The sequence below is a fragment of the Ziziphus jujuba genome, chromosome 10, assembly GCF_031755915.1.
Source record: "Ziziphus jujuba cultivar Dongzao chromosome 10, ASM3175591v1".
Taxonomy (NCBI): domain Eukaryota; kingdom Viridiplantae; phylum Streptophyta; class Magnoliopsida; order Rosales; family Rhamnaceae; genus Ziziphus; species Ziziphus jujuba.
In genome coordinates this window covers 26,088,380-26,154,137 of record NC_083388.1, presented here as the reverse complement: position 1 = coordinate 26,154,137, position 65,758 = coordinate 26,088,380, and the positions used below count along the sequence as shown (strand labels likewise).

The following is a 65,758-nucleotide window of genomic DNA, read 5'->3' as shown; positions in this document are numbered from 1 at the left end:
TGGTGCTATATTTAGACAGTTCTATTCTCAATTTGAAAGTTGTTACTTTCTTGCCAATGTTGGGGAAGAATTTGAAAAATACGGACTCAATTATATGTGAGATAAACTTATTTCTAAACTGCTAAAGGAAGATGAAACAAATATGGGCTTCTCATGTGTTAAATTAAGTTCTGTTATATCTAGATTGCGTCGAACAAAGGTCTTTATTGTTCTTGATGATGTGAATCATTTTAAGCAGTTAGATACTTTAGTTGGGGATGTTGATTAGCTTGGTGATGGAGGTAGAATCATTGTAACAACTAGAGATAAGCAGGTACTAAGTAGAGTGATTGACAAAATTTACAACATTCAGGGGTTAAATTTTGATGAGGCTTATAAACTTTTCTGTTCAAAGGCTTTTAAAGAAAAATCTTCCATATCAGATGATTACTCTACACTGTCAAAAAGGGTGATATGTTATGCACAAGGCGTTCCATTAGCTCTTACAGTTTTGGGTTCCTTCCTTTATTCTAAGAGTAATGAAGAATGGGAAAGTACATTGGAAAAACTAAAAGAACTCCCAGTATGGACATTCAAATTGTGTTGAGAATAAGCTATAATGGATTGGATGACAACGAAAAGGATATATTTCTTGATATTGCATGTTTCTTTACTGTACATCAATCCCCAGCTTTTGTAGAAAGTATACTCGATGCTTGTGGTTTCCTTACAAGAATAGGACTACGGATTCTACATGATAAGTCTCTTATATGCATGAGCGGGTACAATCTATGGATGCATGATCTATTAAGAGAAATGGGTAGGCAAGTTATTCGAGAATAGTGAATTAAAAAGCCTGGAAAGCACAGTAGGTTGTGGAATATCAAGGATGTCTATCATGTGTTGAAAAGAAATTCAGTATGTAACTTTGTAACTTAAATAAAATTTGCATTTTTTTCCCTTAATGAAGGAGACATTGGCTATAAATATTTTTTTCCAATATTCTAATTTATGCCCATTCACATGCTCCTTAATTACCAGGGAACTGCAACAGTTGAAGGCATATTCTTACATAATTGTGAGACTATAGAAGTAAACTTGAGCCCTGAAGTCTTCTCAAATATGTGTAGTATGAGGTTGCTTAAAATTTATGGAATTGACAAGAAAAATAAATGCAATCTCAAGTTTCCTCAAGATGTTCAATATCTTCCTGATGCCCTTGCATCTATTGGAATGGATGCTCTTTAAAATCTTTGCCATTAAATTTTACTGCAGAGAATCTTGTTATACTTGAAATGAGTTACAGCCAACTAGAACAACTTTGGGATGGTGTCCAGGTATGCTTTAGTTTCATTTTGTTTGTTTATTTATTTTTGGTTTGTTTTTTTTTTTCTTTCTTTTTTTTTTTTTGAACGAAAACATAACACTTTATTAATGATTCGAAAAATTAAACAAAGTAACATCATTTTGGTAAATGCTGTACATTATCAAGTAAATTATGCCAAGTAATAAACCAACCATAACCATTTCTCTTAATTCTTTAATCATTCCAGCATCTTAGGAAGTTAAGGAAGATGGATCTTTGTAACATCCTGTCCCAAAGTACGTCGAAATTTTTGCATGTTGACCGAAGTTGACCATTGACCGAGAGGGTCAAAATTTTGACTTTTTGTTATGGATGGAATTTTGCATTGACTGAGGCACCATTTCAAAGTACATATTGTCCCAAGTTCGTAAACTAGTAGCACATAAAAAACGGAGCTACCGTTTGAAAGTTACGAGCAAGACAAGTTGAGGTCCAAACTTTTTGTCGTGCAAAGTTGAGCTTTGACTCATGCATGGTTGTAAAGTACTCATTGATACGAGTTCATAGACTTGCGGCATGCTCGATTTGGACATGTGGCTTGAAAGTTATGGACATACAAAGTTTTCCAAATACCATGATATTTTAATATATTTTAACTTGAGTGAACAGTGTGTGCCACATGTCATGTTTTCAACCAATCCCGTGAGTGAACAATGTCACCCGCGGGTGGCTTTTATTTTGGCCAAAACACATGTGGGCCGGGGGGGGGGGGAAGAGGGAGAGAGAGAGGGGACGAGAGAGAGAGAGAGGAGAGACCACCACCGGCCACAGCCAATTTGCCATTTTTCGGCCACCCTTTCCGTACATGTGCCACCCCACCTTGAAGTCCACTTGAAAACCGACAGGCCAGCCAAATCTCGCAGCCACCCAATCGCCGATGCGTCCGGATCGATACTTTTTCCCGCGACGGCGCCGATTAAAATATTAATTTATTTGACTGTCTGTGAATTTTGTTCTAGGAGCATCGATGAGTCGTAGAATTGATCCCGTGGTGGATCGTAGGTTAATTGCGTGCTCTAGGTGAGTGACCCACCTTTAAAAATATTTTTGGGGTAATTAATTGTATTTATGTGGTATTAATTTGATATCTGTAAATTGTGCTCATGTGGTGTATTTTAAATACAATCGGGAAAAATATTATTTTATATATATATTTACCCATTGGTGCTAAATGAAATTTTGGATCATTAAAAAATTTCCGATTATTATTTTATTGTGATTAAATGGTATTTATTACACATGAGCAAGTATTTTCAGTAATTGATTGTGTCTGGATTTTATATCATTTTTGGGCAATTAATTATGTTTAATTGGTATTTAAATTGGTATTTAAATTATGCTCATGTGGTGTGATTTAATTGTGGTTTGTTGTTATCGCTGTTTCGTACCGGGTTATTAAATAAAAATATGTGGGATGGTGTTTTGTGGAAATTTGGTATACTTCCCACGGTAATTTTGGAAAACGGTACGGTTGGTTGTTAATGTTTATTTTTAGATGCACTCATACAGTATTGGTGTTCTGGTGTATGGTGTATGGACACGTGGTAGTGCGTGGTTATTATCTGGTTTAGCGCACGGTTATTACTTCACCCGTGAGTTGCCATTGGACCGTGGGCAGGCAAGGTTATTGTTGTGCACAGCCGCCCCCCTCCTTGGCCGGGTTGATGGTTTTAGCAGCGGTTGTAACACCCCGTCCCAAATCGCACCGGAATCCGTGCACGTTGACCGAGGTTGACCGTTGACCGTTGACCGAAGGGGGTCAAAAGTTGACTTTTTGACTCGGTGAGAATTTTGAGTTGACTAGGGTACCGTGGCGAAGTGCATGACGCCCTGAGTTCGTAGACTAGTAGCACGTCGAAAACGGAGCTACGGTTTGAAAGTTATGGGCAAAACAAGTTGAAGTGTAAACTGTCTAAAAGGTGCCGGGAGTTGACTTTTTCTTGTGATGTAATTGTGAGTTGACTCTTGTATGGTTGTAAAGTACTCGTCGATACGAGTTCATAGACTAGCGGCACGCTTAAATCGGACATGTGGTTAAAAAGTTATGGACGTTTGAAGTTTACCGGATACCGTATTATTTTAATGTTTTTGGGTCGTGAACAGTGAAATGCCACGTGTCAGCTTCTGAGTGGTCCACGTGGCATGAACAGTGTCATGCAGGGTTTTAATTTTGAAAAACTCTCGGGGAAGAGAGAGAAAGAGAGAGAAGAGAGAGAAAGAGAGAGAGGAGAGAGAAAGAGAGAGAGAGAGGACCCGCCGGCCGCCGGTCATTTTCACGTTTTTCCGGCCTAGTTACTGTACACGCGCCGGCCAGCCAGATTGCCCACCTCATTTCCGGAAAAACCTCCAAATTTCACGGCGAACGGCCGCCGGACGCGCCCGGATCGGACGTCCGAAGTTTGGCGGCGATTTTTCCCCCTCCACCGCCGGCCACCGCGAATCGGGACTGTTCCGGCCATTTTCCGGCCACACGCGCCTGACAGCCTTGATCCTCTCCTCAAGTCCGGCCTACCCACCAAAAATCACGGCCATCGGACCACCGACGCGCCGGGATCGGAGCGTTTTCCGGCGAGGGGTCGAAAATCTTCAAACGGTGATTTCTCCGCCGTCCGACCTCCGTTTTGCTCACCGTCGGTCCCGTTGGATTGCTCTCCTCACGATCTACAAATCTGCAAAATTTCACAGCAAACGGCCACCGTCGGAAATTACTGTTCCGGCGAGTACCCCGAAAATTCCGGCCAGCTCCAGTCCGCAGTGTTCGACCTCCTGAACCCAAATCCGACTTCCGTTTCCACCAATTCGCGACGGTTTGGGAGAATTGCAAAGCCGAAACCCAAAAAGCTTCCTGATAAAATTCCGACCCCGTCGGGTACGATCATCGGAAATTAAGACCGGATCTGTGATTAGCATCACTCGAGCTTCGATTCGGTATATAATTCGTAAATTTTAGTTATCGTTTGGTGTTCGCTCCTCGGGTACCCATTTGGGGATTACCCGAATAAAATATTAATATTTGTGGTTTTGGTACTGTGGATGTTTTAGGTGCACGTGCAAGTAGCGGAGTCGATCCTGCGGAGGATCTTGATTGAGATACGTGCACAAGGTGAGTGACCCACCTTCAAATTAATTTTGGGGAATTTAATTGATGAATATATTATGTGTGAATTAAATATTTGGAATTTAATATCTATGTGCCAAATATTTATTGGATTTATTGTAGAATTATTTATGAATTTATTGGATTTAAGAAAATGCGAATTCTACAAATTTATGCCGTGTGGAATTATTTTATGGTTTTGAGGATTTTGAAATTGGTGTGGTTTTAATGGTAAATTGGGCACGATTTGAATTTCAAATATTTCAAGGAAAATATTTGGTTATGTTGGTGATTTCAATTTTTATAAAATATGCCCATGAAATATTATGAGATTTGATTATGAGATTTTGAGCATTATTTATGCTATTGAGAAAATGTGGATATTTGAATTGATGGATTTGAAAGTTGGTGGCTTTGAAAATCATGGAATTTATGGTATGGATTATAAGGAAATTGTGGAGAATTTCCCGGTTCAAGCGGATGGATTATGCCCGCTATGCTTATGAAAAAATGTGAAATTTGTTTTATGATTTAAATTTATGGAGTTTATAATTTTTAGATGCACCGTGCACGTACTGGTGTTCTGATTATGTGATATGGTATATGTGATATGGTTAGTGTGCACACGGTTGTGATTAGCGCGCAGGTGGGTGTGAGTAGCGCGCGGTTGATATTATGAGGGTGTCCTGTGGATGCCATCGGAGAGGGCGGCCACCCCCCATTGGCCGGGACACCAGGTTAGCAGCGGCGCAGTGGGACGCCACGCGACCGTATGCCGGTTTCTCTCTATAACCTCCTGTCTGGCGGTACCTTGGGACGCTGGGTACTGTTGGCGCCACTGGTATATAGTGGGTGCATCAAATGATTTTCAGAACTGTGTTTTAAAAATAAAATGTTTGGAAACTGTATTGGAATTAAAAATATAATATTACTGTTCGGATATTTATTTGATGTCTTGGTTTTCGGGGAATATGAATAAAGGGTTTTGTGAAAATATTTTAAAAGGGGAACTGTTCCAACTGAGAGAATTGTAAGGGTTTTGAGAGAAATTATTATTTCCAAATAATTATTATTTATACTTATTACTGTGATATGATATGGTATAGTAGTAGGGTCGCTCACTGAGATGATTAGCATCTCACACTCTTAAATTCCGTTCCTCTAGGTACCAGGTTGTCGGTGTTCACTCGGAGCGGACTTGATCTTCCTCGCTGTTTTAGTTCGTGCTGTACCCTGTTCTTCTTTTATTGCAGTTGTAATAATTCTTCACTCTTGTTGTATTTATCTTGCACTGGGTTGCTGCTGTTGTTTTCTTTTGAAGTGCTGCAATTTGTGGAACCAATTTGTAGTTTGTGGGAGGAATAAGGGGATGTGTTTAGAAGTGTGTTTTCAGTGCAGGTAAATTTGTGGTAAGTAAATCCCTTAGGGGAGGCTCTGCCGGATTTTCCGTTGGAGGGTTCGGTAGGGTTTCCCTGGGATCAGGGCTGTCTAGGGTTCCGGGGAAGGAATTCTGGACGGGTCCTGACAGTTGGTATCAGAGCATAGGTTCTTGTAATCCTAAGGGACTGTACATTGTTGTGCATCCCATCCGTGTCTAATCTCTCGTTTTACCCGTGTGAAAGCGTTCTTTCTGTTTGTCTCGAAGTAAATTCGTTGCCCGAGTTTGAATAACTCTAATCTTCGAGGGTGTCAATTAGGATCATCTAGCCTAACGGGAAATTCCTATGGCCTAGTCGATGGTCGAGGATGCCTTTTCTTTTTGAAGGTCAAGCTTATCATCGTGAATGGTATCCGTTTCGTTCATGGAGAAGAAGGATGATTGCCTAAGGATGTGTGTCGATCGATTTCAAGGCGTCAAAATATTTTCCCGATCGATTATCAAAATTTAAATGCTTTTCAAAGTGGTATTTGAAATTAAAGGTGTTTTATTCAAGTATTTTTGGTTTGTGTTCATACATGTATCTGTATGTTATATTGTTGATATTATACTGCACCATATGGAGGCGGCGAACCAATGTGGTCCATGTAGAGCTAGCCCCATGATCATGTTGCCTACGAGTCCAGGGGATTGGACGGCCAATATAGGCAACCACCCTGGTTTGTATTGGTAGCAGAGTGTCGGCGACAGTTGGAATCATGGATTACGTAACATGTAGAAGGTGTCGTACGTACCTCCATTACAAGCGTGCATATTTTATTTTATGCTATGGATTTTAAGATATGATTTTCAATGTGGAGTTTTAACAATTGCCTATGCAAGTTAGGTATATTTGAAAAATATATTTTATTATTTGTTTTATGTTATGGTTTTTCCAAAAGCGACTTAAGGTTAAGTATCGCCAATTGAGAATCCAAAGTAGGATATTGTTGAGTTCAAAAAGGAGATCCTAAAGGAAGCACGCGATTCAAAGTATGCGATACACCCCAAGGGTACCAAGACGTATGGAATGCTCACTGGATGACATGGTGGTTTGGCACGATAAAGGAAGTTGCAAGATCCGAATAAAGGTACTTAGGTCACCGATAAGTAAAAGTAGGGAGATGTAAATATGGATTTCGTGCTTAAACTATCATTCACAAAGAGAAGGTACGACAGCGTTTAGAGAATCAAGCAAGCTCCGGATAGCGACTAAAGTTCTACTTGGTGGTTGATGAGGTTAATGAGATGAGGATGATTCCTTAGGCATGGTTGGATGTTTAAGCATGGTTAGTTTCATTCTAGAAGCTAAGATCTTGATATCTTATTTCCTTGGAGATTTAAGGTTCGTATTGGTGGTGCTTCATCGATTCAAGGTGGTTGATATTGTTGGTGATAATTTACAATGATAAGGAGTATGATTTTTGGGACGGAGTTAGAATTTAAGAAGTGTGGAATACTTTATTGGGTTAAGGATCTAGTGATTTGTTCATAGTATTGGTGGTGATGCTAGAATTAAGATTTAAATTTCTTATTGCTTGAGGTGTGGATTCATGGAATTTATTTGAAATGAGGGAAACTTAGAGTTTTCAAGAATGGTATTTGGATGTTGAGAATTTATTCATGACCTTGATGAATTTAGTTAAAAGAAAGATTGATGTTTGTCGAGGTTAAGACTATTGGTTAATCAATGAGGAGCAAGGGTTTTATAATTGTAAGTACTAGGAGGGTAATCGAAGACAAGTGAATTAATCTCAACCTTAACTTGGTGATAAGTTCTAATCTTACCTTTTGGATTGCTGATCGAGTTACGAGAGTTGGTTGTTGGTTTAAGGATGCACCCTTCAGGAGTTCTTATGGCTAGCTTCCAGGTACGACCGGTGTTGGTGGATCGTATAGTAGAGACCCAAATGGAAGATCCTAAGTTGAGGACAATTAAGGGCAAGGTACAAGAAGGTCTTGATCCGGAATTTTCCATAAGGAGGGATGGAGCCCTCGTGTATAAAGGACGACTTTGCGTTCCGGATATCCCAGGACTCAAGAAGGAGATTTTGGAGGAGGCGCATAGCTCGATGTATGCGATGCATCCGGGAAGTACCAAGATGTACCGGACGCTTGTTAAGTATTATTGGTGGATTGGTATGAAGAGAGAAGTGGCAGACTTCGTATTAAAGTGTTTGATTTGTCAACAAGTGAAAGCAGAAAGACAGAAGCCTTCGGGACTACTCCAACCTTTACCGATTCCCGTGTGGAAGTGGGAAGAACTCAACATGGACTTCGTATTCAAGCTTCCTTCCACACCTAGAAGGTACGACGGCATTTGGGTAATCATTGATCGTCTCACCAAGTCGGCACACTTCCTACCGGTACGAGAACATTTTTCACCCGAGAAGTTAGCTTAGTTGTTCGTGCAACGCATTGTAAGTCTTCATGGAGTACCGTTAGCCATCGTCTCCGATCGAGATCCGCGCTTTACTTCACGACTATGGCGGAAATTGGCTGATGCACTAGGAGCAAGACTTAACTACAGCATCGCTTTTCACCCGCAATCTGATGGACAAGCAGAGTGCACAATTCAGACATTAGAAGACCTGCTAAGGTCTTGCATTATGCAGTTTTGTGGTAGCTGGGATGAACAACTGCCATTGATAGAGTTTTGTCCTCCTGCGTACCGTGAGGCGAGAAGGAGAGAGTTCGAGGAACTGCGACAGGGGAACATGACAGTGACCGAGTACGAGAGGAGATTCCGAGAACTATCAGGATTCTGCATGCACCCGATTCCCGACGATCACACGAAGAAGGTGAGGTTCATAGACGGATTGAAAGAGAGCATCGGCTACACCCTTTCTGGATCAGTACATCCCACCTATCAGTCCGCCAGGGATGCAGCGCTCGAGCTAGAGAGACAGGAGGAGATACACAGACCCTCGAGGCGCAGATCATTCGAAGGATCGTATAGCGGAGTACCTCGACAGGGGGCAGCTAAGAAGAGCCATAGCTCAGGCTCAGACAGTGATGGGTTAAGCCCACGAGGCAGATTCCAGAGGAGAGATAGTTATCGTATGCCCCAGCCAGCTCGCCATTCGATCAGTGTGGATACAAGCTCGTATCAGCAGTCACGCATTAGTTCTCCGCGGATTTGTCCACTTTGTAGGGGGAATCATTCTGGGCAGTGTCAGATGGATGGTTTATGCTTTCGGTGTGGGCAGCCAGGTCACATAAGGAGGGATTGCCCTTATGGTAGTGGCAGTGTGCTAGAAGCAGGTCGACGGACACAGCATACAAGGGTATTTCCAGGATAGAGTTCCCAGGGGAGTCAGCCAGTAGGAGTTTCTTCGGGATCAGTACAGCCGTCTGCAGGATCGAGTCGAGGTAGAGGAAGGAGAACCCAGCAGACAAGTCAAGCCCGGGTGTTTGCTATGACGCAGCAGGGAGCCAGGACTACGCCCGACGATTTCACAGATCAAGGGATGGAAGCAGACCTGATCCTGTTGGATCTATCCGGACTTGAAGTAGTGTTGGGCATGGATAGGTTGGCAAGGAACTACTTAGTCGAGGAAGCGACATGGGAGCCCGAAGCGCAGGTGCGTGATCAGAACCCTTGTTTGTTCCAGTGACGCGCGGAAATTTCGAGGACGAAATTTTTGTAAGGGGGGAAGGCTGTAACACCCCGTCCCAAATCGCACCGGAATCCGTGCACGTTGACCGAGGTTGACCGTTGACCGTTGACCGAAGGGGGTCAAAAGTTGACTTTTTGACTCGGTGAGAATTTTGAGTTGACTAGGGTACCGTGGCGAAGTGCATGACGCCCTGAGTTCGTAGACTAGTAGCACGTCGAAAACGGAGCTACGGTTTGAAAGTTATGGGCAAAACAAGTTGAAGTGTAAACTGTCTAAAAGGTGCCGGGAGTTGACTTTTTCTTGTGATGTAATTGTGAGTTGACTCTTGTATGGTTGTAAAGTACTCGTCGATACGAGTTCATAGACTAGCGGCACGCTTAAATCGGACATGTGGTTAAAAAGTTATGGACGTTTGAAGTTTACCGGATACCGTATTATTTTAATGTTTTTGGGTCGTGAACAGTGAAATGCCACGTGTCAGCTTCTGAGTGGTCCACGTGGCATGAACAGTGTCATGCAGGGTTTTAATTTTGAAAAACTCTCGGGGAAGAGAGAGAAAGAGAGAGAAGAGAGAGAAAGAGAGAGAGGAGAGAGAAAGAGAGAGAGAGAGGACCCGCCGGCCGCCGGTCATTTTCACGTTTTTCCGGCCTAGTTACTGTACACGCACCGGCCAGCCAGATTGCCCACCTCATTTCCGGCAAAACCTCCAAATTTCACGGCGAACGGCCGCCAGACGCGCCCGGATCGGACGTCCGAAGTTTGGCGGCGATTTTTCCCCCTCCACCGCCGGCCACCGCGAATCGGGACTGTTCCGGCCATTTTCCGGCCACACGCGCCTGACAGCCTTGATCCTCTCCTCAAGTCCGGCCTACCCACCAAAAATCACGGCCATCGGACCACCGACGCGCCGGGATCGGAGCGTTTTCCGGCGAGGGGTCGAAAATCTTCAAACGGTGATTTCTCCGCCGTCCGACCTCCATTTTGCTCACCGTCGGTCCCGTTGGATTGCTCTCCTCACGATCTACAAATCTGCAAAATTTCACAGCAAACGGCCACCGTCGGAAATTACTGTTCCGGCGACGGTTGCCGGTGACGTGGCGGCCCGCCGGAAATTACTGTTCCGGCGAGTACCCCGAAAATTCCGGCCAGCTCCAGTCCGCAGTGTTCGACCTCCTGAACCCAAATCCGACTTCCGTTTCCACCAATTCGCGACGGTTTGGGAGAATTGCAAAGCCGAAACCCGAAAAGCTTCCCGATAAAATTCCGACCCCGTCGGGTACGATCATCGGAAATTAAGACCGGATCTGTGATTAGCATCACTCGAGCTTCGATTCGGTATATAATTCGTAAATTTTAGTTATCGTTTGGTGTTCGCTCCTCGGGTACCCATTTGGGGATTACCCGAATAAAATATTAATATTTGTGGTTTTGGTACTGTGGATGTTTTAGGTGCACGTGCAAGTAGCGGAGTCGATCCTGCGGAGGATCTTGATTGAGATACGTGCACAAGGTGAGTGACCCACCTTCAAATTAATTTTGGGGAATTTAATTGATGAATATATTATGTGTGAATTAAATATTTGGAATTTAATATCTATGTGCCAAATATTTATTGGATTTATTGTAGAATTATTTATGAATTTATTGGATTTAAGAAAATGCGAATTCTACAAATTTATGCCGTGTGGAATTATTTTATGGTTTTGAGGATTTTGAAATTGGTGTGGTTTTAATGGTAAATTGGGCACGATTTGAATTTCAAATATTTCAAGGAAAATATTTGGTTATGTTGGTGATTTCAATTTTTATAAAATATGCCCATGAAATATTATGAGATTTGATTATGAGATTTTGAGCATTATTTATGCTATTGAGAAAATGTGGATATTTGAATTGATGGATTTGAAAGTTGGTGGCTTTGAAAATCATGGAATTTATGGTATGGATTATAAGGAAATTGTGGAGAATTTCCCGGTTCAAGCGGATGGATTATGCCCGCTATGCTTATGAAAAAATGTGAAATTTGTTTTATGATTTAAATTTATGGAGTTTATAATTTTTAGATGCACCGTGCACGTACTGGTGTTCTGATTATGTGATATGGTATATGTGATATGGTTAGTGTGCACACGGTTGTGATTAGCGCGCAGGTGGGTGTGAGTAGCGCGCGGTTGATATTATGAGGGTGTCCTGTGGATGCCATCGGAGAGGGCGGCCACCCCCCATTGGCCGGGACACCAGGTTAGCAGCGGCGCAGTGGGACGCCACGCGACCGTATGCCGGTTTCTCTCTATAACCTCCTGTCTGGCGGTACCTTGGGACGCTGGGTACTGTTGGCGCCACTGGTATATAGTGGGTGCATCAAATGATTTTCAGAATTGTGTTTTAAAAATAAAATGTTTGGAAACTGTATTGGAATTAAAAATATAATATTACTGTTCGGATATTTATTTGATGTCTTGGTTTTCGGGGAATATGAATAAAGGGTTTTGTGAAAATATTTTAAAAGGGGAACTGTTCCAACTGAGAGAATTGTAAGGGTTTTGAGAGAAATTATTATTTCCAAATAATTATTATTTATACTTATTACTGTGATATGATATGGTATAGTAGTAGGGTCGCTCACTGAGATGATTAGCATCTCACACTCTTAAATTCCGTTCCTCTAGGTACCAGGTTGTCGGTGTTCACTCGGAGCGGACTTGATCTTCCTCGCTGTTTTAGTTCGTGCTGTACCCTGTTCTTCTTTTATTGCAGTTGTAATAATTCTTCACTCTTGTTGTATTTATCTTGCACTGGGTTGCTGCTGTTGTTTTCTTTTGAAGTGCTGCAATTTGTGGAACCAATTTGTAGTTTGTGGGAGGAATAAGGGGATGTGTTTAGAAGTGTGTTTTCAGTGCAGGTAAATTTGTGGTAAGTAAATCCCTTAGGGGAGGCTCTGCCGGATTTTCCGTTGGAGGGTTCGGTAGGGTTTCCCTGGGATCAGGGCTGTCTAGGGTTCCGGGGAAGGAATTCTGGACGGGTCCTGACAGCGGTACTGTCGGGACGCCGAAGTGACCGTTGCAGGTTTCTCTCTTTAACCCCCCGCCAGTCGGTGCTCAGGACGCTGGGTATCGGAGGGCATCACCGGTATATGGTGTGGTGCGTCGGTGTAAATTGCAATTAAAGTTTAAAACCCCAAAGGTGTTCAAAAAATTATTTATTATAATTTATTACATTTTATTTATATTTGGGGTATTTAATTATTTGTTTGTTGTTATTAAATTATTTGATGTCTTGGTTTTCGGGGAGTACGTACATCGGGTTTTGTGAAAATGTTTTAAAAGGGGAACTTTTCCAACTGAGAGAATTGTAAGGATTTTGAGAGAAATTATTATTTTCCAATTAATTATTATCTATCTACTGTATTACTGTGGTATTATATTGTATAGTAGATAGGGTCACTCACTGAGATGATTAGCATCTCACACTCTTAAATTCCGTTCCCCTAGGTCCAGGTTGGAGACGTTGATTGTCCGAGACCAGCCCAACGTCTCAGTTCGTTGCCGAAGGTTCAAGAAGTTTTTCTTCCCTTTTCTCCTCTCTGTCATGTATTATTTCCGTATCTGTCATTTTATAAATTCCACATTTGTTGTATAATGCTCTGTATACTGTATTGGACGTGTAGTTGTTTTTATGCACTGGGTTGCTGCTGTTGTTTTATTTTGAAGTGCTGCAATTTGTGGAATCAGTTTGTAGTCTGTGGGAGGAATAAGGGGATGTTGTTAGAAGTGTGTTTTCAGTGCAGGTAATTTGTGGTAAGTAAATCCCTTAGGGGAGGCTCTGCCAGATTTTCCGTTGGAGGGTTCGGTAGGGTTTCCCTGGGATCAGGGCTGTCTAGGGTTCCGGGGAAAGAATTCTGGACGGGTCCTGACAGTAGCGCGTAAGTGATTTATGGGTTGTCCAGTGGTTGCGATCGGACCGAGGGTCGGCAAGTTGATATCAGCCGTAGCCACCCCCTGCCATGGCCAGGACGCCTATTTGCAGCGTCAGGGTGGAACGCTACGCGACCATATGCCGATTTCTCTCTTTAACCTCCTATCTGGCGGTTCTCGAGACACTCGGTATCGTTGGCGCCACTAGTATATAGTGTGTGCATCAAATGGTTTTCACGACATGATTTTCAAATATGAAATATTTTAAAAATCTATTTTAATAAAAATGTATTTAACAGTGTTTTATTAATTATTTAAATTTAAAAGTTACGCAATTTTTATAAAAATGATTTTACGAATTTATTATTCAAATTGTTTTGGTATTTTGAAATCAATTCTAATATATTATATTTTCTTTCATTTTATTTTATTCCTACCATTTATTTTAAATGGGTGTTTTATTTTGATTAAATTATTCCTTTACTTAATTGTTCAATTAATTGAGTTATTCTAATTATTTGATCATTTCCTGAATTGTTTTAATATGAGTTTCATCGATATCTTTGTATTATTTATTGATAATATGTTATTAATCTTTTAGTAATTGTTATAAAAGTTTATTTTCGTTTCAATTATTATTCTCATTCTAATTTTGGATTCTTAATTTGTTGTGTTTTATTTGTAAATTGATTGATTAATTATTTTCTGAATCTTGGGGCATAAAACATCGGGTTTTGTGAAAACGTTTTAAAAAGGAAACATTTCCAACTAAGTGACCGTGAGGGTTTTGAGAGAAAAATTATTTTCAACCATTATTACTAAACCATTCATGTATTTATTTATTTATTACTAAATTACTTAATTATTAGTAGTTAGTAGACTGGGTCGCTCACTGAGATGATTAGCATATCATATTCTCAAATTTTGTTCCCTTAGGCTTAGGTGGTAGACATTGTTCGATCAGGGTGAGCTTGACAGTTTGATCGTTCTTGGAACTCCTAGAAGTCTGTTTTTTTCTCATTTCTTATTATATAATTTTCTTTATACTCTGTTGTATTAATTATTACACTTAGACCTTTATTAATACTCTGTATACTATGTTGGATGTATTATTTAATTGATTACGCACTGATTCCTTGTTGTTCATTTGAAGTGCTACAAATCTGTGGAATTAAATTGTAATAAGATGGGAGGAATAAGGTGGTATATATAGAAGTATATTTTTAGTGCAAGGAAATTGTGGTAAGTCCAACCCTTAGGGGAGGTTCTGTCGGATTTTCCATTGGAGGGTCCGATAGGGTTTCCCTGAGATTAGGGACGGGTCCTGACATCTTAGTCACTCTATGCACTTGATTCAAATCCCAGATCTCTCACACGCTTCAAACTTGGAGATTCTAACTAGAAGCCTACTTAAACTTCCTTCGTCTTTCCAATACAATGACAAGCTTAGTTCTCTAAATCTGAGATGCTTTTCAAAACTTGAAAAACTTCCAGAGCTATCTCGGAATATCAAAGACTTAGTTTTGAAGGGATGTGCAGCAATAAGAGAACTGCCCTCATCAATTGAATCTCTGGACAAACTTAAGTCCTTGGATCTTCAGAACTATAAAGACCTTATAAGTCTTCCAAGGAGCATATGTAATATGAAGTCCATCAAATTTCTCAGTCTATCTGGCTGCACATCCATTGGCACATTTCCAAATCTTCCAAGATTTCTAAGTGAGTTATATTTAAGTGGAACAAACATAAAAGCAGTGCCTTTATCCATTGATCAGCTCGCTGGTCTAGTTAAATGCAATCTTAAAAGATTGCAAATGGCTTGAGAGTCTCTCTGCTAGGATTTGTAATCTAAAATCTCTCAGCTTTCTTTCTCTATCTGGTTGCTCAAAACTGGAATACTTACCACAAATCTGGGAGCCAATGGAACGTTTACACTGTCTCCATCTAGATGGAACAAGAATAAAACAGCTACCTGTTTCGATTGAAAATCTAAGCCAGCTGGGAGAATTGAACTTGGTTATGTGCAAGAACCTTGAGGTTCTCCCTGACAGCATTACTAAAATATTAAGTGTTATTTCACATATTTCCTCTTACGACGACCAAATGCATGGAATACCTAGTGAATGTGAAGGCAGCGGTATTCCATCCAAATTAATCAACAAGAAAGACCTTTCATTTCTTAACTGTCTAAAATTGTATCAAGAAGCATGTAGGAGGATACTGGCTGATTCACAGATGAGGATTTTGCGTATGGCAAGTTGATCACTAAAAATTGAAACACTATTCCCACCAGAACGGGGATTTCGTTTTAATATAGAACCTTCAATAAGAATTTGTTGTCCAGGAAACGAAATTCCTGAGTGGTTCACCTACCAATGTAATGGACCTTCAATGATGAATATCCAGCTTCCTCTAAATTGGAATGATGCCAACTTTTTAGGTATTGCTCTATGTGCTGTTGTAGGATTTCAGAACTTTACCAGTGATGGTGGGGATCTAACTATCTTATTCTACTTCTCATTTAGGGGAAAAAATTATGGATATGGATCAAACATATTCTGTTGGTCTGTGAAGGGCTGGAAGATGGATGAGGACGCAAGAGGAGTTGTGAATTCAGATCATTTGTTCATGTGGTATGACCATGGCATGTTTGACAAGATTCGTAAGCAACCTGAAAGCTACTATTCCTCATTTTACTTCTTCACACATATTGATCGTTCAACCATCAAAAAGTGTGGGTTTAGCCTGCTATATGCCCAAGATGCGGAGAGATTTGGTATCATTGATCAAGATGGCAGGGAACTAATAGTGGAAGGTACTCAGAGACGTCGAAATGCGTTCAAACAGAATGGTTTTCTACAACAGAAAAGAAGAAGAAGATGAACCGAATGCTAAGAGGCAAGTCATATTCTCTTCCATTCTGGTATCCATTTGAGCTTAGTTTTTCCTTCTTTTTTTTTTTTTAATTTCCTTTGTTGCACACTAATAGTTTCCAAATCATATTTAGTATGCATTAAATGCAAATTATTCTACTTTTTATGCTTAGCCAGAAAGAGGACCAGACAATAACAGAGGAGAAGAATTATTGTTAACTTCTTAGGGCTTATTGTCTCACACTTGCTACTCACATAGTTGTTAGCACTTAGCAGACTCACTCAAATCCTATGCTGTTTCCCAATACGGTTAACATCTTTTGTTCACTTTGTGATTATATCTATTATATATCTTTAACTTATTGAATTCAGGTTTGGAGTTCAAAACCTTACTCCTTTGCAGGAAGTCCAGCTTTATGATGAATCAATCACACGTACAAGTGTATACATGTATATATGTCATACAAGTTTAATGAAAGTAACATTTTCATTGTAATGAAAAAGTCGATTGTTTACATCCAAGAGGCACTGTAGAGTTCTTGCTTGCCATGATTCCAGCTCCTTTTGAAGAAGGTAGGGTTGCTTTTATTTAAAAAGTTTTATTTTAAATTGCCTGGAATTGGAACAGGAAGCATGTAGGTGGATAATGGCTAATGTACAGAAAGAAAGTCTTGCATATAGCAACTTTTTTATTAAAAGTTGAAAGTGTATGTTTCTCTCTCTCTCTCTCTCTATATGTATATATATACATACACACATACACCACACAAACAAATCCATATATATGCTTTCTAATTTATTTTCATCCATAATGCAAGGATTTCATAGCCTTCAATTAGAGTTTCTTGTCTAGGAAATGAAATTCTTGATTGGTTTACGTTCCAAACTCAGTGGTCTTCAATGAATATCAAGCTTCCTCTTAATTGGCCACCAACTTCTTGGGTCTTGCTCTATGCGCTGTTGTTGCATTCTAGGATTGCCTTGTTTGTTGGAGTCTGTGGATTTCATACCATCTCTTATTGAAGATAAATGATGGTCAATACCTCCATTTTTGTTTGAGTGTAAATGGATGGGATAACGATAATGACACAAGAGGAATTGCGAATTCTGATCACATATTCCTGTATCTCTCAGGATTTTAATGAGAAAAAAGCTGATTATTGGTTCTCTGTTTGGAATGCCTCATTTAAATTCAATGCAACTAATAGGTCAGGAAAAAAGTTCAATTGTAAAAAAGAGTGGGATCGGCTTATTATATGCCCAATAGATGCAGAGTGATTTGCTATCATTTATCATGTTAGGAAACCAACGGTAGAAGCAGCTAAAGCTAAAAGACGCAACCGGAATGAGTTTGATGTTGTGGTTCTCTGACCACTTGAGAGAAAAAATATGAGAAGAAAAATAAAAATTAATTCTATTACTCATTTGGAAATAAAATTACAAAAATAAAAACTTCTCTCTTGGAGAATTCTCACGTGGAACCTCTCTTTACACTATCAAATTCTCTCTGGAATTGCTCACTCTTCTCTCAAGCTCTCTCTGGAACTTAAACACTACTCTCAACACTCCTCACTTGGGTGATATTGAGGTTGCATGGGTTGAATGAAAACTACGGGATGGAGCCTATTTATAGGCTCACAAATTTGGCTGCATGTTCACCATTTTCAATCGGTTCTGACATTTAGCACCGACCGTTGCGATTGCCCACAATTGTTGAGCAAGTTGGAGTTTGGTGTTAAATGCAGCAATGGCTATTGTAAAAAATGGTGAACTGTTGGTTTCACACTGTTGGTGCAGTGTGGTGCAGCTGGACTTCACATTTGAGGCCAATGGAAATGTGTTTATTGTCGACTTTGATGAAGAAGAAGATGATGTACCATATCCTAAGAGAATTTGAAAATAGAAAAAAATCATCTTGCGTTTTGTATACCAACATAGGTGATTCGTATTCATCATTCTAGTGTCGATTTAAGCTTTAATTAGATTCTTATGTTTCTTTTGGACTCTAAAACCAACTTAAATTGTGTTTGGCTTGCATTAAATGAAAAATGTTCTACTCTGTTGTGCTAACGGAGAATAAAAACACCAGAGTAAAGCAAAGGAAAGGAAAGTTTGTCAATTGCTTATGCCATCTAGTATGCATATTATTACGGTCCTTCTATTTTAACTATTTATTTTTTATTCTTATCATTATTAAAGCAATCTATGATCGAAATGAGACTCTACAATCCATCATGTTCATTTGAACTGTGTCCTGTAAGACACCTTTACTTTCTTTAGTGAGTCATGGTCAGTTGGTGGTTCAAGCCTAGTCATGTCTAGAATACCACTTGTAAATAATCCGATAAGCCTCATCCTAAAGTGTCAATCAAGTTAGTCCTATTTTTGGAACCTAACCTTGTTCACATATATATAATTTAGTTTGTGATAAATTTGAGATGCTCTAATTGGATATATTTGCTCAGACTAAGATTATTTGTCAAAGATTTTTTTTTATGAAATATCTTGGTTCATGAACACTCCCTTATACATGTATATTGATGTAATTCTGATCAAGTTAGGATTTCTTAATGGTGGAAGTTGAAGATACTTTTTGCTTGCGAGGTTTCCAAAATAAAGACTTAAGTTGCATTTATCGCTGAAGTTGTACTTTCATCTATTTTGCTTTGAGTATTGACCTCGGTTTTCCTCATGGCTTGCGTACGAACTATGACTTTAGAATATCATGTAAATACAAAACAGTGTTCAATCTGACAATATGATGTTATGCAGAGAATTAGAATTGAAAACATGTAAATGGTTCACTGCCATGATCAAGTTTTAGAAGAGAGAGAGAGAGAGAGAGAGAGAAAGAGAGAAATAGTGTGTATATATATATTTATACAGAGTTCTACAAAGAGAAATAGTGTGTATACATATGTATACAGAGTTCTACAATGCCCGTATATATGCACACACACATAGACACAGACACAGACACAGACATACATATATGTTTTGGGTAAATACCAATGTATTAAAGCCTTTTACCCAAAAAAAAAAAAATGCATTAAGGCCAAAAGAATCCAACAGGAAATTACAAAGAGGCCACAGCCTCTGCCTCCTCAGCATTCATAATGTCAAAAATAATCGAGGCACTTCAACAAAATAACATAGGTTATCTGTATAGGCTATATATGCCTAGGATTCGGAGAGTTTTGATGTCATTATAGCTAAGAGACTCCGGATGAGTTGAAGCCAGTGGCAGGGGAAGTGGCAGTGTAAGTAGGACTATGCGTTTTATAAGTTCCGATGAGGACAAAGAAATGGCAAACCAAACCCTAAGAGAATTTGATGACTATTACTTGGACGAGGAACAGGAAGAAAAAGAGAAAACACATCCTAAAATAATTAGGGAAGAAATAATAATTATGATGTTGATCTTATGCTGCTGTTTTTGATTTTCACGCAAAGCTGAAAAAGAATGAAAGAAAAGTCAATCGACAGCAGGTAATTGATTCTTTGGATGGTTCTAATATTTGCAATAGAATTGTAAATAGATTGAGGTGTGCTATTAATAAAAGACTAATTCAATTTCTAAAGAGAACACCATTCCTTCACTGGTTTTTCTACATCTCATATGCATTTTGTTCTTGATCATTTAGATTTCAGAGAACTGTACTAGTTGAAGGCTTATTCCATGTGTATTTGACGAGTCTTAGTAGTCTTCTCAATTTGTATAATCTGAGATTTCTCAAAGGTTATATCAAGTAGTGCATAGTACATCTTCTCAAGTCCCTTCCTGATACACTTAGTAATGACTTAGATATCTCCATTAGTAATGAGTAACGATACCCTTCGAAATATTTTCCTTCAAATTCCAGTCCAACTATTCTTGATGAACTTAAAACAGTTAACAACGAACTAGAGAGATTAAAACTATAGGAATAGGATAACTCAGGGTAAACTCTATAAAATACTCCTTCATATGAAAGATCTAGATTGGTCCTTGAAGCATATTTTTAGACAGTATGTATGGTCTAGATATCCTATGGAGTCCAACAGCGCTAATAAAAGAAGGTGATAAGAATGCTGTGGAAAACTATCATTCATGAATAAATGAAAAAGGATAAGATCCCAAAACTTTAATCTCAGTAAGAGGCACATATACTTATATAGAAAATGGAGTATGATCAGAAACTTTCATATATTTGTTAAAAAAAAAAAAAAAAAAGAATAAAATTTCACGGGCCTAAAAATAAAGCAACAAAAAGCATCTTTATTGCCTTATGGCCTACATTGACAATATCATATTTAACAGGGGGAGTCGAACAGATTCCACTAATTGTTTTGAAAGAGATTATTTTTAGTTTACTGGGATTTAGATTTCAAGAAGTTTCAAGTCCACAGAACTGTGTTCCCTTTACATTTTTATTTTTGGTAATTACGCAAATGAATTTATACTCGCAATTTTAATTATTTCGTATGTGGTAAGCATACTAAAAGGTACTCTGCTTCTTCCTTGAAGGAACAATGAAGTTACCTAAGCAAGGCCAAGCACTTTAACTTGAATTGCAAGTTTTTTTCGAAAGGAGTGTCTGTGACGTGTCTTTCTCAATGTCCATAATCACAGTTTGCATGTCTTAACATATAGATTTGAAGGAGATTAATATGCGTTCCTCTTCTTTTTCTTCTTTTAATCTCTTTAATATAGCATTACTATTCTCTCATTATATTTATTAGCCTTCTGGTTTTATGTAGTACTCGAAACAAAGAATTGTTAATGGAAGCCAAAGGCAAATATTTGCTGTTCTAATTAAGCAGGGGCACCGGATGATTATGGTTTTTGTTTTGAGGGAAAATAGCTGCTCGTCATCATATCAATGAATTATATATTTGAAGGCTAGGCCTGTTTGCGCTTTTGTCATGTGCATTGCAACAAAGTTGTACACTCCATTTCTTGTATTTAAAAACAAATAAAGAGTATAATCTATTTTTTATTTTATTTTATTTCAAAATGGGTTTAATCTATCTCTTCTGAAATTGCAGAAAAAAAAGAAAATAATACTTGGAAAACACGTACAATATATTACAATGTTCAACGTACATTTGTACCAGTGTAACCTAGTCGTTGGTATTAGCTGATGACACTTTTGACCATATATCTGACAAGTATGTAGGGTCTGGATTATCCTATGTAGTCCTAACTCCTAAACACTAATAGTATTAATTAAGAATGTTAACCAATTAATGGGCCTTTCTAGTTTCTTTAATCAAAGAAGGGATGGATTTTGATTTTTAAACCCGGGGTATATGGGACACTAATGGAGATTCATAAACAAATTGAAAAAGAAAATTGATCCTATCACTTTCAACCATGCAAAGGCACGTATTGTGTATGAAAAAGAAAGAAAAAGATGCATCCACCGGCCTACCAAAAGAGATGATGCGATTAGCGTCTTTCTTTAATTTATTGGCACATGGCCGACAGGCATTCACAGTCACTGAAACCTAGACTAGTAATTTGTTGTTTAGCAATATCAGATTAATTAGTTCGTTGGGATTTGATTTCAACAGCTCTCAAGTCCTATAAATTTTATTCTCTTTTTACTTTTTTTCTTTTTAGCAAGTTTCCCAACTTAAAAAGTCATCAACATCATATTATATTCTAATTAAAGTTGCACTGTAATTTCAACTAAATTTCTTTCTCTGAATAAACGAGGCTAGGAAGTATCTAAGAAAATCCAAGCAGTTTGTAATTTAACCTCTGGTTGGTGCTTTTTCATTTTTTTTTTTTTTTAAATTAAACTAGTTTGGCTGTGTTGAACTAGTTTGGCATTTTTTGTCATAGTTCTGGCTGGATTAGCAGTGTTTGAATATGGCTTCCTCTTCTTCTTCTTCTTATTCTTATATGCGTCCCCAAGAGAAGTATGCTGTTTTTGTTAGTTTCAGGGGACTGGACACCCGTGATAACTTTACCAGCCATCTTTATGAAGCTTTATGTAGGAAGAAGGTGCATACATTCATAGATGACAGAGTTGAGAGAGGTGATGAAATTTCACCAGCACTTGTGAAAGTAATCAAGGAAGCAATGCTTTCAGTAATCATTTTCTCTGAAAACTATGCTTCTTCCACTTGGTGCTTGGATGAGCTTGTTCAAATTCTTGAATGCAGGGAAAAAGGACAGATTGTGATACCTGTTTTTTGTCGCCAAGATCCATCCCATGTACGGAAACAGAAGGGCAGTTATGCAGTTGCATTTACTAAACTTGAAGAACGTTTCCAGAACAGGATGAACAAAGTGCATTAATGGAGGGCTGCTCTGACAGAAGCAGCCAATCTATCTGGGTGGGATTCACTGGTCACCAAGTATGTATAACTCTCTAAAACTTAGTTTTTTTTCTATTTATCCCATAGAACCTTTGATCGTTCTACAAGAAAATCATCCCGGTTAGTCTACCTATATTATTCATATTTTTTCCCCTGCCATATAGATATATGTATATATTCCTAACATGTTCTCTAAGTATCTTAATTACTTTTATGGTAGGCCCGAGTCCAAGTTGATTGAGGGAATTGTTAAAGACATTTTGAAGAAGTTGAATTACAAATTGTCAATAAGTGAAGTAAAGGGTCTGGTTGGAATTGAAGAGCGTATAAAGAAAATCAAGTCCTTATTACGTATGGATTCCCCAGATGTTCGAGTTGTAGGTATTTGGGGCATGGGTGGTATAGGCAATACCACCCTTGCTGGTGCTGTACTTAACCAATTGTCTTATCAATTTGAAAGGTGTTGGAGAAGAATCAGAAAAACATGGAATAAAACATTTAAGAGACAAGCTTTTTTCTAAACTGTTAAGAGGAAGAAAAAATAAACATGGGCTCCTCATTTGTTGAATACGCATCTATTAAAGACAGATTGCGCCAATTATTGTTGTTGATGATGTCAATATTTCAAGTCAGATAGAATTTTTAGTTCGGAATCATGATCAGTTTGCCTATGGAAGTAGAATAATTGTAACAGCTAGAAATGTGCAAGTACTAAGGCAAGTAGCTGATGACATTTACAGAGTTGAGGGGTTAAACGATTATGATGCTTTTGATCTTTTACATTCAAATGCTTTTAAGGGAAACACTGTGGGAACAGAGCATTTGGTACTCTCATAACGGGTGGTAGATTATGCATGTGGCAATCCATTTGCTATTAAAGTTTTGGGCTCTGTCCTTTATTCGAGAAGCAAAGAAGAATGGGAAAGTGCACTGGATAAACTGGAAGCAGTTCCAAAAAAGGACATTCAAAGTGTGCTGAAAATAAGTTATGGTGAGTTAGATGATAAGGAGCAAGATATATTTCTTGATATTGCATGTTTCTTCAAAGGATATGATACAAATTTTTTAGAAAGAATACTTGATGGTTGTGGCCTCTTTGCAAGCACAGTAATACAAAGTTTGATTGATAAGTCTCTCATAACCATCATCAACAATAAGCTGTGAATGCATGATCAGCTGCAAGAAATGGGTAGAAAAATTGTCCGAGAAGACTATTAAACAACCTGGAGACCGTAGTAGATTATGGAAAACTGAGAATATCCATGATGTGTTCAAAAGAAACAGGGTAAGTGAACTAGATGCTTGACTTTCCTTTTAAAGAAGTTGGACTTTTCTTTCTTTTCTTTATGAGCAACAAAAAATTGGTACCAGATATACCGTTTTCCAGTGGTTAACTGAAGTTTTTGTATGCTACTATATGTCTCATTTATTTTCTAGGGATCTGCAAAAGTTGAAGGCATATTCCTAAATACATCTGAGATGAAAGTTAATTCAGAGCCCTGAAATCTTCTCACAGATGCATAATCTAAGGTTGCTTAAAATTTATAATTTTGATGAGGAAGAGAAATGCAAACTGAAATTTCCTCAAGGTCTTCATTGCCTTCCTGATGCACTTACATATCTATATTGGGATGGAGATCGTCTTAAATCTTTGCCATCATATTTTAGTCCAGAGAACATTGTTATCCTTCAAATGCCTAACAGCCAACTTGAGGAACTTTGGAATGGCGTTCAGGTATGCTCTAATTTAATTATGATATTAAATACCACATTGTGTGAATTTCAAAAGAGCTATGCCAAGCAATCACGGCCATTATTATTTGCCTTGATAACTTTTCTTAAATATTAATTGCAGGATCTTGGGAAGTTAATAGAGATGGATCTTAGTCACTCTAAGCACTTGACTAAAATCCCAGACCTTGCTCACGGTCCGAACCTTGAGACTATAAATCTTGAATACTGTATAAGTTTGCTTCAACTTCCTCCAACTCTGCAATATCATTGCAAGCTCAGTTCTTTGAACCTGAGATGCTGCTCAAAACTTAAGAAACTTCCAGAGCTATCCAGGAATTTGAAAGAGTTAGTTTTGGAAGGATGTACAGAAATAAAAGAAGTTCCCTCATCAATTGGATCTCTGGACAAACTCGAGTCTTTGAATCTTCACAACTGTAAAGCCCTTATGAATCTTCCAAGCAGCACTAGTAATATGGATTCACTCAAATCTCTGAGTCTCTTTGCCTGTGCATCCATTGACATGTTTCCAAGTCTTCCAAGGTTTCTAAATCGGCTAGATATAAGTGGAACCACGATAAAGGCAGTGCCATCATCAGTAGACGAACTGTCTGGTCTAGTTAAGTTTTATCTCAAAGGTTGCAAAAGGCTTGAGAGTCTCCCTACTCGCATTTATAATCTAAAAGCTCTCACATTTCTTTCTCTCTCTGGATGCTCAAAATTGAGATACATTCCGGAAATATCAGAGCCTTTGGAAAGTTTACGCTTCCTCCATTTGGATGAAACAAGAGTTAAAGAGCTACCCTCTTCCATTGGAAATCTAAAGGGGCTTAAAGAATTGAACCTTGACAACTGCTGCAAGCTTAAAGCTCTACCATACAGCATCAATAAATTAAACAATACAGAACACTTTTCCTTGTTTGGCTGCTCAAAACTTGAAAAATTCCCAACTTTATCAACTTCTTTAGCAAATTCGGATGCATGCCAACATAACCTGGATTTAAAATTTTTCAATTGTATGAAGTTGGATCATGAAGCACGCATGGGAATAATGGCTGATGTACATATCAGAATTTTGCGTATGGCAGCTTCTACATTAAAAGCTAAGAATGTAAGTTTGTTTGTTTCTTTCTTTCTATCACTCTCTCTCTCTCTATATATATATATATAGATATTGTTTAGATAGAATGTAAGTTTTTCGTCCATGATCAATGATTGTTTAAATGCTTTCAAATCCATTTCCATCCATGAGACAGGAATTTCCATTCTTTGCATCACCCTTGTTAAGAATTTGGTGTCCAGGAAATGAAATTCCAGATACAAGTTATTCTTTGCATCACCCTTGTTAAATACAAGTTATTCTACTTCTTATGCCAAAACCATTGAAAAAAAAAAAAAAATCACGCGTTGACAGAGAAAAAGAAAACTTGTCAATTTGACGTAGGAGCTTTCGATTAAACAAGAAAAATGAATTTACCATTCACAAACAACCAACAAAGGAAGCTGCTGGAAACTCAGCTTGATCACCAAGCTACTTCATATGTTGAAGAAGATAAATTGTCTACCCAAAAGGTGGCAAACTATTACATATATAAACCTAAAAATGAAAACGGTGCGTTTTAAACAACTATTCTAGAAAGATCAAAATGGTGTATTTTTTATTTGGGTCACGTGAACCTTGGCACATGCAAACTAACGACCACAAGATTTAAATTGGGTTTCATTTGTATGGTACTGCAGCACTTTGTTCTCCCCTGTTTTAGCATCTGTTACTGTTCATGATGAAGGTGCTGCTGTTTTGAGCTTGCTGGTGCTGCTGTATTGCTGCTGGTACTGCCGAGCTTGCTGTTGTTGCTGCCAAGCTGCTGTTGCCGAGCTACTGTGTTGCTGCCGAGCTGCTGCTGCCGAGCTATGTTGCTGCCGAGCTGCCGAGCTATGTTGCCGCCGAGTTGCCGAGCTGCCTAGCTATGTTGCTGCACCTCCATCACAATTTCACATTTAATATTATTTAGGCTTCAAGCAAATTATTCAACTTTTTATGCTAAGCAAGAAGAAAAGGACAATACCCAAAAAAAAAAAAAAGAGAAAAAAAAAAAGGCAATTTCATATGTCATCTGTTATTATGCATTATTATTCGTTTGTAATCTATTATGAATTTCTTTTTTGTTCAATTTGAAAATGTGATTTTGGAAAATATGACATACATGTTCTCATACTTTCCCCTTGTATTGGCGTTAAAGGATTACTCTCACTCAAAACCCTATCCAGTCTCTGAATAGGATTAACATCTAGCTTGAGTTTGAGTTTGAGTTTGAGTTTGTAGTTCAGTTCATCCCTCCTTAATTTGCAACTGTCCAGTGACTATAAGATGGTTAAAATTTAAGACAATGATTGAAGTGGTACCCTCGAGAATTGGGTGTTTCAAAAATCTTCAGTCCTTTCTTCTGCGTTACCGCAGAAGACTAAGGATCTTCCCACCGACAGTTGTAAGTTAACTAGTCTTAGATGGCTTAATCTTGGTGGCTGCTCAAATTTGGAAAACTTCCGATAAATGAGAATTTTGTCATTCAGGCGACTTTGCACGCTTCGCACACTTTTGCAAAATTGTGTATATATAAATATCAGTAATACCAACCAAAAGAATTGAATAATACATGTAAAAGATATAAAGAACAATAAAAGCTTTATTGATATATAGCCTGAAACAATGATGAGTCCAAGATAGTAGATACATCCATGAAAACTTAATTAACATCAACTCTATCATATCCGTGACAATCAGACCAACTAAAAAACATATATAAATAGATAAACTAAAAACAATTAGACCAACAAACAAAAACAGAAATAGCTAAATTAAAATAAGTTGATAGGAGGAGTTGCGTTAATTTGAACTAGATTTTCTTGGTAGTTGAACACTTGCGGTGATGTTCCATGAATATCCAAATCTTTAATTTTTCGGATGGAAGGGTCTACCAAGATCAGATCATGACGACATCCACCTCCGCGTACTTGGAGAAGAACCTTATTGTTGTTCCAAAATCCTCTTATACTCGGTCCTAATAATTTGAAGGGTCCAACAGTAAATAGATTAGTCCATGATTCCTTAACACCATATTCACCCAACACCCATATGTTATGGGTCTCTGTTTGATTATTTCCACCTTTGACACGATGATCAAGAGCAAGGGATGCATTATGAAACATAAGGCTATTCCGACAATTACCATGACTGCTTCTTTCAATTATACAAGGAGGCAAAGGTGTTGTTATGAATACCTCATTGCTCATGTCAAATGACATGACATGTTCTCCATACTCGTCATTACATACCAACCACGAAAACATTTTGCCACCGTTGCATCCTTCAACTGAATATGCTGACATAATATCACAAGTTGGGAAGATACCTGGTAGCAATTTCCAACAACCTGCTTTTAAGCTGTAAACTTCAACCTCTTGTTGGCACGGACGGACAGGGCGTCGATTGTCTCCAAACAATCTTTGGATTGAGACAAGTTTGTAATCATTGTTTTTGGGATCAAAACCGAATCCCATCTCTCGACGTTGAAACATTTTCTTATCCGGATTGCTTTTGTACAATCCATCTGGAATAATTTTTGCATCTCTTGTTGCAGGGTTCCACAAGACATACATATCTATACGCCTAAGACATACCACACCATTACAACAGCCCACCACCTTGACGACACGATCTTTAGAGCTCATTGAATCCATTAATGGAGTATCGGATAATATTGTTTGGGTATAAACGACTTCTAAGGTTTCATCACAAAGTAAAGAGATGACATGATTGTTACTGATAAGATCCTCGTATTTGACAAGGATATAAGAATTCCTTGTCTTCCGGCGTACCTCAATGAATGGCCGACTGGTGATAATGGAGTATAATGACTTGCAGACGCTTTTCAATCGTCGAAGATCTTCCGCTGGTAGACGTAACAGGGTTGAAATCACCAACTCTTTCGGAAGATCCTCCATCTTGCACTTGCTTGTCGACATCATAACCAATTCTTGCACGACCTTTTCAATTTCTTTAAACACAAATATCTCTTCAAAACCTGATACGCCCTGTACACAAATAAGTGAAACTAAATCAACATTGAGGTAGTAAACAATTTGAACATAATAATAATAATAATAATATAAAAAAAAGATTAATTAATTTTGCGTGTTACACTGCTAAAGCTTTCTAAAACCCCTTCCTCATCTGTGCATGACTCGCTCTTTCTTTGTCGTGTAATTCATTGGGAGCTTAATAGCCTTGCAGGCTGCACGTCAAAGAATCCATGTCCTGCCACTAAAGCTGTATGATTATATGTTAGAATTTTGCCTGCTACAACTGGTATGTGTGTGTAGCTTAATATTTGCTCTTTTATATTGACCAAAAAAAAAAAATTTTGCTGTTTGGTATATATGATGTATTAGCTCCTAACTCTACCTAGCTAGCTACCATATAGGTTTGCTTTTCTCTGTTTCATACCATCTCATTCTCTCATTATTCTCTCATTCTTTTAATTTGTGAATCTGTCTGTTTAAGTAAAAATTTCTGAAGGAAAAATTAAAGGTGAAGCCCTAAATTAAAGGACAAGAAGGAGAACAAAAGAAAGAAAGAGAGAGGTAAAAAAAAAAAAAAAGAAAAAACGAAAGAAAAACATCTACTGGAAAGATTCCTCAATTCTCATTCATGAAAGACTGATTACGTTTACAAGGCTTTTTTATTTCTAGCAACAAACAAAAGCAAGCTAAAACCAGCTTAGAAACAAAGCAACCTTTTTCTCACAAGCTAAGCTACTCTGTCATCAAAGCTGTGCTTTTTTGCTTTAGCTAACTTAAAGTCAGCTTATCAAAGCTGTGCTCTCGAAGATAGTTTAATTTTTTGATTTTCTCGAATAGTTTAATTTCTGGATTGCCAGAAGAGTGAAAAAACATGGCAGAGAACGTAAAGCCACTACTGAGAGAGTGGATGCGAATGTAAAGCTAGGCTATTATAAATCAGTCGAAGTTAACATCAAAAACCCTAGCCTATTTTCCAAATATATGTATGTATATATAATATACATGAAAATGCTATTGCGAGGAAGTTACCCTGCATTTGGTGGGGAGATAATTATCCATAGAATGCTATTTCTTTCAACACAATTTCTTTAAAAACTGTATGGTTCTTTCAACACAACCTCTTCAGAACCTGAAACGCCATACATTTTATGGTCTCCTTCCGCTGTACAGAAAAGGCATAACGTAAGGAAGAATAATAGCATAAAAAACGTATAATAAATAATTCTAAGTTCTTGTTAAACTCTGACTAACCCTTGAGTTCTTTTCAAAGGATTCTGCTACTAGACTTTTTTTATTTTTCAAAAATACTAATGAAATCAAATAAATCTTAAAAATATGGTCTTAGAACAGAAGAACAAAATAAAAATAAAAATAAAATTAATTAAGCTTTTTTTGGAGTTAGAAAATAGGAGAGGAAAAAAATCGGGAGGAAAATAGAAAGGGGAAAAAAAAAAAAGACTACTGAAAAATTGCACTAAATTTTTTCTCATGCAAAAAAAAAAAAAAAAAAAAGAGAGAGAGAGAAAATAAATTAATTGTTCAATATTTATAATAAAAATAAAAAATGTATCTGTAAAATTCAAGGCAAAGCTTTGAGCTCTTCAATGGAGTAAGCACGCGCGTTGCACAACAACCACCACTCTCTCAGTCTTTCCACAAATTTCAAGCAGAGAAAGATTTCTGATAAAATAGATTTGGTTCTTGGTGACTTAGGCACCAAAAACAATGAGATCGTAGAGGACTAAAGAGAAATAGAGAGTAATTGAGAGCCTTCAACCGAATCAGCAAGATGATCGTAGACAACGATGATCGCTGACAAAGATAAGAGAGAGAGAGAGAGAGTGATCGACGATGAGAGAAAGACTGTGAGAGTATAAAAGATGAGAGAGAGAGAGAGAGAGAGAGATCGCGAGAATTTATATAATATGAGTTATTCAATGGAATCGAAGCTAATGTTATATGAATATTGTATTTATCTTTTAAAGACAGTAAACACGGATCCCAATTTCATTCTTAGAGATAGTAATATCTTTTGAAGATGTCAGTAAATCAGAAAAAAATCAAAAGTAAAACAATAATCTAATAACTTACCAGTGTCCCCTTGGTCTATAATTCCAGTCATCCACCTTTCCTCCCCCAATTACGTACTTCAAAAAATTTCGATGTAAACTGAACAAGTGATGTAAACTGAGGTTGAGAGGGAGTGCACGGTCTAGAATATGGGAGTGTAATCGGAAATCAGAAATACTTAAAGCCTTTTATATTTTGTAGACTGAGTGAGTGCCCAGGCACTAGATTGTCCCACTTAACATAAAAAAAAATAATAATAATAATAAAATAAAACCCTAGCGTATTTATATATAAAGATATTAAATATCTATATACTATAAAAGCGGCTTGTGGCTTCTTATTTTTTCCTGGTTTTCTTATAAATTGTCCCGTTTAACATTAAAAAAACAAAAAAAAAAAAAAAAAGCCAGCATACTTTCCAAAAAAATATTTACACTTTAAAATTTGATTTTTGAGATTAAAATATTGTACTTTGATTCAATTGGTCTTATTTAATTTGATATAATTGAAATTCAATCAAAATTTGTAGTTCCGGGGATATATTTTGCAATAGAAAAAATCTAATTGAAGCCAATGACATAAAAGAGAACCAATTCAAAGCATAAAAGACACAAAAGGAAAGTAATTTTAGTTAGAAAGGAAATGTCTTAGTATTTTAATTAAGTTTGATTTATTAACTTAACAGGAAACAGATGGATCCTAATTTGATTTATTAACTTAACGGTAACAGATGGGACTCTAATCTAACATATAGATTTATATTTGCATATTTCAAATACCAAAACTTAATCTCATTTTTTTATGTACCCTACCTAATATTTATTTTCTAAATTACAATTAGAAAGGGGGAATTTCACCAAAAACAAGGTTTGGACCTAAACTTGGCCAATGGTTTCACCACTGGACCAAGTTGTCATTGAGATTTTGTAAGTATTTTTTTTTTTTTACCCAAACATATAAAATTGAATTTTTGAATTTGGAATTCAATTTCAAATCCACTTTTCCCCCTTTCCTTTTAATATATATATATATATTATATAAACTGATAATAATGACCATTTAGATAATTTGTTTTGATAAAACTAATTAATCAGAAAAAAAATATTGGTTTACATTCCTCTAAAAAGAGAATCTTTGTCCATATCAAACTATATATTAGAAAGGGACCAAATCTTTTAAGCCTATACAGATTTTGAGAGAACTAGGGGGGCGTTTGGTACGCCGGATAGGTCCAGATCGGACAGGATCGGACAGGATAATTAGTGCAGTACTATGTTTGGCATAGTTCCAGACTGAATGATGGACTAATTGTACCATGTTTGGTGCCAAATCGGACTGGATATGACTATTTTGTAATTATATTTTTAATTTAAAAAAATAAAAATTTTAAAAGTTAAATTTATATTAAAAAAAAATTATTACATCTAATTAAAGTTGTACATTTATATATTTATATATTTATATATACATGCAAATATACAAAATTTGTTGTATAAATCCACAAATAATATTAATATGTAACTTTAGAAATAGCTTAAAATTAACTTAAGACAAAGTATGCCATAAATAACAATTAATTAAAAATAAATATATTTTAATGGTATGCATAAGACAATTGAATATTTTTTCAACCCATAAATTACATAAATATATTGGTTCCAAAACCAATAAAAATAATATTTTAGTATGGTAAATCATAAATAACAATTATTCACAAATAAAGAAATAATTAACAGTATATGTAATTAATAACTTGTTGATAATATAAGAATATCCATATCCAAATTATACGTATATGTATATAGATTTCACATGTAGCAATTCAAATAACAAGTACTACATAAATATAAATATATTGGATTTTACAAGGATAATTTACTTATAAAACAAATAAGTAAATACACTTGTTGATAGCAATCCAAATAAAAAACCTACTATAAAACCATTACGCCATTCATTGTTCAATTGAGCATGTGTATGTGCGGTGGTATTTCGTATTAGATTTGCGTCATTACGATTCCGTATCCGTTGTTTTACATACTCAACATAGCAATTTCAGCTTCTTGGGTTGTATTATATGCTTGATATAAATTATCTCTAAATCCTTGCACTTGTTGATGACATTCAGGCCAAGAATTATATATCCCTGGTTCTCTACCTTTAAACACAACATAAACTCTTCTCCTTGCCATTTAATATTCCTGCATATAAGAATACATTATAATATAATATAGTAATACAATTAAAAAATCAATAAATCAACTCAATCACGCGCATATGAATATTCTAAAACATAACACATAATCATAAAATTATCCTTACATGCAAATTTAGAAACAAACATCCACCACCATACAACAAGTTCATAAGTTTCAAACCTAATTGTTCATAATTATCATCCTCCCATACATAAACAGAAATATGTAGTCCACTACTTTACTAAATTAGTTATCCAAAAAGTCACGAGCATATGCAATCTTCCCCGCATCCGTTTTAATAACCTTAAAAACCTCTATATTCGATGGATCCGATATCATTGCCTTAGAGATTTTGAGGTTATCACTGGCCTCAAATCCTAACCTGTCAAGCTCCATAGCTAAATATTGTGGATAATAAGCCTCGGATTTTTCCAACTTTGCAGCCAATTTATCAAATAATTTCTCTACTGCATTGCCTAACCCGACTACAATGTCATCGTCCTTCGATCTAGATTTTCGTTTACCTCTTGCTTGGACTTGTGTAGATGGTTCACTACCTCCTCGATTCACAGACATTGGAGAATCGACATTATCAATTGGTTCATCTGCAGTGTCTAGATTTATTTCATTGATCATATCAATTGGAGTTTGTGCTCCATGTCCGGTTGCCCGATCCTTCCCAAAAATATTAGCAAGCTTCTCATAAATAGGAAAAGATTTTCCTCTCCAACCTTTTGCACTTGGGGCACTCTAAAATACAAAAAGCCAACGTTTAGCTAAGAAAAAATAAATGCTAGATAACAAACTAAAATTGAAATTAACATATATTTTCAAATAATATTCAAAACCTGCACATATGCTTGCCAAACTTCTTCATTGTCAACCTCCACGCATTTAAGAGAGTCATTCCATCCAAATCCACTTTTGTTCAACATGTCATATATTATACCATATTGCTTCTTCCACTTTCTCATCTTCGACTCAATATGTGGATTGGCTCGCAGTCTCGAATTAGGACACAGATCAGATAGTCGCCTCTCAATCATAGTAAGTGTGCCAGGCTTAAATGACCCTGTATCACAACGTTGCCCACTAGCTACAGCTTCATCTAAGATAATCAGTAAAGCTTCTTCCTCTCGTTGAGTCCATGTACGCCTAGAGTCACCACCCCTATTATCGTTACTGCTACCTCCAACTTCCATTGCTATTTATGTAAAAATTCCATGATTCCAAAAATACCATAAAAAATATGAATTTAATAATAAATAATAAAAATCTCATATGTTATATTTAATATAATTTAGTCTTCATACAAAAGATGTAACAAACACCATAAAATTAAACAGTTACAAAATTATATAAATCATAACAATCAACTATTAACCACGACGACTTCTCCACTCATCAAACATATGCCTAGCTAACTCATTTCTCCAATTAGTCCATTGATCCGAAGAACCAATTGACCCTATAATATCTTCATCCCCACTTATGTCAGCATCATTACTCATATCAAATTCAGCTTCTCCAGGATCAAGTGCCATTTCTCTCCTAATAAGATTATGTATCAAACAACATGCAGTAATTATCTTAATTTGGGTTGAAATTGGATAGAACGATGGACTTCTTAAAATTACCCATCGCATTTTTAAAACCCCAAAACATCTTTCTATTATATTTCTAGTAGATGCATGCTTCATATTGAAATACTCTTCATGATTTGCCGGTGCACAACCATCTCTCCATTCGGAAAGGTGATATCTTGTTCCCCTATATGGTGCAAGAAATCCTTCACCATTAGTGTAACCAGCATCCACTAAATAATAATAACCTAACACAGAAAAATAGCTCCTATTAGATAGCGTAATGTTAGTCCACTACAATATAAACTTTAAGGATTGCTCTTACCGGTGGGTACTTTTAATCCATTTGGCCTACTTAATGCATCTCGAAGTACTCTTGAGTCTGAAGCAGAACCTTCCCAACCAGGTAATACAAATATGAATTCCATATTTGGGTTACATACACCTAAGACATTTGTGGCTATCTCACCCTTCCTGGTTCGATATCTCGGCTTATCGATTTCGGGTACATTAACCTTAATATAAGTTCCATCTAATGCTCCCAAACAATTCTAGGTCACAAACAAAATTAGTTACATAAGATATTGCCACATATATCTACGAATTAAATAAAGTAACCAAACTAATTGATTAACATACCTTAAATATTTTCCATCTATCATCCGAACAATTATCTGACACAGGTTCAGGATGCCTCAACAATGTCCCATGTAAACGTAACACTCCATTCAACACTGAATTGAAATATCTACTAACTGTTTCCCCCGATCTATTGAATCTAGTGATAATTGTACGGTTCTTTGTATGATGAGCAATTATATGCAAAAATATGCATACTTGCTCTTCCAATGTAACAGTACCATCTCTTTTAACATATCCATCATGGCGTAATAACTGACATAAAATACCAAATGTTCTCCTATCCATCCTAAGTTGACTAATACAGTTAACATCATTGTCCAACAAACTAGTTACAAAAGACGAACGCAACTCTGCAGTCCTATTTATTCAATTCCTAGCACCTCTATCATTTCTCAATCGCATTGCTACATACATGTACATAAACCCGACAACTATAAAGCATGTACAAAAATATTCTAATGCCTTATCATTTGGAAGCATCAATAATGCAGCTAATTTTCTTCGATCCATATTCACTACAAAAAAGTAAAAATAAGGTTATCATATCTATGCATAAACAAACGAATGTGCAAAAGACATTGGAATTTTCATTATTCATCCTATATATAAACAAACGAAAAAATGTTAGAATTTTTACTCTCATATAGATTATCTATGGTAGGTATAAACACCTAATATCTACTTCTGTTTATCGGTGCAACTAATGAGAACATAGTGTGAATGTAATAATATATGTTTTTAGCTAATGACTTTGAGATAAACAATTCTAAACACATTAGCATATGTTCACAGATATTGCTCAAGTACAAGGATATGACAAGGAGTATCTAACAATCAAACCAATAGACACTACAATGATGCATGAGGAGAAATTTGTTATCTGGATTGGTGCAGTTACATGTCTAAGGGTCACATTTGTTTGAATTTAGTTCTCCATAAACTATTTAAGTATTTCTTTACTTGATTTCAAATAGATTACTTTGTCCTTGTTTCAAAAAAAAATTTATTTTTAATTTAAAAAACCTATTTATATTTTATGTTTTAAAAAAGATAAAAAAGACTAAATTAGCAGGATTTTTTCATTTATTTATTTAAGTACCAACAAAATGTTTATCTATCATAATATCATTTTTTTGTAACTTCTTATCAAATTATAATTATGTATCTGGTAACATAGAAGAAAAAGTATAAGGAATAACAAATAAAAGATGGCCCAACTATGTTAAGTGCCACATCAGTTACCTTTCCTTATAGATTGGTCCTTATGTTTTGGTTAAAAACCAGTCAGCAAGCAAAAAATATCTAACTAGATTCAAGTTCCAACAACCAGCGGGATTGCTTCATGTATAACTAACTTGGGCTGTCTAGTCTTCTGTCCATTTTACAGCTCAAAACCATCCTCCTTTGAAAGCTTCCCTCCCCCATTTCAGCCCCAAATGTGAAACTAAATTTGTTGCAATCCAGCTTTGGCCATCACCCAACAAATTCTACCCCTCATGTGAAATCATCCTCCTAATTCAGATTTGCTTAAATTGCATTTCAAGGGGCCTTGCCAAATCCATTTACTGCTTTTAAAAGTCAACCTACATCCCTGAAAACCACCCTCAAGTGCCATAATGTACTGGCAAGTGTCTAAGGTACCTCCAGGCATGTTCAATACAACTCCTATTACTCATGTTGTATTGTATCAATATAGATACTTCCCCATCTACAGCCGCATTTACATAACAGGATACTTTAACTTTCTCAAGATAATACAAGCATCATCCATATGAATACATTGATATTCTACCCCACCAGTTCTCCTATACGACAATATAAAATTCCATTACTTCTCATTACAATTCTTATCTCCACAACACTAAAACTTTGCCAATTTTGATAATGTAGCCTAAGATTTAAGATCCAAGTTTATAGCGTCATATTAGATCATGTACTTTTCCTGTATATCTAACAAAAACAAAACACATGCTTTTGGCATGTTCCATGCCATAAGTTCTTGTTGTTTAAGACAAAATCTAAGACAAACAATTTTATCAAGTGATCGAACTATTTAGGAAACTTCGACTGAGACAGTTGTTACTCCTTTAAGGTTGACATCCTTCTCATAAATTATTTCCCCTGATCCACTTGCAAATCCTAGAAAATTCAAAAGTTACATGGGGTCCAATTTAAAATTGGGTCATTATAAACAAACTGAACATTTAGGCAGTCCATCTTTAGTAACCATGGGATATGGGACAAGCCATATTAATTTTGAGTCCTTTCGCTGGCAACATATTGCATAGTGACACATAAGCCCTTTCATTATCAATAGTAATGCATAGATGACGAAAAATACCCTCTCTTAAAACAAGAATAATTCCTAGATTCAAACTGAATACAACCAAAAGACACCAACTAGGAAGGATACAAGCCCATGTGATTCCATAAGTAACTATTCTGTCCAAGGCCATGTCAATTGAAGAATCCAGTTTTTCAAAAGAGAATGATAGACAAGTTAGCAACCGCGGCTATGGCCCACCTTAGTCACCAACCTACCATAGCCACTGCATCTTCCCAACCACAGATGCATATCCTAGAAATGTCTATTAAAGCACCCACCAAAACATTTATTATATGAATAAACTACTATTGTTCTTAGATTAATAGATAATTATGATTTGTGAATAACTCTCAATAGATCTAGATGAAATATTAATCTGTCATCATTCCTCTCGCATGTTATAATCTAAGTTAACTTCTCAAGTCCATAATCTACCATAATCTGATTATATTAGATAACACTACTGCTATTCAGAGCATGGGATTTAGTAAGAACGAGCATCAACATTCAGCATTTCAAGAATTGAGAACAGATAAAACACTCAGTGTAAAATTATTAACAAAAAAAGCTGAATACTTATTTTCCATTCAGTGAGATAATAAACAACTTTTATTCTAAGATCAACAGATAATTATGAATAGCTCTCAATAGACCTAGATGAAATATTAATCTATCATCATTCCTTTGATAAAGTCATAATCTGAGTAACTTCTTAAGTCCATAAACTGATTATATTAGATAATACGACAGATATTCACAGAACAATAAACTGATTCTCTTTTGAAATAATTTCCTATGACTTATGAGATTTTACAATGCTTAATCTGGTGTAAACCAACCTGATACTCTGCCTCCACTGGAATGCAATCTAGTGAATATGGTTGTTGGAGACGAGCTATGATGCGATCCTGTCAGAGATAAAGAGTAGTTTTAGGAAGAATACACAAATCCATTGTATAGGACAAATCCATTGATGTCATCCTCTTCTATTCGCCCCTCCAAAAACAAAAATGGAGAGAACATGAAAAGTTCCAGCCATAAAGTAAAAAAAATTCAATAGACATCGATTCTAGTAAGACACATGATCCAATTCAACGTTAAATACGTGAAGCCTATATACATGGATACACATAATCAGGGTATACGGAACAGACAAAAGATGGTAATAAGGCATACAATTAGACTCTATGTAAACCATATATATATATATATATATTAAAGAAAAAATCATAATGCCATGTTGAAATTTTGTCGTAAAAAACTCTCTAACAAAAATGTAGGCCCTTTTTAAGCCATCATTATTTCGTTTTTGAAAAATAAATCCGCATTTAATTTCTCAAAACATCAAATTCACCTACCATAACCAAACCACCATGCAGGGCAATTAAAAGACATCACCATAATAATAATAATAATAATATTTGTAAAATGAAGGCTCAACAGCTAAATTGTAAAGCACCCAGAATCAGAAACCATACATTTAACACGACATCAACTCTAAATTCCAACAAGAACAGCCATTGCCATTGCCATCGCAGCCATAAGACAAAAATTGTCCTACCAGATTGAAGAAGAAGAAGAAATAAAATGGCAAAAAAAAAAAAAACAAATGCCAGAACGAAGAATAAGAAATTTTGTCTACACATCTGTACTCCCAGATTGAAGAAGAAGAAGAAATAAAATGGCAAAAAAAAAAAAAAAACAATGCCAGATCGAAGGAGAACAGAGAATGAAGAAGAAGAGAATAAGAAATTTTTTCTACACATTTGTACTCCCAGGTTGAAGAAGAAGAAATAAAATGGCAAAAAAAAAAAAAAAAACAATGCCAGATTGAAGGAGAAGAAGAAATTTTGTCTACAGATTTGCCCTACCAGATTGAAGAAGAAGAAGAAATAAAATGGCCAAAAAAAAAAAAAAAACAAAACAATGCCAGATCGAAGAGAAGAACGAAGAAGAAGAAGAACAATGTAGATGAAGAAGAAGATGAACGAGAACAGAGAAGAAGAAAAAGAAAAATAAAAAGTCTTTTCTGGCAGATCAGAAAAGAGGAATATGGGCAGATCTAATAAAAAAGAAATAAACTGAAACATGAAGAAGAAGAAGCAGACAAACAACGAGAAGAGAAAGAAGAAGGCAAACTCACAGATTCAAGAAGAAGAACACAGAGCTTGATCTGGCCAGAGGCACGCGAGAGACACCACCAACGCCTTCGATGAGCTCCGGACAGAAATTTGACCCAGGGGGAAGAACGGGTCAGCTTAATCCCCCTCTCGGGGGATTATTTTACTGTAGCGGCTATCTTATCCGCTCCTTCATTTGTTCCTTCCAAACACCGGATTGGGACACAATCCTGTCCAATCCGGTGAAACAAACACACCCTAGAGGTTTCCCAGTATTTAGGACAAAGTAACTATGACGATGTTACAAAGTAATATTGATTGAAGTTGGTACACTTATCGTAGGGTAGCCCAGCCACAGGCTAGATGTACTCCCTTAGGGGGCGTTAGGTTCGCATGATAGGTCCGGATCGGACGGGATCGGACAGGATAGGTTCGGACCGGACAGGATCGAATAGTGCAGTACTGTGTTTGGTATAGTTCTGAACTGAATGTTGGACTAGTTGTCCCATATTTGGTGCAGGATCGGACTGGATTGGATTATTTTATAATTATAGTTTTTATTTTATTAAATATGAAAAGATTTAAAATTATATTTATATTTACAAAAAAATTAAATATTATATTTAATTAAAGTTTTATTATTACTTATATTTAATATTTTTTGTATAGATATTTGTATGTTCAATTAATTAATAATAAAAATAATTTAATGATATTTATAATACATTTGTAATTTTTTTTAACACCCATAAACTACTTGAAATATTGTTTTCAAAATCAATTAAAATAAAATTACTAATCATGAATAACAATTAAATACAAATAAAAAAAATTGACATAATATTTAATTAAGAACTTGTTGATAGCATAAAAATATCCATCTTCAATTCATACATATAGATATATAGATATATAAATAAATGTCACATGTAGTTGCACTTTTAACAAGTATGGCATCCGTATATATATATTGGATTTTACAAGGATAATCTAATTATATAAGAAATAAGTAAATAAACCCATTGATAGTAAGCCAAATAAACAACCTAATACAAAACCATTACCCCACTTGTTGTGAAATTAAGCACGTATATGTACGGTGGTGGTATTTTGTATTGGATTTGCTTCATTACGATTCCTCATTGTTTGTTCTACAAACTCAACATATGCAATTTCAGCTTCTTCAATTGTATTATAGGCTTGATATAAATTATTTGTAAATCCGTGCACTTGTTGATGACATTCAGACCAAGAATTATATATCCCTGGTTGTCTACCTTTAAACACAACATAAACCATTCTCTTTGCCATTCAATATTCCTGCATATAATAATAAATGACAATATAATATAGTAAGATTATTAAACAAAATAACAACTAACCAAATCAATAAAGTGCATGTTAATATTCTAAAACATAACACATAATAATAAAATTATCCGTACATGCAAAATTAGAAACCAACATTCAATACGTTACAATATATGTTCATAAGTTTCAATTCCAAATGTTCATAGTTGTCATCCTCTCATACATATCCATAAATATATAATCCACAACAATACTAATTTAGTTATCCAAAAATCCACAAGCAAATTCAATCTTCTGCGCATCGGTTTTAATAATCTTGAAAACCTCAACGTTCGATGGATCCGATCTCATTGCCTTAGAGATTTTGAGATTGTCAGTAATAAGGAATCCTAACCTGTCAAGCTCCATAGCTAAGTATTGTGGATAGTTGATATCAGACTTCTCCAACTTGTCTAACTGTGTAGCCAATTTATCAATAAACTTATCTGCTACATTGTTTAACCCGCTAACGATGTCAACATCCTTCGATTTAGCTTTCCTCTTACCTCTTAATTGGGATTGTGTGGGCAGTTGACTATGTGTTTGATTCATAGACAGTGGAGAACCCACATCATCAAATTGGTCATTGTCAGGCTCCATATTTATATCATTAACTAAATCAATTGGAGTTTGTGCTCCACGTCCTGTTGCCCGATCCTTCCCAAAAATATTAGCAAGCCTCTCATATATCGGAAAATGTTTATCTCTCCAACTTTTTGCACTTGGATTACTCTAAAATAAAAAAGCCATCATTTAGTAAAAACATTATATATTTAAGATAAGAAACACAAAATTCAATAAAGGTATTTTTCCTAACAAATTCAAAACCTGCACATATGCTTTCCAAGCATCGTCACTGTTAACCTCCACACATTTAAGACTTTTGTTCAGCATGTCGTATATGATACCATATTGCTTCTTCCACTTTTTTAGCTTTGATTCAATATGTGGAGTTGCTCGCAATCCCGAGTTAGGACACATTTCAGCCAGTTGCCGCTCAATCATATTAAGTGTACCAGGTTTAAATGCTCTCGTGTCATAATGTTGCCCACTAGCTACAGCTTCATCTAAAAGAACCAGCAAAGCTTCTTTCTCACCTCTACTCCATGTACGCCTAGATTCACCCCCCCTATTATCGTTACTGCTACCTCCAGCTTCCATTGCTATTCAAGTAAACATTTCATGATTCCAACATTATCAAAACAAGATGCAAACAAAATAACAATAAATCTCAAATGTTGCACTTAATATAATATAAGTTTGTCTTCATACATATTATCCAAAAGATTTAACAAACAATATTAAATAAGCAGTTAGAGCATAATTTTTTACATAACCATCAACTAGTAATCATGATGACCTCTCCACTCACCAAACATTTGCTTAGCTAACTCATCTCTCCAATTCGTCCATCGATCCGAGGAAGCAATTGATCCTATAATGTCCTCCTCTTCATTAATGTCCACATTTTCCATCCTATCATATTCAACTTCTCCAGGATCGAGTGTCATTTCTATTCTAATCAGATTATGTATCAGACAACATACAGTAATGGTTTTGATTTGTGTTGCAATTGGGTAGAAAGATGGACTTCTTAAAATTGCCCATCGCATTTTAAGAACCCCAAAGCATCTTTCTATGATATTCCTAGCTGATGCATGCTTCATGTTGAAATACTCTTGATGATTTATGGGTGCACAACCATCTCTCCATTCGGAAATGTGATATCTTGTTCCCCTATATGGTGCAAGAAATCCTTCACCATTTGTGTAACCAGCATCCACTAAGTAATAACAACGTAACACAGAAAAATATCTCCTATTAGTTTATGCAATGTTAATCCACTCGATGAAATAAGGATTGGTCTTACCAGTTGGTACTTTTATTCCATTTGGCCTACTTATTGCATCTCGAAGTACTCTGGAATCTAAAGCAGAGCCTTCCCAAACAGGTAATACAAATACAAATTCCATATTCGGGTTACATACACCTAAGACATTTGTTGCTATCTCACCCTTTCTTGTTCGATATCTTGGCTTATCGATTTCAGGTACTTTCACCTTAATATAAGTTCCATCTAATGCTCCCAAACAATTCTATGAGACAAACAATTTTACTAACGTCAGATAATGCTACAAGTCATCTAACTATAAAATTAATAACCAAACTAGTCCACATACGTACCTTAAACATTTTTCATCTATCATCCGAGCAATTATCCAACACAAGTTCAGGATGCCTCAACAAAATGGAATGTAAGTGCAACACCCCATTCAATACTGAATTGAAATATCTACTAATTGTCTCCCCTGATCTATAGAATCGACTGATAATTGTACGGTTTTTTGTATGATGAGCAATTATGTGCAAAAATATGCACACTTGCTCTTCCAATGTAACAGTACCATCTCTTTTCACATATCCATCTTGGCGTAATAACCGACATAAAATAACAAATGTTCTCCTATCCATCCTCAATTGACTAATACAAGTGACATCATTGTCCAACAAACTATCTATAAAAGATGTACACAATTCGGTATTCCTAGTTATTCTATTCCTAACACCTCTTTCATTTCTCCTTTGCCACGCTACATACATGTACATAAAGAAGATAAACATAAAGCCCCAACAAAAAGATTGAATCACAACTAATTTTCTTCCATCCATCTCTACAAAAAGAAAAAACAACAACAAATAAACAAAATTATAAGAAATACAATAAATTGAGCTGCTATTGCCAATACAATTGAATATATATAGCAAACAAAAATCTTCCATAAATAATATATTTATATATTAGCATTCACAATAAACATTATATATATTTGGAAGGTCAAAATAAAAGGTGGATTTAAGTTTTTTTAAACTCTTCAAACTCAATATATATATATCATCAAATTTTTTTTATTATTATTAATGATGGAGCCAAATGAATAATTGTATCCTTAAAATATATTAGTTATGGCTGAAGGATGGCTATAGATTTAAAACCGACACATATACTGTGATTATAGTTTTTTTTTTTAATTTTTTAATTAATTTTTTTTTTATGATAACAAGCTGAAGTTTAGCTTTAAATGCTGGTCAATTTCTGTGAGTATTAGTTTTTCTTTTTTTTTTTTCTTATTCCTATATATAACATTTCGTTTGGCATAAAAGAAAAGGCGTTCTTTCATTTTATTTTGCTTTTCAGATGATGAAATTTTAATTATTCTGTCCTTCAAATTTTAGAAAATTGTTGATGCTTGTGCATTGGTTTTGAACTTTCGATTCCTCTCTTGCTGTTTTCCAGCATGCTGAGATTAGCCTGAAACTAATGGAAATCTGTGTAATCTTGTTATTTTCTTATATTTTTATTCCTTCTTTAAACTCTTTTTTCCAAAAAGATTATGCTTTTTTATGATCGTGAATGTCATTATTTTTCATTTGCAGCCCGGTATGCAATTTCAGTTTGATTAGTGGCACAAAAAAAAAAAATGAATGGAGAAGATAGACAAATGGAAGTGCATTACATAGACACGGGGTTTCCATACACCGCTACTGAAAGCTTCATGGACTTCTTTGAAGGCCTTACACATGTCCCTTTGAGCTATGCTAATGCCGGACCGTTTCAAGATCAGGTACTTCTGATTGGGATATCAACTTTTATTTTTTTATTTATATTGGGAATATGCCTTTTTTCCTTAACCAAATAAATAAATAAATTTGATGTCTGTACGTGTGATGACATGTCAAATAGTTTTCATGCTTTCAGCAGTGATGGATCAGATAACCAATGATGTTAAGCTAATAAACTGGTATGTATTCACTCTATTCTCGCGTGCCCAATTCAGTCATTGAAGTGTTAAAATCCACCACCAAACAAACCAATTATTTGCTAGCCTGCAAAGCTTGTGCACATCACAGGCCCATAATTCACACAACTTTCAGACAGCAGCTAGCCGGCCCATAATCTGTCAGTCTCAATTGCTTAAGACTTCTAATTAGGCTTTGGATCTGGCGCTCAAAAATGACTGCTCTTATTATCAGTATCAGACTATCAGGAATAATTCACTAAAAAAAGTCAAGACTATCAGGAATAATCATATTACCATTGAATAGTTTACACTCCATCTAGTTCAGTTCCTTATACCATTATACTAAAAAAAATTTTGTTGCTATCTAACTAGGTAAAACATGGTCTATTTTTCCATATTCAGTAGCACTTCTTCCATATTTAATATACAACATGAAGGAAATTTTGCAGAATAGCAATTACTCCGTGTCAGCTTATAAATAAGTCTGTTGGCTTAAACACTTCCTCATTAGTAGCTCCAACATCTTCTACCTACACCTACATCCTACTCATAGGTTTGCCTTTCAGAAATTTCAACCATTTGTTAAAATCACCAGCAAACTACTGAAAATGCAGGCTGGTCAAAACAAAGAGAAAGAGAAATTCTATCCTAATTATTGTTTTAGCTGAAAATGATTAAGGCTCTGTTTTGTTTATTCTTTAACGATTTCAATAGCTTTTGGCTACCATTGGTACCACTTTTGCTTGTACTGGCTTCTCAAGAGAACCTATTCATCAAAAGTCTAAGCCATATGCTCCATTATTTCCCTATGACTCTTCTTCATAATCTAAACTCCTAAATTTTCCAAACTTTTTTGAGTTTCTTGCAAGAAATTTTTTATCTATCTGGAAGTGATCCTTCATTGGAATGAGTCTACCTGGTATTGCTTTTCTTTTGTACTAAAAGGAGTAACTCTATGAAGGAATGTAAAATGAGGAGAAATATGTATTCTTTAAGAACACAAGATAGAATACAGAAGAGGATATCATGTCAAGGGCAAAAGCTGAACACATAACATTGGACTTGAAACATGAGAGAAAAAGACTGTGAAGCAACAGTGTAGAAACTAAATGACAAGAAATATGCACAGACTTTTCCTTGTTGAAAAACCCTCATTAGCATAAAGCTTTCCGAGTTCTCTGTGAGAGCAAACTACGAAGTAAAATTTTCACACTTAGAGCTTACAATGAAGTTTTAACTCCCCATCAGTCACTTAACAGTCTCTTGTATATAAGTCTGTCCAATAAGTGACAAACATAGGCCTTAGACTCAAAGATTAATAAACTACCAAAACAAAAAAGGCATTACTAGGATCAGAACATAAGACTAGATGGACAAATAGACTTTGATTCTACTTCTAGGTTATCATTAACCTCAAAAGATTAAGTTATCAAAAACTGGGTCTAACCATTTATATCAAGCAACAGAAGCTCACCATAAAATTATGTATTTACTTCTTTAAATTACATATTTTGTAACAAAGAACATGGAATTAGTTTCATAAGACATCTTCAATTGGTTTTGAAAATATTAGGTTGAATCATTATGATAATGTGTAGTAAATAGTGTCGTTTACTTTGAAATCATATTAATGACCCTCAATTATATGCATATAATGCTTTAATTCGTTACAATACTTTGAACTAATTGATAAGCAATCCAAGTTATATGATTGGATTCTATAGTATTCTTTCAGAATTAATGAGGTTGAACTCTGACTAAGCAATTACCTACTTTTGCCTTTTCAAATTCACTACCCCAGGTTTTATAAGGTGGCAATAAACGAGACTGTACTCTGGTTTCAAGTTGGCTCCCTTAGGTCACTCTTGTTTTCCAAATGATTTTTACGTATCACTAAAATCAAGTAAAGATGGCATAACTATTTTATGCATGGGAAAATGGTCACTAACTAGCGAGCAATAAGGATATAGTTCCTGGCCTTTTAAATAATTATGTCGAACTGAGACCAATTCCCTCTGAAGTCAAGTTCAAACACTGTGTTTCACTATGCTAAAGCTGTATTTTTTTTTTCTTTAAGAAAATTGTGCTAGCTTTTTATAGCAAGGTGGCTTTTGACATAACCGACATAAGAGATATCCATTGGCATGATAAAGAAGGTATACATGAATTTGATGCGAAGAATACCATCACACACACACACACACAAAAAAAAAAAAAAGTACCTTGACTAGGGCTTCTTCAACAATGGAGATAGAGTTACTATTGGAGACTGGAGTAGTATATAATCTTCCTCAACTCAAAGCCTCCAACTCCAACAAATTCCACAATTTCTTCTTTCCCTATATCAATTTTACAAAAGCATTTTTAGAAATCAAAGTTTCAGTGTTTTAACACACTTTATTGCTGTTTTTCAGAAAAAGCTCAAATAAGCCCCATTCTTGGTCCAGAAATGTTGCTGGTCTTAATGAAGTTCTGGATAAATTTGGAAAAAATAAAATAAAATCATTCCAAGACTACTAAAATTGATTATTCAGACACAGATTTTATTTGATTAGGTGGGATACAAGAGAAATCCCTAAACAAATCAAACGGAGAAGAAGAAGCAGAGGAAAACGAAGAAGAAGAAGAAGAAGAAGCAGAGATTATTGACGAAGAAGAAGAAGAAGTAAACTGACCAGATCAAATATGAAGAACACGAAAACAAACAGAGCAATGAATCAGACTCACCGACGGTTTCAAATCGAAAAGAAGCGGCCAACTGTCAGGACCCATCCAGAATTCCTCCCCGGAACCCTAGACAAGCCCTGATCCCAGGGAAATACCACCGAACCTTCCAACGGAAAATCCGGCAGCACCTCCCCTATGGGTAGGACTTACCAAAAATTACCTGCACTGAAACATACTTCTATATTCATCCCCTTATTCCTCCCGCAAAACTACAAATTGATTCCACAAATTTACAGCACTTCACAACAATAACAGTAGCCCAGTGCATAAATAAAACATAAGTGTCAAAATAGTATACAGAGCTTCATGAAGTGCTAATCAACAAAAAATACAACAAAGATGAAAGAAATAGTACAACTGAAATGAACGAGTACAAAAGTACTTCTCGAAACACGATAGCGGTGGAGAATTGGTTCGCCCCGGAAGAACGTCTACCACCCCTTGCACCTAAGGGAACAGAACTTAAAAACGTGAGATGCTAATCATCTCAATGAGTGACCCTAACTACTGAACACTTTTAATAATAATAATAATATAACAAATAAGGGAATCGAATTAATACCAACAATTAATAGGTAAATAAACAATAACAGTTGGAAATAATAATTTCCCTCAAAACTCTCACTAATCACTCCATTGGAAATGTTCCCTTTTTAAAACATTTTCACAAAACCCGATATTCGTATTTCCCGAAAACCAAGGGATCAAACACTTTAATACACAATAAATAAATAAATACCCCAATGTAATTTAAGTGTAGATAAATATAATAAATAAGTTTTGAACACTTTGGGGTTTACAACTTTATCTGAAAATTTACACTTGACGCACCACACCATATACCCGTGATGCCCTCCGATACCCAGCGTCCTGAGCACCGACTGGCGGGGAGATTAAAGAGAGAAACTTGCAAACGGCACTTCGGCATCCCTGACAGTACAGCTACTGAAACCGTCATCCCGGCCAAGGAGGGGGGCGGCTGTGGCCAATATTAAACTTGCCTGCCCACGGTCCAATGGCAACTCACGGGAGACATAATACTTGCGCGCTAAACCACATATACATACACCAGAACACCAATACTGTATGAATGCGTCTAAAAATAATTATTAAATCAACCGTACCGTTTTCCAAATTACCGTGGGAAATATACAAGTTCTCAAATTTACCATCCCACATATTTCCATTTAGCAAACCCGGTACGAAAACATCGATAACCAATAAAACAATAATCTTCCTCGTAATACGAGGTTCAACAATTAAAATACCGTGGGCATAATTATAAAAGTTAAACCACCACTTTAAACAATATTTTCATAAAATATTTAAACCAATTATGCCCAAAAATAACATTTAAAACCACGCACAATTTATTACTAAAAATACCTTGCTCATGCATAATAATTAAAATTAACTCACCATAAAATAATAACTAAATTGCACCACATGAGCATAATTCAAATACCAATTAAACACCAATTAAACATAATTAATTGCCCCAAAATATTTTTAAAGGTGGGTCACTCACCTTAAGCGCGTATATCAGCTAAGATCCTCTGCAGGATTAACTCCACTACTCGTGCGCGCACCTAAAACATCGACAGTACACCAACCAAATATATTAATATTTTAATCGGGTAACTCCCAAATGGGTACCCGGGGAGCGAACACAAACGACAACTAAAAGTTACGAATTATATACCGAATCGAAGCTTGAGTGATGAGGATCACGGATTCGGTCTTACTTTCTGGAGATCGGACCCTAGGTGGCCGGAATCTCGCCGGAAAGCTTTCAGGATTCGACTCCTCAATTCTCCCAAACTGTCACGAATTGGCGGAAAAGGATGTCGGATTTGGATTCAGGAGGTTGGAATTAGTGGAACAGTGACTTCCGGCGAGCCGCCGTGGTCACCGGCAACCGTAGCTGGCGGCAGCGCGTACGGTGGCCATTGGATGAGATTTTTGGCAGTTTTGTAGATCTAGGGGAGAGGATTCCAACGGGACCAGCGGTGAGGCAAACGGAGGCCGGACGGCGGAGAGATCGGGATTTGAAGATTTTAGGCACCTCGTCGGAAAATGCTCCGATCCCGGCGCGTTGGAGGTCCGGTGGCTGTGAACTTTGGTGGGTAGGCCGGAATTGAGAAGGTGGTGAGGGGTGGCTGGCACGTGTGGCCTGAAAATGGCCGAAAATGGGTCAACGGCGGTGGAGAGAAAATTGCCGCCGAGCTTCGCCGCCTCGATTCGGGCGCGTCCGACGACTGTCGATCGTGAAATTTCAGGGTTTGGCCGGAAATGGGAAGGCGCTCCCGTCTGGCCGGTGCATGTAGCAAGGGTCGGCCGAAAAATTGGATGATTCCGGCGGCCGGTCGGCTCTCTCTCTCTCTCTCTCTCTCTCTCTCTCTCCTCCCTTTCTTTCTCTATCCTTCCCGGCGTTTTTGCCAAATAAAAGCCACCATGGGTGACACTGTTCATCCACATGGACCAATCAGGTGATGACACATGGCGTTACTGTGCACTTAAGCTAGATATAATAAAATATTACGGTATTTGGCGAACTTCAAATATCCATAACTTTTTAACCAGATGTCCAATTTAAGCGTGCCGCTAGTCTATGAACTCGTATCGACGAGTACTTTACAACCATACAAGAGTCAAAACAAAATTACACAACAAGAAAAAGTCAACTCCCGGCACCTTTTGGACTGTTTGCACCTCGACTTGTTTTGCCCATAACTTTCAAACCGTAGCTCCGTTTTTGACGTGCTACTAGTCTACGAACTCGAGGCATCATGCACTTCTCCACGGTACCCTGATCAACTAGAAATTCCAACTGGGACAAAAAGTCAACTTTTGACCCCCTAGTCAACGGTCAACGGTCAACCTCGGTCAATGTGCACGGATTCCGGTGTGATTTGGGACGGGGTGTTACACCAACGATCCGGTAAGATCTCGAATAGAGTCGGTGAACGGTCCGGCAGAAGCAACTTCATGTGAGAGGATGAGAGGTTATTCACGAAAGCTTCGAAAGAGGGTTGGACAAAAGTGACCCAGGTGTTTTGGTGGGTCAGCTTTGTCCCCTTCGAAGCGGATAATTTGGTTAACGGGATAAGTGTGTCCCGTCCTCCATTTTCCTTCCCAAACACCAGATTGGGACTATAACCTCTTCGATCCTGGCCAGTCTTATGTAACAAACACCCTCTTACGAGTAGCTACTGAGTTGTTAATTTGTTATGGAGGGAACTAAAAGCGGAGCATAGTGGATCCGTGTGGGCATGTGCCTGCATGGACATGTATGTTGTAGCTCATCTAAAAGTCAATCCATCCAGGATCACACAAGGAGAAGTTGAAGCCAAGTGAATTTTTTTACGGATTAAGTTTACCCACCCTATTTTTCCACATTAAAAATCATCCAAACACAAAAAAAAATAAAAAATAATAAAATAAAATAAAAATTACATAAAATTTCACATTCCCACAAATTTTGACACTTGCCAAAGGGGGTAAGTATTTGAAGTTGGTCAAAACATGGTTTTGAAAAAAAGAGACAAACCTTCATAATACTACCCTTGTGAAAGAAGTTGGTAGATAGCTTTAAAAAATAAATAAAAGAAAATAGTGTAATAACATATCCAGGGATTAATGGGAAAATTAGTAACTTCGTTAGGTATTGTTTCAGTATTCTTCATGGATCAAGGGATAGTAGACGGGATAGAAGGCACTCTCAGAAGTTGTGTCACTCTTTAACATTCTTGTGTAACCCTCATCACCCCAACCTTCACCCCAACTATTTTTGACGTGCCAGTACTGATCGTACTCCTCATTTCCTTGACCAACTATCACCATTGTATGACCACGTTGATTAGTACTACCATCATCATATGTTACTACAGGAAATAGAGGCTGAATGTCCTGAAAATCAAATTTTATAAGATAAAATTATTACTTAAATATATAAAAGCACCAATAAAATAATTAAATTAAAATAAAAGTAAAATCTTACCGAATTTCGACAGTACTTAAAATCATCTGTCAAATAGAAACAACCTACAACAGGGTGACCTTCTACTACATTTTCAATTTCTGTAAGCACATCTACCCTTTCAAAACCTAATACGCCCCAATATATTTCCTGATCTTCAGTCCGCTGCACTCAAATAAATAAAAATAAATTAGCATTGAAGCAGTAAGCATTTGAGACATTTAAATAATAAAAAAAAAAATTATTATTTAAGACCTCCTTTTTCTCAGAGGGTGCTCCTCTCCAAGGATAATCATCTTCATATGCAATCCCATTTGTTTTTATATAATCAAATGCCCACTCAACATGTCCACTGCCTGGATAGTTGTCTATCAGCTCTTGGGCGATAAAGGGGAATGCATAGGATTATCAGGATTCCGCCTATTGTGCAACATCTCCACAAGATCGCAAACAGCAACAGCCCAACATGCGTCTATATTGTCAATATATATACATATGTTATATGGAAAAATAAATTAATTATTAAAAAATAAAAAAAATAAAAGCAAAGCAGTAATGTAATAATAACTTACTAGTGTTGCCTTGATCCTTAACTCTAGTCATCCAATCTGCATTCCTCCAATTAATATTAGGTCTGTTATGATACCAAGACATTGTGACTTATGAGATGTAAACTGAACGAGTACACAGTTTAGAATATGGGAGTGTAACGGAATCGAAATCAGAAAGACTGAGGAAAGCTAATTAAAGCCAATATTCTTTGCATGCATTGAAACTGAGAGAGTACACAAACAGATCAAGACGTAAAGCGTTTATATATTTTAAACTGAGAGAGTGCTGACATACGAATTTAGATTACAAAAACGGAAAAAAAAAATCTAAATATAACTATAAAAGGAAAAACATAGAAATTATTTAGGAAGGTCAATTAATAGACCAATATATACATATAAGAGTTCTATAATGGACGAAGATGACACCTTTTACACTTGATCGAACGGCTATGGGTATCCATCAAATGGTGGACAACTTCTTCCATGGTAACAATCCCGTTTATATATACATATAACAAGAAAGTCCATTATTTTATTTTTTTTCCTATTTTATATATGCCTTTTTTATTTATGGAATTTAGGTTATAGTGGCGCTGGGAGACTGAGAGTGCTAACATAGAAAACCCTAGTGTATTTTCTAAATATATATATATATATATATTTTAAAGATATTTATATATTTTAAGATATGTTAATTATATATTCTACAAATAAATAAGGAGAGCTAGAGACAGTATAGATTTCTATCATTCATACGACTTTCGATTACAAAATTGGAAAAAAAAAATATAAATATAAATATAAAAGGCAAAAAAATGTAAGAAACATAGAGATTATTTAGAGAGGCCAATTAATTGATCAATATATATATATACAAGAAAGTCCATTACTTTTCTTTCCTTTTTAATTTCCTGAACGTTGTTGGTCTTGCCTCAAAAGATTTTGTATATGCTTTTTTTTTTTTAAATGGAATTTAGGTTATAGTGGTGTTGGTAAACTGAGTCAGTTCTAACACAGAAAAACCCTAGCCTATTTTCCAAATATATATATATATATATATATATATAAATATACATATATATATATATATATATATATATTTTAAGAGATGTTAAATATTGTATAAATAAATAATTAAAGAGAGCTAGAATAGTATGCATTGCTATTAGTCATACGACCTTAGATTACAGAAATGGAAAAAAAATAAAATAAAAAAAATTATATATATATATATATATATATAAATATAAAAGGCAAAAAAATCTTAGAAAAATAGAGAATATTATTTAGAGTGGTGATCAGTTAATTGGCCAATATGTGTATATATATTTATATGTAACAACAAAGTCCATTATTTTTCTTTACTTCTTTTGTCAAGTGTTGTTGATCTTGCTTCAAAAGATTTTTACATGGATATATATATATATATATATGTATAGATGCATTTTTCATTCTGTTAGTGTTTGTACTTTCCTTCTTATGTATGTCTACGGTACACTTTTCCACTAATTTTATGGCCCTTGTAATTAATTTTGTTTTTATTCAATAATTAACTTTTAAGTCCGAGGTTCCTTTTCTTCTCCATCCATTCAAAGAGTTTTTTTTTTTTATGTATTTATCAATTTATTTTTTCTATCTTTTGACTACGATTCAAATTTTCAATTAATTTAATAGATATAGATTAAACTACAGTCAATTAAATTGTAGTGCTTATGTAAATTGGATTAAACATGCATGATTGTAAAAGTTCAAACCTCTGCCTCTGTTTGTAAAATATCGTATGTATACGAAACAAGATAAATATGAAGAGTCATACGATTCATTGGCGAACCACGAAAGAAAATCAATTTGAGGGTACTTTAGTAATTAACATGTTTTCTGCCCTAAAAAATTTCTTCTCAAAGTGGTAAAAATTTGAACAGCCAAAAGAAAGAAAATTCTGCCTGGTTTAAAATTTTAAAAGTCGAAGAAAAGAAGTCATGAAATTTGGAATTAATATAGAGAAGAAAAAAGAAGATGCTAGGCTACAGTAAAATATGTTAAAATCTTATAGATTATAAAAGGGTCATAACAAGCTAGAAGGCCTGTTAGTTTTTCCTATTTGCCGATTCCAGGGAAAATAACTGCTCACTATCATATTAATGGATCATATATTTGAAGGCTAGGCATGTTTGGCTTTCTGTCATGTGCATTGCAAGAAAGGTTGCAGCAGCGGACTCCATTTATTGCATTTAAAAAGAAATGAAATTTTTGATCTATTTTTTATTGAAAAAATGGATTTAATCTGTCTCTTGTATATATATGTAGAAAAAAATAATATAATAATAATCCCTGAACAACACGTACAGTTAGTTTTACAATGTCCAATTTACATTTGTATTAATACAAATAGTTGTTGATATAAGCTGATTACACTTTTGTCATTTACGCCACTTCGCACACCACTGTGTATATATATATACAGACAATACCAACCAATAAATATAAAAATAAAAAATATGGAGAAAATTTTGGAGCTTTATTGATATATAGTCTAAAACAATGAATTGAATCCGACGGTCAACCAAAATCAGATCACGACGACATCCACCTCCGTGTGCTGGAGAAGCACCTTATTTTTGTTCCAAAATCCACTCTGTACTAAGAAGTCAAAGGGTCCAATAGTAAATAGACTAGTCCATCACTCCTTGATACCATGTTCACCCAACACCCCATATGTTGGACATCATAACCAATTCTTCCACGACATTTTCAATTTCTTTACACATAAATATCTCTTCAGAACCTGATACACCCTGTACACAAATAAATGAAAATAAATAACACTGAGCTGATAAACAATTTGAGACATTTAAATAAATCAATAATAAAAAAAAAGAAAAGAAAAAGAAAGCTTACTTATTTTTGCTTGTTACACTACTAAAGCTTCTTAAAACCCCTCCCTTATCTATGCATGAGCATGACTGTCTCTTGCTCTGGGGTGTAATTCATTGGGAGCTTAATAGCCCTAAAGGCTGCACGTCGAAGAAGGCATGCCCTGCCCCTAAAGCTGTATGATTATATGTCAGAATTCGCCTGCTGCCACTGGTATGTTTGTATATCTCTTTATTGTATTTGTATATCTTGTGCTAGCTTATAACATTAGCTGTTTTATATTTACTAGATTAATCCGACTCGTTTCTCTCAATACATAAAGAAAGGAGATTTGCATTAACAAGGCTAGCCCTCCCTCCAATGCAAAACATCTTCCTATTAATACCAAGAGAAAGACCCAATCTCTCGGTAACAAGATAAGGACTAGAAATACCAAACAAAGGATAGAGTGCCCAAGAAGAAAGCTGATCCAACAATGCAAGTCGCTGACAAATCCGGAATCCCGATTTGTTTTATTGCACTTCCACCCAACCGATTTCTTTCTAATGTTCTACTATTGACTAGTTTTTCATCTCCCAGCTCCAAGGTTTGTCAGTCTCTATCTTCTTCTGCAATAATTCCAATTCTAGTTTTCTTTTTTGTTTTTTTTTTCCTTCTTTTTTTTTTTTTGTTTTTTTTGTTTTTTTGTTTTTTTGTTTTTTTTTTTCTTATCTTACTTCTTTTAATTTTTGAATCAGTCTGTTTAAGTAAAAATTTCTGAAACAAAAATAATTCTCATTCATGAAAGGCTGATTATGTATACAAGGCTTTTTCTATTTATAGAAACAAGCCAAAACCAAGCTAAAACTAGCTTGGAAACCAAGCAACACTTTTCTCACAAGTTATGAAGTTAAGCTACTCTGTCATCAAGGCTGTGCGTTTTTGCTTTAGCTCACTTAAAGCTAGCTCATATCAAAGCTGTGCGTTTTTGCTTTAGCTCACTTGATTTGTAGATTGCTAGAAGCTGTGCGTTTTTGCTTTAGCTCATTACCTGGATGTATGATTGTTTGGACGTCGATGCAGTAGTATCTTGTGGGTTTTAGTAGAAACTCAGGCAAGTTGTGGAAGAAGAGCTGATTGACTTGCTCACGCTATATATATATTCTTAAGTCTTCTACTAGTTTGGTTCCTGTCCTACTGTTGCTATCCTCGACTCATGTGTTTGTATTGTTGAATTTCCCGCCTATGTCCTCTTGTTAATTTTATTTGTTGTTTTAGATTTTACATAAAAATAATTTTGCAGTCCTTCCAGGTTCTTGGTATGGAGAGATCAGCATCTCATCAGGAAATAAAGAAAGCATATATACTACCAGTTAGCACGGCATCTTCATCCTGATAAAAATCCCGGCGACGTACTAGGTAAAACTACATTTCAATGATGCAAATTTATCATTGTTTTCGTCTTAATTCTAATTGTTACCTGTCACTTTTTTTTCTTTTCTTTTTTTAAAGGAAGCCAAAGAAAAATTCCAGCAATTATAAAAGTTAATAGGCATTCTTGGGGATGAGGAGAAACAAGCACTCTATGGCCAGACTGGTTGTGTAGAAGATACTGTGAGTTTTTGTTTAATTCTTTTGTGTTCAGATTTATATGAGATAATCAAGTCTGGAGTTTTTTGATAGTTCAAGTGGATTAAAGATTTTTTTTTTTTTTTTTGGGCAATTTGATTGCTGATTCTATATGGTATACCTATTTTTGGATGAAATTTTTGGTTATTCCTGCACCCTTTATTGGGACTTGTACCAAAATGCTATAAGCAATCATAACATGCTTTACTGTTCAATAAATGCCTTATGGTGATGATAAATTGGTAATCGTAATGATTTTTTGAAGTTATTTTTAATTGTTGAAGATAGTGACTTGAGTTTTTGGCATTACTTTTTTATTGAAAGAATGTGATGACACTTCTGTCATTTAGCCACTTTGCACGCCCCTGTATATATATATATATATAGATATCCAACCGAATAATATAAATATAGAAAATATAGAGAGAATATATATATATGTATATCAAACCGAATAATATAAATATAAAAAATATAGAGAGAAGTTAGAAGCTTTATTCAATACATAGTCTGAAACAATGATTTGAGTCCGAGATAGTCGATACACCCATGAAATCTTAACTAGTATTAACTCATATCCAATATCCGTGAAGATGGAGTCGCATTAATTTGAGCTGGCTTTCTTGGTAGTTAAGGATCTGCATTGATGATGTCCCATGAATATCCAAATCTTTGATTTTTCGGATGGAAGGGTCAACCAGAATTAGATCTCGATGACATCCATCTCCATCTACTTGGAGAAGAACCCCATTGTTGTTACAAGATCCTATTATACTCGGTCCTAAGTATTCAAGGGGTCCAACATTAAATAGATTAGTCCGTGAGTCCTTGACACCATATTCACCCAACACCCATATGTTATGTGTCTCGGTATCATTATTTCTATCTCTAACACAATGATCAAGAGCAAGGGATTTATTATGAAACATAAGGCTATTCCAACAATTACCAGGACGGCTCCTTTCAATTATACGAGGAGGCAAAGGTGTTGTTATGAATACCTCATTGCTCATGTCGAATGACATAACATGTTCTCCATACTTGTCATTCTCTACCAACCATGAAAACATTTCTCCACATGCTGTACCTGAATGTGGTTGTGCTAATATAATATCACAAGGTGGGATGATATCTGGTAGCAATTTCCAACATCCTGTTTTTAAGCTCTAAACTTCAACCTCTTGTTCGCACGGTTGAACAGGGCGGTATGTATTGTTTTCAAACACGCGTTGGATTGAGACTAGTTTGTAGTCATTGTTTTTGGAAATGAAACCGAACCCCATATTTAGATGTCGAAACATGTTCTTTTCTGGATTGCTTTTGTATAATCCCTCTGGAATAATTTTTGCATCTCTTGTTGCAGGGTTCCACAGGACATACTCATCATGTGGTGGTATGCACCTAAGACATACCACACCATTACTACAACCCACCACGCTGACAGAATGTTTGAAATCAATCCTCATTGAATCCATTAATGGAGTATGGGATAATACTGGTTCGGTATCAATGACCTCAAGGGTTTCATCAAAAAGTAAAGAGATAACATGATATTTACTGATAGGATCCTCGTATTTGACTAGAATTTGAGAATTCCTCATCTTCCTGCGTACATCAGTGAATGGGCAACTCGTAATAATGGCGTATAATTCCTTGCAAACCTTTTTGCATTGGAGAAGATCTTTCAGCGGTAGACGCAACAGGATTGAAATCAACAACTCTTTTGGAAGATCCTCCATCTTCGACTTACAAATCGACATCAGCATAAATTCATGCACGACCTCTTCCATTTCTTAAAACAAAAATTTCTCTTTAAATCCTCATAAACCTGACACGTTGAGATAATAATAATAAAGAAAAAGCTTAATTATTTAAGACCTTTTTTGTTAGAGGAGGGTGTAACTCCTCTCCAAAGATAATCAGATTTATATCAATCACATTTGTTTTGATATATTCGAATGCATACCCAAAACCCCATGAAATCACAGAAGATCACAACTTATTCCTAGACCACCTAAAAAATTAGAGAGAGAGAGAGAGAGATGAGAAAAAGGTACCTATTAGGACGCCGAAAAGTCGAATGCAACGCAGAAACGGGTAGTTTTTTTCTTTATCTTTTTTTTCGTCCGAAGCAGAAACAGGTGAAATTTTTTTCCTACGCCTGGTGCTTTTTATAGCACCGCTGAATATATATGTTAAATGGAAAAGAAATTAATAACTATAAAAAAAAATAATAATAGAAGCAAGGCAATAATATAATATGTTTTTGATCTATAATTTCAGTCATCCATCCTTCGTACCTCCAATTAAATCCACCACTAAGGGTGGTGCGTGCGAACGCAAGGCTTAAAGAGTGCCCAGGCTATTGTAAATCGCAGTTAACATAAAAAAAAGAAAAAAGAAAAACCCTAGCGACTATTATTCATATGACTTTGATTTCAAAATTGGAAAATATATATATATATATATATACACGGAAATTTTATGGTGAGGATGGTCAGTATTAGTGACGGTTTTTCATATTATTAACGACGGTTTCTTAAAAAATCGTCACTAATACTATGAAAAACCGTCACCAATACTATGGTCCGCACCATAGACGGACTGTATATATATATATATAGATATGAAAGGCAAAAAAATCAAAGAAAAATATCTCAAGCCGTAACCTTCTAAATATAAGTGATAATGGTTTATAAATTAAATTAACTTTTCACAATTTATAATTGTATTTGAATCAGTTATTTGTAACCAATTAAAATTAGATTGTAGTTTTAGAGCGAGCCCACAAATTAATGCATATTTAATAATCATATTTAATTATTTATTATTATATTTTATCGGATCTACTATATAATATTCAAATAAATAAGATTTGTTGTTGTTTGGTTTTGCCCACATCCTCTTTTGAACCTGAGATCTGGGACATTATAACTCACCCACTTGACTACATGAACTAGAAGGTTGGGGAAGCTAAAAGAGTTTGAAAAATATTATTTGTCATGAACAGGGAAGCAAAAATCGTCGAGACGGTGGAAATGTCAGTGACAGTTTCCCTTGTCGACCCCATCCGACACCGATAGGGGGGAGGAAGAAGTTTCTTGCACGCGTGTCGTCGACTTGTTGCCGGAATCGATGGAAGTCAATGGAATTGTCCGTTGTCGGTGAAGATTTCGGGTTTTGGGTGGATAAGGTGGAAAGATCAGCCGGTTGTTGACGGGAGATGGTGGAAATTTCTGGGATATGTCGGCCGGATTGGTTGGGTGTGTTTGTGTTGATTTGTGTGTGTGTTTGGTGTGTGTTTGGTTTTGTGGTAATCGGCCGGAAGAAGAACTGAAGGGGGAAGAGATAGGGGATACACAGAGAGCAGTGAAGAGAAGAGAAGAAAAGGGAGAGGGCCGAAATTGGGAATTTTTTTTTTTTTTTTTTTTTTTTGGTTGTTAACTGATCTGGCAGAGAAGAGAGGGAGGACGAAGCCAAAGGGAAGAGAGGAAAAAGAAGAAAGGATAAGAAAGAAATCTTTCTTCCACGTGAGGGAAAGGAAAGAGAAAGAAAAAAAGAAAAAAAGAAATAAAATATGATAATATTTTATAATAAAATAATATAAAATAAAAATATGATAATATTATATTATATAAAAGATAATACATGATTTTATTTATATGTAGTACTTTAATACACATCTTTTTATTTTTTTTATTTTTTTATCTTAGTATTTAATTTAATTTAATTTATTTTTTTAAATAAATTTGATTTTATCTATTTAAAAATGAATAAATAACATTATTAGTTTTTTTGTTATATAATATATAAAATTTTTTGTTATATAATATATACTTGACGCACCACACTATATACCAATGATACCCTATAATATCCAGTGTCCTGAGCACCGTCTGGCGGGGGGTTAAAGAGAAAAACTTGCATACGATTGCTTCGGCATCCTGACAGCGCCGCTGCTTAAACCGTCAACCCGGCCATGGAGGGGGGTGGATTATGGCCAATATCAAACTTGCCTACCCTCGATCCGATGGCAACTTACGGGAGACATTATAACTTGCGCGCTCATTCACATACACAGTACAGAACACCAGTACTATATGAGTGCATCTAAAATAAATAACCATATTATTTAAAAATGATAATAATAATTTTTCCAAAACTCACAATGGGAATAATACCATTTTTTAAATTCACAATCCTACATTTTTTTCTTTAATATCTTCAGCGTAAAACCATCAATAATAATATACAAATAACTTTTCCGAAATCATAAAATCAATCCAATAATATTTCAAGGGCATAATTATATAATTTGAAAGCACCAAACTTAAATCAATATTTTTCTTGAAATATTTAAAATCAAATCATGCCCAAAAATAATATGAAAATCTAAGTACAATTAATTAAATGAAAACACCTTGCTCATGCGTATTAAATGCAATTAAATCACAATAATAATAATCAAGAATTTCTTAATAAACCAAACTTTCATTTAGCATCAATAAGCATATATATATATATATATATAAAACAATTTACCACAGTTATAAATAAATTCCACCACATGAGCATATTTTCTAAATATTAAATTAATACAAATAAATATAATTAATCACCCCAAAATAGTTTTAAAGGTGGGTCACTCACCTCAAGCATGTGTATCAATTGAGATCCTCTGCAGGATCAACTCCACTATCCACACGTGCACCTAAAATATCCACAATACACAAAACTAATTATTTTAATATTTTAATCGGGTAACTCCCAAATGAGTACCCGGGGAGCGAACACAAACGACAACCAAATTTACAATTAATATACCGAATCGAAGCTTGTGAAACGAGGATTATGAATCTGGTCTTACTTTTAAGAGATCGGACCTGAGGTGGCCGGAATCTCGCCTAAAAGCTCTTGAATTTTAGATCCTCGATTCTCACAATCTGTGAAGAATTGGGAAAAGTGGACACCTGATTTGGGTTTAGGCAGTTGGAATTAGTGGGAAAGGATGGGCGGTGCAACTAGAAAGTCATCGAAAAGTCAATTTCCAGTCGAGCTGTCGTGGTCACCGGAACCCGTCGTTGCCGACCGCATGTCCGGCGGCCACTGGTCATGATTTTTGGAGGAAATGCAGGTTGGAGGATGGGTGAATGGATGGGATCGGGGTGAGGCAAATGGAGGCCGAATCAGAGAGAAATCTAGGTTTGAAGTGGGTATAAATTTGGCATGTGGCCCCATACAAGTAGTGTCTCCACTTCTTTAGAGTAAAGACTACCGCCGCCAATTCTAAGTCATGCATAGGGTAGTTTTGCTCGTGCTGCTTCAATTGGCGTGAGGCATATGCTACCACCCTTTGATTCTGCATTAGCACGCAACCCAACCCTTGATGGGATGCATCACAATAGACTTCAAAACCCTCATTCCCATTAGGTAAGGTTAAGATAGGTGTGGATGTCAACCTTTGCTTCAATTCCTAAAAACTCTGTTCACACCTGTCCGTCCAGCTAAATTCAACATTCTTTCGGGTTAAGTTGTGAAATGGTCCGGCAATTCTCGAAAACCCTTCTATAAAATGACGTTAATCTAAGAAAACTTCGTACTTCCCTCACCATAGTAGGGCGCTCCCAATTCAACACTGCCTTAACCTTATCAGGGTCCACATTGATACCTTCGGCTGATACAATGTGTCCGAGAAAACCCACTTAATTTAACCAAAACTGGCACTTGTTGAATTTAGAATAAAGCTGATGCTGTCTTAGAGTTTGGAGCACTCTCCTTAAATGTTTCACGTGCTCCTCTTGGCTCCTAGAATAGATCAGAATATCATCTATAAATACAATGACAAAATGGTCCAAGTACGGACGAAACACCCTATTCATCAAATCCATAAAAGCTGCTGGGGCATTTGTAAGTCCGAATGACATCACTAGGAACTCATAATGTATGTACCTCATCCTAAAGGTAGTCTTGGGAATATCTGACTTTCGAATCCTTAACTGATGATATCAAGATCTTAAGTCGATCTTAGAAAACACTTTGGCACCGTGGAGTTGATTAAATAGGTCATCTATCCTTGGCAACAGGTAACGATTAGGGATGGTCACCTTGTTAAGTTGTCAGTTGTCGATACACAATCTTAGACTACAATCCTTCTTCTTCACAAATAATACTGGAGCTCCCCATGGCGATATGCTTGGTTTAATAAATCCCTTATCCACTAAATCTTGCAATAGAATGTTTAACTCCCTTAACTCCGCTAGAGCCATTCGATATGGTGGTAAAGAAATGGGCACGGTGCTTGGAATCAATTCAATAGAAAATTCAACTTCCCTTTCCGGAGGTAATCCTGGTAACTCCTTAGGAAACACGTCCGGAAAGTGTAACACCCCGTCCCAAATCACACCGAAATCCATGCACGTTAACCGTTGACCGAGCGGGTCAAAAGTTGACTTTTTGTCCCAGTTGAAATTTCTAGTTGACCAGGGTACCGTGGCGAAGTGCATGATGCCCCGAGTTCGTAAACTAGTAGCACGTCGAAAACAGAGCTACGGTTTGAAAGTTATGGGCAAAACAAGTTGAGGTGCAAACAGTCCAAAAGGTGTCAGAGTTAACTTTTTCTTGTGGTGTAATTTTGTTTTGACTCTTGTATGGTTGTAAAGTACTCGTCGATATGAGTTCATAGACAAGCGGCACGCTTAAATCGGACATTTGGTTAAAAGGTTATGGACGTTTGAAGTTCGCCGGATACCGTAATATTTTATTATATCTGGCTTAAGTGCACAGTGATGCCACGTGTCATCACCTGATTGGTCCATGTGGAATGAACAGTGTCACCACGGTGGCTTTTATTTGATAAAAATTTCAGGGAAGAGAAAGAAAGAGAGAGAGGAGAGAGAGAGAGAGAGAGAAACCGACCGGCCGCCGGAATCTTCAAATTTTCTGGCCGATTCACGTTTCCGACCAAACCCTGAAATTTCATTGCCGTTGGTCACCGGACGCGGCGATTTTTCCCTCCACCGCCGGCCACCGCCGTTTGCCCTGTTTTTGGCCATTTTTAGGCCACACGCGCCAACCACCCCTCACCACCTCCTCAAATTCGGCCTACCGACCAATTTCACGGCCATCGGACCTCTGACACGCCGGGATCGGAGCGTTTTCCTGCGAGGGGTCGAAAATCTTCAAACCCTGATTTCTCCGCCGTTCGGCCTCCGTTTGCCTCACCTCCGGTCCTGTTGGATTCCTCTCCCCTCGATCTACAAAACCGTCAAAAATCTCAGCCAACGGCCACCGCACGCGCCGCCGCCGGTGACCGCGGCGGCTCGCCGAAAGTTACTGTTCCGGCGAGTACCCAGTCGAACCACCGGTCCTTGTCCATTGTGTTCGACCTCCTGAACCCGAATCCGGCATCCTTTTTCGCCAATTCGCTAAGGTTTGGGAGAATTGAGGAGTCGAAACCTGAAAGCGTTCCGACGAGATTCCGGCCACCTCGGGTCCGATCACCGGAAAGTAAGATCGAATCCGTGATCCTCATCACTCGAGATTCGATTTAGTATATAACTCGTAACTTTTAGTTGTCGTTGTGTTCGCTCCCCAGGTACCCATTTGGGAATTACCCGATTAAAATATTAATATATTTGGTTGGTATACTGTGGATGTTTTAGGTCCGCGTACGAGTAGTGGAGTTGATCCTGCGGAGGATCTTAGCTGATTTACGCGCTTAAGGTGAGTGACCCACCTTCAAAACATATTTTAGGCAATTAATTATGTTTAATTGGTATTTAAATTATGCTCATGTGGTACAATTTAGTTGTGGTTTTATTGTGATTTAATTTATTTATTATGCATGAGCAAAGTATATTTCGGTAATAGTCGTACGTGGTTTTAAGTATTATTTTGGGCATAATTGGTTTAAATATTTTATGAAAATATTTGTTAAATTGATGGTTTAATTTTATAATTATGCCCACGGTATTTTTTATCTGTTAAACCTCGTATTACGAGAAAATTATGGTTTATTTGTTATCGATGGTTTCGTACCGATTTGTTAAATAAAAATATGTGGGATGGTAAGTGTGAAAGTTTGGTATATTTCCCACGGTAAATTTTGGAAAACGGTACAGTTGGTTTAATAATTATTTTAGACGCATTCATACAGCATTGGTGTTCTGGTATATGTATATGTGGTTCAGCGCGCAAGTACTATTATTTCTCCCGTGAGTTGCCATTGGACCGTGGGCAGGCAAGTTTGTTATTGGCCACAGCCGCCCCCTTCCTTGGCCGGGATAATGGTTTCAGCAGTGGTACTGTCGGGACTCCGAAGTACCGTTTGCAAGTTTCTCTCTTTAATCTCCCCGCCAGTCGGTGCTCAGGACGCTGAGTATCGGAGGGCATCACGGGTATATGGTGTGGTGCGTCAAGTGTAATTTTTTTCAGATAAAGTTTCAAACCCCAAAGGTGTTCAAAAATTATTTATTATAATTTACTACATTTTAATTATATATATTGGGGTATTTATTTATTTATTGTTTATCAAATGGTTTGATCCCTTGGTTTTCGGGAAGTACGAATATCGGGTTTTGTGAAATTGTTTTAAAAAAGGGAACATTTCCAATGGAGTGATTAGTGAGAGTTTTGAGGGAAAAATTATTATTTCCAATTGTTATTATTATTCTTTTATTATTTATTGGTATGAATTCGATTCCCTTATTTATTATTATTATTATTATTATTATAAAAGTGTTCAGTAGTTAGGGTCACTCATTGAGATGATTAGCATCTCACGTTTTTAAGTTCCGTTCCCTTAGGTGCAAGGGGTGATAGACGTTCTTCCGGAGCGAACCAATTCTCCGCTGCTATCGTGTTTCGAGAAGTACTTTCGTACTCATTCCTTTCAGTTGTATTATTTCTTTCATCTTCGTTGAATTTTGGAAGGGTCCTGACAGTTGGTATCAGAGCATAGGTTCTTGTAATCCTAAGGGACTGTGCATTGCTGTACACCCCATCCGTAAATTCTTCCTTTTGCAATCGTGCTTAAGTGTCCCTGTTTCTAAACTCTTGTTTGTTTCCTAAGAATTTGCTACGATGAGTAGGCGGGACACACGTAGAACTCGGGAACGCTCAGCTGAGAGTTCCGGGAGTCGATCGAGCCTTAGAAATCTGGTCTCTCAACTAACTCGAGCCTTAGGAGGTTCAAGCTCTAGTAATCGATCCGTGGATCAGGCTCAACATTTAGGAGCCGTGGATTTCGATGGAAGCCAAGGCCCAGCTGCAGCCATGAAGTGGCTATCTAACATGGAGAAAGTCTTGGAAGAGGGGATGCAATGCCCCGACGAGGATATGGTGAGGATTTCTGGTTTCATGTTAGAAGGAGACGCCCGGAAATGGTGGCAAATAGAAAAGACTCGCAGAAGGCATACGTGGGATCAGTTTAAGGTTGCCTTCTCTACTGAGTATTGTCCTCTTGCCTATCGTGAGGCAAGAAGGAGAGAGTTCGAGGAACTGCGATAGGGGAACATGACAGTGTCCGAGTACGAGAGAAGAT

At 36.3% G+C, this 65,758-nt stretch overlaps 4 protein-coding genes and 1 pseudogene across 11 annotated transcripts; 2 read left to right on the top strand and 3 right to left on the bottom strand.

Annotated features, from left to right (window-relative positions):
* Positions 1 to 21,928: 21,928 nt before the first annotated feature.
* LOC125418221 (disease resistance protein Roq1-like) lies at positions 21,929 to 23,033 on the top strand (annotated as a pseudogene).
* Positions 23,034 to 24,091: 1,058 nt separating this feature from the next.
* On the top strand, positions 24,092 to 25,655 carry LOC107412411 (disease resistance-like protein DSC1). Its single transcript, XM_060811874.1, has 3 exons — positions 24,092 to 24,310; positions 24,431 to 25,417; positions 25,563 to 25,655. Exons 1-3 carry the CDS (start codon positions 24,092 to 24,094, stop codon positions 25,653 to 25,655), a joined length of 1,299 nt encoding a protein of 432 aa, XP_060667857.1.
* Positions 25,656 to 26,972: 1,317 nt separating this feature from the next.
* Positions 26,973 to 30,675, bottom strand: LOC125421035 (F-box/kelch-repeat protein At3g23880). 8 transcript variants are annotated; one of them, XM_060811734.1, is made up of 3 exons: positions 30,478 to 30,675; positions 29,505 to 29,548; positions 26,973 to 28,398 (listed from the first exon to the last, which is right to left on the bottom strand). In XM_060811734.1, the coding sequence occupies exons 1-3, from the start codon at positions 30,506 to 30,508 to the stop codon at positions 27,163 to 27,165; spliced, it is 1,311 nt and encodes a 436-aa protein (XP_060667717.1). In that variant the 5' UTR covers positions 30,509 to 30,675; the 3' UTR covers positions 26,973 to 27,162. The 8 variants fall into 8 exon arrangements, with proteins under 8 accessions (XP_060667717.1, XP_048323795.2, XP_048323799.2 ...); XM_048467838.2 differs by having other exon boundaries at positions 29,416 to 29,548; positions 30,478 to 30,674; XM_048467842.2 differs by lacking the exon at positions 29,505 to 29,548 and adding an exon at positions 28,506 to 28,633 and having other exon boundaries at positions 30,478 to 30,672.
* Positions 30,676 to 32,527: 1,852 nt separating this feature from the next.
* Positions 32,528 to 39,441, bottom strand: LOC125419618 (uncharacterized). Its single transcript, XM_060812442.1, has 4 exons — positions 39,349 to 39,441; positions 38,045 to 38,113; positions 33,503 to 33,858; positions 32,528 to 33,404 (listed from the first exon to the last, which is right to left on the bottom strand). Exons 3-4 carry the CDS (start codon positions 33,854 to 33,856, stop codon positions 32,901 to 32,903), a joined length of 858 nt encoding a protein of 285 aa, XP_060668425.1. The 5' UTR covers positions 33,857 to 33,858; positions 38,045 to 38,113; positions 39,349 to 39,441; the 3' UTR covers positions 32,528 to 32,900.
* On the bottom strand, positions 34,546 to 35,232 carry LOC132799593 (protein ALP1-like). Its single transcript, XM_060811873.1, has 2 exons — positions 34,877 to 35,232; positions 34,546 to 34,788 (listed from the first exon to the last, which is right to left on the bottom strand). The coding sequence occupies exons 1-2, from the start codon at positions 35,162 to 35,164 to the stop codon at positions 34,546 to 34,548; spliced, it is 531 nt and encodes a 176-aa protein (XP_060667856.1). The 5' UTR covers positions 35,165 to 35,232.
* Positions 39,442 to 65,758: the final 26,317 nt, after the last annotated feature.

Coding starts and splice junctions, on each gene's coding strand:
- LOC107412411 (XM_060811874.1), top strand. CDS start 24,092: ATGCATAATCTAAGGTTGCTTAAAATTTATAATTTTGATGAGGAAGAG. Junction 24,311..24,430: donor AACTTTGGAATGGCGTTCAG/GTATGCTCTAAT, acceptor TATTAATTGCAG/GATCTTGGGAAGTTAATAGA. Junction 25,418..25,562: donor CTACATTAAAAGCTAAGAAT/GTAAGTTTGTTT, acceptor TCCATGAGACAG/GAATTTCCATTCTTTGCATC.
- LOC125421035 (XM_060811734.1), bottom strand. CDS start 30,508: ATGACTGGAATTATAGACCAAGGGGACACTG. Junction 29,549..30,477: donor TATAGACCAAGGGGACACTG/GTAAGTTATTAG, acceptor TTTTCTGTACAG/CGGAAGGAGACCATAAAATG. Junction 28,399..29,504: donor GCGTTTCAGGTTCTGAAGAG/GTTGTGTTGAAA, acceptor ATTTGTGTACAG/GGCGTATCAGGTTTTGAAGA.
- LOC125419618 (XM_060812442.1), bottom strand. CDS start 33,856: ATGGAAGTTGGAGGTAGCAGTAACGATAATAGGGGTGGTGACTCTAGG. Junction 33,405..33,502: donor TTTGGCAAGCATATGTGCAG/GTTTTGAATATT, acceptor TTTGTATTTTAG/AGTGCCCCAAGTGCAAAAGG.
- LOC132799593 (XM_060811873.1), bottom strand. CDS start 35,164: ATGGATAGGAGAACATTTGGTATTTTATGTCAGTTATTACGCCATGAT. Junction 34,789..34,876: donor ATAGATGGAAAATATTTAAG/GTATGTTAATCA, acceptor TTTGTGACCTAG/AATTGTTTGGGAGCATTAGA.